Source organism: Dendropsophus ebraccatus, chromosome 1, assembly GCF_027789765.1.
Source record: "Dendropsophus ebraccatus isolate aDenEbr1 chromosome 1, aDenEbr1.pat, whole genome shotgun sequence".
In the NCBI taxonomy this organism is placed as follows: Eukaryota; Metazoa; Chordata; class Amphibia; order Anura; family Hylidae; genus Dendropsophus; species Dendropsophus ebraccatus.
The window spans coordinates 142079369-142130360 of NC_091454.1; the positions used below are offsets into that span (position 1 = coordinate 142079369).

The 50992-nt window shown below is 42.3% G+C and overlaps 2 protein-coding genes across 3 annotated transcripts; both read right to left on the reverse strand.

Annotated features, from left to right (window-relative positions):
- Positions 1-1303: 1303 nt before the first annotated feature.
- FBXL22 (F-box and leucine rich repeat protein 22) lies at positions 1304-7550 on the reverse strand. Its single transcript, XM_069956341.1, has 3 exons — positions 7434-7550; positions 5189-5610; positions 1304-2148 (listed from the first exon to the last, which is right to left on the reverse strand). The coding sequence occupies exons 2-3, from the start codon at positions 5542-5544 to the stop codon at positions 1806-1808; spliced, it is 699 nt and encodes a 232-aa protein (XP_069812442.1). The 5' UTR covers positions 5545-5610; positions 7434-7550; the 3' UTR covers positions 1304-1805.
- Positions 7551-12444: 4894 nt separating this feature from the next.
- On the reverse strand, positions 12445-43774 carry USP3 (ubiquitin specific peptidase 3). Of its 2 annotated transcripts, XM_069980594.1 has the most exons (15): positions 43605-43774; positions 38987-39047; positions 36161-36298; positions 31293-31376; positions 30870-30951; positions 29669-29751; positions 28152-28265; positions 27011-27124; positions 25065-25211; positions 24498-24604; positions 21027-21104; positions 20475-20593; positions 15937-16050; positions 15713-15780; positions 12445-14232 (listed from the first exon to the last, which is right to left on the reverse strand). In XM_069980594.1, exons 1-15 carry the CDS (start codon positions 43693-43695, stop codon positions 14067-14069), a joined length of 1566 nt encoding a protein of 521 aa, XP_069836695.1. In that variant the 5' UTR covers positions 43696-43774; the 3' UTR covers positions 12445-14066. The 2 variants fall into 2 exon arrangements, with proteins under 2 accessions (XP_069836695.1, XP_069836704.1); XM_069980603.1 differs by lacking the exon at positions 38987-39047 and having other exon boundaries at positions 43605-43662.
- Between the last annotated feature and the right edge of the window lie 7218 nt (positions 43775-50992).

Sequence of the window (50992 nt, forward strand, 5' to 3'; positions counted from 1 at the left end):
ACACACCAGTGCCATTGGGAACCACTAGAAATTGCAGTGTTAATACAACAGAGTAAAATAACAAAGCAGTAATAATAAGAGTCATATTTGCATCCCATGACATGCTTGCCAGCAGAAACGTGAAATATATATAGTTATATGTCAGACAACTTGAAAAATAACAGTACATTTAGTTTTTTTGCATAAAAACATTTGCATTTGGTGAATTTGGATATTTCAACTATTTCATGGTGTATTACTATATAACACAATAGCAATGACTTATTTTAAAGTGAATGTACCACTAGGTGCATCGCTTGGTGTTTTTTTTTTTTTTTTTAACATGAACAGACTGGCGCTGGCACGGGGATGTCGGTGCCACAGTCCTTTTTTTGAACTGCCGCCTGATTCCCCCGCACGGCGCTGGTCTGTTACTGAACACACAGGCCAGGCATGAAGCACTGGAGTCTGGCCCAATGGCCCCCAGTGTGACGATCTCCCCTCCGTGACTCCAAGGATTTTAATGTAGTCACAGAGGGGAGGGTGTTTTGTAACACTGGGGTCAGACTTTCCCAAGCTCCTGAAGTGCTGCATGCTGTAACACCTCCTTATTCCTCCCATACCTGACCCTGCTTGGCATAGGGAGGAAGGAGAGAGGAGGTATTCTGGCTTGCAGCTGTTTAGGAAAAGCTTTGTACCAGAGAAATAAAAGCAGTTGGCTTTTATCATGCCTCTATGGGCGTCATACACAGCCCCCTGTCACTGCATCATCATTCGGGGGCAGGGCCTGGGACTGTGTAGCTAAGATCGAGCATAGCGGCTGCCTATACTATGTATGTGTGACCTGTCCTCGCATACAGACAGCTGCTGCTTCACTGAGCCTCCCTGAATGGATGATTCTGCTGGTGTAGAATCATTTAGGAACGCTCTTATCCCCCTCCTCTCCAGCAGTTACTGTGTGTGGCCCCCTCCTCTCTCTCCCGTGTGCTTCTGGCGCCACTCCGTCTCTGATTCTGTCAGTGAGGGAGATAAGGAGTGCAACGGCCACAAGGCAGGAGGAGGAACGAGGAGAGTAGGGGAGCCGGAGAACATGTGGAGAGAGAGGAGGGGGGATAAGAGCGTCCCTGAATGAATGATTCTACACCAGCAGCACAGGAATAACAGCGCTTTGGTTTATGTGCTGGCTGCTGCTGGGTTAGAATCAACCATTCAGGGAGGCTCAGTGAAGCAGCAGCTGCCTGTATGTGAGGACAGGTCACACATACACAGTATAGGCAGCCGCTATGCTGGATCTCAGCTACGCAGTCCCAGGCCCTGCCCCCGGATGATGATGCAGTGACAGGCGGCTGTGTATGACGCCCATAGAGGCGTGATTACAGCCAAACCCCGCCCCCGAGGCCGCGACTACTCTGCCTGAACAAACGCCCACATGACTACCTTACTAGAATTAGCATACGGTGGGGACAAGATCAAAGTATGATTTTGGGGTGTATGGGGCAGATGCTATTGATATGTGTGGAAAGTGTGTTAGGGGGGTGTATTAGCTCAGATTATTGGCCTCATATCAATTTTTTAGGTGATTGGTTCCCTTTAAAGCATTACTTGCTTTACTACAGTTTTTTTCTTCACATAAAATAAAGCTGGAAACTTACATTACAATTATGTAATAGCCATGTAAAGAAGCATGCAGCACGTGTACCTTATGGCAGACCAAGTTCATTCCATTTAACCAAAATATGTCCTTTTATTATGGTAGTGTTATGGATGCAAAACCATCCATCAGTTAAAAGACCTTAAGTGCCCAAGTCATTGTCACCAGAGAAGTCTTAAATTAGTATATTTTTTCTTGATCGTTGAAGAGAAATGATGTCATCGGGCATTCTATCAGCGATCATATCCGCACTCCTATCTGCCTGCAGTATAATCCCTGGGCACCCCTGCCGCACCTGGGATAGGCCCTTCTGTGTTATATTTCTGCAAAAGTTTACATGGAGAGTGTGAAGTCTTTTAGAAAGAATGGGAACCATTGCCAAGGTTCTGTCTGTCACTCCAGAGCAGTTTTCCAGCTTTAGACTTTGAAGGTCAGGACAGTGTTTTAAGATTTGGATGAGGTTTTCATCACCAATATGGGCACAACCAGCAAGTGTCAGTTGCCGCAGGTTGGGACATCTAAAGGAGGAAAAGTTGCATGGTTTTAAAATCTTCAATTACAAGTGCACAAGGCCAGACTTATCTGTGTGTGAAATAGAAACTGGTGTAAACTTTGTATAGCAACTAGTCACGCACAGGCTTCATTTTACCAGAGCAGACAGATGAGCTGAGATTGGTTGCTGTGAGAAGTTTACACCAGTTTCTATTTTACACATTTTGATACATCTGGGCCTTCTGTGTGTAAATAACATACCTAGTTAGCAGTCAGAAAAGCAATACTGACATATGACAAGCCTCTCTAAACTCAAAGGTGGTTGTACGGTATTAGAAAAACTTGGCTGATTTCTTCCAAAAACAATGCCACACCTGTCGACAGGGTATATGCAGTTTTGCTGCAAATTTACTTCACTGGAGCTGTAAAATGTTTAAAAAGAAGGGTAACACTGAGCTGCTGCTGCTACTGAGAAGCTCAAGGGAAGGGGAGATTACACTAAAGCACTGTGGATAACAGTTAGATACACGATGGGAAACTACCCTGAGCTGTATGGGTGGTGAGTGAGGAAAAGAATGCCTTGGTTTACCTTCTGGGAACAGTGTTGATAATGAATGTCAGGCAGACTCAGATACCAGGTAACCAGTCCATGTTCAGCACAACTCTTGCATAAAGCAGATGCTAAATCCTACTTGGGGTCTGTCCACACGTACAGACTCACAGCGTAAATCTCGCTGCGAGTCTGTCAGGACCTGGCAGTTTCCTGTTACTACATACTCGCTGTGGTCTGAACGACCGCTGCGTGTATGTAATTCTACCGGACCCTTAACCCCTTCTGCTGCCGCCCGGCTCCCGCTCCGCTGTGTCTGTATATACATTACCTGTCCTCGCTGCAGGGGGTCCCGGCGTCCTGCTCTCCCGCCCAGCCAATCAGTGGCTGTGGCTGGGCAGTACGCCGGGACCCCGTGCAGCGAGGACAGGTAATTTATATACAGACACAGCGGGCGGCGGCAGTAGAGTTACATAAACGCAGCGGTCGTTCTGACCACAGCGAATATGTAGTGACAGGGAACTGCCAGGACCTGACAGACCCGCAGCGAGATTTACGCTGCGAGTGTGAACTGACCCTTGTGTAATTTGTCCTGCTTTGACTGTTGCTAGAGATAAAATTCCCCTGATAACAGGTAGTGGACAGCAGAATGCAAAGAAGCGAGATACCTAGGGGCCAGGCTAGTCATTTTTGGTAAATGAAGTGATTTACAAATATAGTTACGTAGTTAGTATGGTATGAACATCAAGTTCAACAAAGGAGGGGATGGATGGTTAAATTCTACATTCTATACATAGACAAAAATAACAAATGAATAAGAACTTATATAAGCCGGTTTTTAAGTCCTCTACTGTCTTTGCTGTGACCAGATCCTGTGGTAGACTGTTCCACAGATTCACTGTTCTCATGGTAAAGAAAGCTTGTCGCCTCCAGAGACTGACCCCTTCTTTTTTCTCCAGGCGGAGGCAGTGCCCTCTTGTCCTTTGAGGGGGTTTTACCTGGAACATATTTTCCCCATTATTCTTGTAGGGGCCATTTATATATTTAAATAAATTAAATCATATCTCCCCTTAAACGTCTCTTCTCCAGACTAAACAAATGTAATTCTTTTAATCTCTCCTCATAACTAAGATGCTCCATTCCCCTTATTAGTTTAGTTGCCCGTCTTTGTACCCTCTCCAGTTCTAGGACATCCTTTCTTGAATGGGGTTCTAAAACTGGACGGCATACTCCAGATGAGGCCGCACCAATGAAGCGGTAATATTATATCCCTGTCCCAAGAGTCCATGCCTGTTTTAATGCATGACAATATCCTGCTGGCCTTAGAAGCAGCTGATAGACTACAGAAGGGCATGCAATGTCTACTATCTATGAGTACACGCAGATCCTTCTCTATCAGCGACTCTCCCAATGTAACTCCCCCCAGGACATACGATGCATGTGGGTTATTAGCACCCAGGTGGATAACGTTACATTTATCCACACAACCTCATTTGCCAAGTGGACGCCCAAACACTGTAGTTAATGTGTATAAGGGCCCTATTAAACAGGGAGATTATCTTGCGGAAAATCGTTATATCGTTCAAATTTAAGCGATTAATCATTCCGTGTAATTACAGGCAAGGATCAAAAAATCATTTGTGTGTAGTTGACTCTAAAAATCATCGTTAATCGTGCGCTGTAGTTCTGCATTCGTTTACTAATCGTTCACTGTAATTCTGCGTTTACACAGATTTATCTGACAGATCTTTGAAGCCAAAGCCAGGAACAGACTATAAGCAGAGAACAAGTCATAAAGGAAAGACTGAGATTTCTCCTCTTTTCAAATCTATTCCTGGCTTTGGCTTAAAAAAATCTGTCAGATAAATCTCCCTGTGTAAATGCACCCTAATTGCACATTGTTTATTTTTTTGCAGGGATCAGATGGAGTAAACCATTGTAGTAATGATCGTTGTAACAATTCTAACGAACCACTATTGTTCTATGTAATATGGTGAACTATTTCAGGTTAACGATAAACAATCTTGTTTGCAATAGTTAATCATTAAAATTTGCTTTGTCTAATAGTCATCCTGTAAGATCTGCACATCCTCCATAGACTGTACTGTACTACAAAGCTTGGTGTCATCTGCAAGTATAGAAACATTGCTGTGTAATGCCATATTCTATATCATTAATGAACAAGCTGAACATAAGGGGGGCCAGTACTGACCCTTGGGGTACACCACTTATAACTGCGGACCATTCGGAGTAGGAATCATTGACTACCACTTTTTGGGTACAACCATTCAGACAGTTTTCAATCCAGTTACTAACTAAACTTTCTAAACCCATAGACCCTGATTTAACCATCATATGCCCATGAGGGACTGTGTCAAATACTTTTGCAAAATCCAGGTACACTAATGGGGAAATCATGTCCTTTTCTACTTCTACAATAGATAAGTCCTCAGGGATCAGACTACAAACCCAATTGTAGCTTCACACACCACCAGGCATCTGGCTATATAACTTACCGTTTACAAACCTCTCGGAGGAAGTCACTGACTGTCCTCAGATGAGGGCTGCACATGGATTTTTGAAGAGCAGTTTTCACCCAGTCCTCAATGTTGCATATTTTCACCCTGCTGGAATACCAGCATATTGACAATGATTTCAAAGCAGGTCCCAAAATATAGTTCTTTTTTGTGAGATCTGAAGGAGAGCTAAAATTGAGTAAGGTCCAAAGAGAGGGTTCCTGGAAAATGTCCTGGAGCTTGTGACAGGTCTGTGACAGGCATTTCCTGCTGTCTTTATCCAGGAATGAGAATAAGTGCAGAAGACACTCACGATTTAAGTCAGTGATACTCATCATGTGAACTCCAGGCATCATAAGATGAACAACAACTCCTTCAGTCCAGAAATTGTTTTCCTTCACCGAGAGAGCAGTTTATGGAAGCTGAGAAAGAGGTCACAGTAGAAAAGATACATTTTATTAGCTATATAGATCCTTGTAGTAAAACCCTGTGTTCCCATTTCATTTGTAGAATAAATTAGAAGTGTATCTGGAATGATCTCCAGATGTATACCTCAAGCATATGGCTGCAAAGTATACCTCTGTGTAGGCGTAGCTGTTGCATATCCAAAATCCATCCATGTGAATTTACCCTTATAATAACACCTACTCACAAAAATCATGGGATTTTTGCTATTAATTTCTATTAGCTAAAGTGTAACTGTAATTTAAACATCACTCTGCACAGCACAACATCCTGCAATCTTATCTCACCAAGTTCCCAGACCAGCACTGATCTTTCAGAACTGTGAATCCAGCATTGTATGCACCCAGACAGTCTTCAAACAGCAAAGCTGCTTGTTTTATTTTCAAATTCACAGCACAAATAATTTTTTTTTCCAGTCTCGTAGCATATTTTAAGAAAAAAAATTAACTGTCATTGCAAAGTACAATTAGTGGTGCACAAAATAAGGGCTCATGTGGGTCTGTAGGTGAAAAAAAGGAAGTGCTATTGCCTTTTAAACACGAGAAGGAAAAAACTAAAGTGAAAATTAGCCAGGTCCTGAAGTGGTTACCTAACATGACCAGGGATGGTTTGGGTAATCATACCAAGTGCAAAATTCCACCTGTTGAAATGCAGTATTTTAAAGTATTTAGGGTGCGTTCACACGTACAGGATCTGCAGCAGATTTGATGGCCCAGAATTTATTTGCTTTGAATCTGCGCCATTAAATCTGCTGCAGATCCTGTACGTGTGAACGCACCCTTAGGGTGCTAACACACACGACCGATGAGCAGCAGATTTGATGGCGCAGATTTATTGCTGTGTTCATTTATTTACATAAAATCTGCTGCGGATCCGCAGCAGAAAATTCACTGCGGTACGGTGTGTGTGAAGCTACCCTTAAAGTATTTTGTTTGTTGGCTGAGTTAACACCAAACCTTATTTCTTTTTTAGCAGGACACATATTCCATTCTTATGATTTACATTTGGATTGGATACTAATTTATTTTGCAGGTCTCTCTAGGAGGAAATTGTGATGAAAAACTACAGTAATTGGCTAAAAAGCCATCAATATTAGATTGTGGTATCGCTAGTGCACCCTCTTCATTGTTCACATCAGCTGCAGGCTGGTTTGTACTGTACTTGCTTTTTTGGATTTTCCACCACTGGAATTAGATGCAAGTCTGAATGAAATCATGCAGTTTTGGTGAAGACCTGTTGCAGAATTGCCTCTGTGGAAATTATCAAGTGATTGGGATTGAAATTAAGTAGCCAATTTTGTTTTCAATTAATGAGTTTTTGTCTTTTGTTATAATAGTAAAAAAGAACATTTTAATTTTTTTTTGTCCTCCAAGATAGATAAGTGATAGAAAATAATCAGGTTTTTTTTATAATATACAATAAAATACATGACAAATACTTCACCTAATCTACATAATTCAATTGCTATAATTATCAGGTTTTTTAATACTATATAATAAAATACGACATACTTAATTAACCTAGTCTACATCACCCAATCGCCATATACATTTTTTTTTGTTTACGCATACTCCTAAAAGCCACATGTATTGCTCAGGTTACTGTATACATTGTGAATCCATTGACATTTCAGTGATTTATGAATTCTATGCCTCAAGTATCAAATTACAATGGGCACTGAATACCAGGCTGTAATGGCATGTATAGAAGGGTAAACTTGCTTCCCAATATGTTGGTAAATGATAGTTAAACCCCATAGACTACAGAAAAATACTACTACCTTTATAGACTCCTTGGTAATTCCAGTCTTGACAGAGCTAATATGGTCCAATGACTGTATCCAGATTATTAATTTAGGAGATAATCTAATATTCCACAGGAACTGCTCACTTTTGCATGGAAACAAGTCTGCGTAAAGCCAAAATCTTCTCTGTTGTGTGCTGAGACTTACTAAGGACATATATGGCAGGGAGCAGACACAGCTGTCACCAGGTTATATATAGACTAAGAAACTTGCCCTTTAAATTAGGATGGTAAATTGTTGCTTGGTATGAAGGGTATCACATACATTTGTGTTTTTTCTTTTGTTTTTTTTTACTTTTTTGTTTTTTCAGTCAAAGCCAGGCGTGAATTTGATAGGGATGATATTACTTGCTGGGTCCACTTTTGAATTTGTTTCAGAAAACTGTGTGCATGTAAAACACTAAGTGAAAAAAAAAGACTGAGTTTGTAAAATGGGATGATTCAGTATGTGAAATAACAAACTGCACAGTATACATCCAAACGGTAATTCTCACTAAAGGATCTCCACCAAATCCTTCTCAGTATTAGGAAAAAATAGTGAGAGTAAACTGGTGTTCAATACACCTGTACCTGTAGGCCGTAGACCTCTGTATTATTGGAACACTCAATGAAAGGAATCCACAAACTCTGACTGTTAGTTCATACAATAAAAATGTATTTTTCCCTCGGTACCAGTACAAAAGATTCAGCCACAAGCTGTAACATTCACCCAAGGATCCACCTACTCCACCGTTCCTGCAGGACATATAGCAGCTGATAAGTACTGAATTGTAAAAAAGTAAATTACAAATCTGTATACCTTTCTGACACCAGTTGATATAACCCCTTAACGACAATGGGTGTACATTTAGGCCCTCACTGCCTGGGACTTAACGCAGGAGGACGTAAATGTACGCCCTGGCGCGGTCCCGGGCTATGGAGCGGGCTCACGAGCCGAGCCCGCCCCATACCGGGTGAGGACCGGCTGCAGATAGCAGCCAGGCCCTCACCCTCAATGGCGGGCCGCGGCGTTTAAGTATAAGTGACCGGAGCATCTCCTGTCACTTAACGATCGCTTTTCCTGACTGCCGGAGGTCTTCTCCTTACCTCCGTGCAGTCCTCGGATCAGTCCTCTGATTCAGCCTGCCATAGGCAGACTGAATCAGAAGATCACAGATAACACTGATCCATGCTATGCTATGGCATAGCAGGGATCAGTGAATGTAATGTAATACATGAATGTAAAAGTTCCCTAAGGAAACTATAAAAGTATTAAAAAAAAAAGTTTTACAAAGTGCCCCTCCCCCAATAAAAGGGTAAATCACCCCCCCTTCCCATTGCATACATAAAACACATAAAAAGTAATAAAGTTAATTAACATATTATACACCGTAGCATGCGTAATCGTCCGATCTATTAAAATAAAACATTACTTTTCCCGCACGGTGAACGGCGGGAAAAAAACCAAAACGGTAAAAATACGCAAAGATTGCTTTTTTTTTAATGACATTTTATGTATAAATTTTTTTTATAAAAAGCGATCAATACATTTGATCTAGAAATGTTAGAATGTTACTAATAAAAACTAGAGATCATGACGCAAAAAATTACACCCCATACGACCCCGTAGGTGAAAAAATAAATGCGCTATAGGAGTCACAATACGGCCATTTTAAATATACCTATTTGCAAAAAAAAGTTTTACTGCTAATAAAAATAGTAAAACGTAAGAAAACCTAATAAACCTGCATATCACTGTGTTCAGACTGACATATAGATAAAAGGAAAAATGCCAGTTTTACCGCAAAGTGGATTACGTAAACGTGGAAGCCCCCCAAAATTTGCCGAATCGCATTTTTTGACCCAAGTTCACCCCATAAATGATATTTTGGGGGTTCCGTCATTCATTTAATGGCAGATTAAAAGATGCCATTACAAAGTACACTTGCTCCTGAAAAAAACAAGCCCTCACATGGCCCTGTAGGTGGAAAAATGAAAGCGTTATGGGTCTTAGAAGGAGAGGAGGAAAAACGAAAACTCAAAAGTGACAATTGTCCCTGTCCTTAAAGAGGACCTGTCACCCCCGGTGACGGGGTGACAGGCTCCTGACCCCCGTTAGAGCCCCCTATACTCACGTGATCCCGCCGGGTCCCGCTTCTGGAGATGGTCGGGTCACGGAGATATCGGCGCCCGAAGGCCGGCGCACGCGCTCCTCAGATGAGTCCAACACTCATAGAGAATGACAGGAGAGTCCAGGGCTCCTTTATTCTCTATGAGTGTTGGACTCATCTCTCAGCGCGCGCCGGGCTGCAGCGGCTGAGATCTCCGTGACCCGACCATCTCCAGAAGCGTGACCCAGCGGGATCAGGTGATTATAGGGGGCTCTAACGGAGGGTCGGGAGCCTGTTACCCCGGCACGGGGGATGACAGGTTCCCTTTAAGGCCATTTCAGGCTCTGTCCTTAAGGGGTTAAACTTTTTTTTGCTCTTGGGTATCTCTTTAAATATGAGTAACACAGATATTTGTGTACACCTTGAGGCTATGTTCACACTGCGTATGAATCCGTCCGTAGTGCGAACCGCAAATATACGCATGTAGTTTTGAGGTTGATGCGTTCGCTTGAAAGTATACGATATACGCCCGCACAGTGCACACTACGTATGAGCTTACAGCCGGATTGTATACGGCGCTGTGAAAAATGAACAAGACCATTGTTTGAGGATGGAAATGTTGAAACTCACGGCCGTGGATTTCCATGCGGTCCCGTACAAAGTACTTATTTCAGCCAAATTGAACTTGATTTTTCGATCCAAAAGGTTCTGTGTGGTTTACTGGGCTGGGCGAAGATTTCCAAGTAAATGACCTGCCTCAGATCGCTTCGAAACAAGCTAGGGAAGCATAACTGTACTACGGGCGTATGTTCGCGGTGCGTACGCATCCGACCGCATGTCGATTTTTCACATGCCCGTAGTTTCAGCTGCACATGTACGGCAGCGTAAGTCCTGCGTACGGATTTGTACGCAGTGTGAACATAGCCTGAAAGAGGTCATTCCCCATGGAGCTGCTATTGTCTCCTCTATCTACTGGTGTCACCTATTGCTGTAATTCTGTACAGATCACATTACAGCAGCCTCCTCTTATTACCACAGACAGAACATGAAGTTTCAGCCTAGTGATGAGAATGAAAAGGACTCCCGACTCTTCATTCTTCATAAATAGCCAATCAGACACCAGGGGACTTATCACACTGGCTCAGCAGCTTCTTCCTAATTTCCTACATAATCCTGGGGCGACTTCTGAGTAAATAAGGAAAGATCTAAAAGTAGATTCTCCTGTGTGTGCGCAGTGGATGCAGCTAGTCTCCAGATGGGTAAATAGGACTTCTTTATTATAATCCCCTGCCCCCCCTTTATTTTCTTATTAGAATACCCCTTTAGTGTCTGTTCACACGTACAGACTCGCAGCTGAAATCTCACTGCGAGTTTTGCAGCGAGATCCACTACGAGTCAAGGTCCTCGCAAGCATCCTGCTCTCCCGCCCAGCCAATCAGTGTGTTGCCCAGCCGCAGCCACTGATGGCTGGGCAGGAGAGCAGGACTCCGGGATCCCGTGCAGCAAGGAGAGGTAATGTATATACAGACAGCAAAGCGGGAGCAGAAGGGGTTAAGGGGGCGGCTGCATTGCATACTCGTAGTGGTCTTTCAGACCGCTGCGAGTATGTAGTACTGGGACCTGCCAGGACCTTGACTCATAGCTGATCTCACAGCGAGAAAATTTAGCTGCGAGTCTGTACCGTGTGAACAGACCCTTAATTTCTGCCTCTCTCTCTAACACACACACACAGACGCACAGCCTGCTGCAGCCATGGCATGCTGAAGAAAAACACAATCTTCTCCCAGAAAGAAAACACCATATTGAGGACAGGTTACTGCTACACTACTTATGGCTTCTCTATATTACACAGGATATCTTCATATTACACTGCTGCTCTTGTACAATCATCCAGCATCTAGGAAGAGAACAACACAGATCTTCCCAAACACAATGGACTCTGCAAAATAGTTCCCAGATTTTCCATCAACCACACTTTTCTAATAGGGCCAGTGCTTTATTACTGATATAGGGCCCGTGCACACTAAGGAAATCACGCGGATAACTTGGATTCCGTGTGTACTCCCGCTTGACTCTCCACCCGTCTCATAGGCTCCATTCTATGCTCAGGTGGATTAAGCCGGACGCCCAAAGAATTAAAATGTCACTTCTTTGGGCGGACGATGGAATCTGCCTGACCATAGAATGGAGCCTTTTTTATGCTGAAGTTCTTCTAATTTACCCTTTTACATCTATATTATAAAATAATCTTAAGTGGTGGTCACAGCTCCCATCCTCAAACAGGTCAGAGAGCAAGCCCAGAAAAAGTTTGCTCAACCGGCTCACTCCCTGCTGCGACTGATCTCCCAAGCATGCAGTCCCAGCCGCAGTCCACTGCCCAAGCACAGTGATTGGCTGAGTGAGCAGTTCTGCCTGCATGGAATGTCAAAGGAACCAAAAAAGGAGAGAATTCTCAGGAAATCGGCAGCAGCAGAAAAGTGGGTTAGGTAAGTAATCTCCTTTTCAGTTTCCCTGCAGACCAAGACATATAGTGAAAAAAAATAGATCTGTGTTTGTAAAACCCATTTAAGGATTGAATGGGATAATATGATAGTTGGGCATTCTGCCATGGCTGCGGTGGTCATGTCAGTGATATATACTTACCTGTAAGCTCCCCCGCAGTTGCTGGATCCCAGGCCACCTGCTCACCCTAGCTGTCAGTGTTTTAGCAACATATTGCGACATTCCGCTCCCTCTGAAACTGGCCTGTCATGGCCGTCAGCATAATCTCTATACTGTCTATGCTGTATTCTACGTGTACATATGTCCTACATATGTCGCAACATGAATGTGACTAGCATTTTCAGTCAAGTATGAAAATACAAAACACAGAGTGTAATAAGACCAGAGACAGGAGTGTTGCTGTATGAAGTTTTTATATTGACTGCTGAACAAAACAGCATGATTCTTCAATTAAACAATATACCATCTATAATTGAAAAGCTCAATAAAAGGAATGTGATGGTTTTCAAATAGAATGAAATGGACGCCATTTTAAAGTATAAATCATTCAAATGAATGTGTATAAAGACATCTACAAGGCAATACAACAGAAGAATGGAGAACTCTCGCATTAAGGATCAGATCTGTGGTTCAGGCACCTCAAGGAAAGGCACCTCTGGAATCATTAGTTAAGCCCCCCTGATAAGCAGACAGGCCCACCTACTCTGCAAGACAAGCTGACAGAATCATTAGGCAGGACTGTGCTATCCCACTTCAGTGTTACACATAAGCAACTAGCAAGTCAAACACATGTGGCTAAAGTAACTGAAGATCTGACAAACACTGTAAACATATTTTAACAGCATGGGGTGGTGCAGACACCAACACATCATCCTGGCTTAGCATTATAACAATACTTTCGATTACAGATTCCTTTCTGCCAAATGTAAACAAGTTTGTAATACACTTAGGGGGAGAATTATCAAACTGAAAAGAGTAGAATTGTATTAGAATTGTCTAGCAACCAATCAGATTCCACCTTTATTCCTCACAGATTCTTTGAAAAATGAAAGGTGGAAACTGATTGGTTGCCAGGGGCAACTAAGACAAATCTACTTTACACCAGTTTGATAAATCTCTCCCTTAGTTTCTGATCTGTTTGCTGCAAATTCATTTTCTTGCAACTCAATTCTCTACTGCAGGGCAGTCAGACTGTAGTCTGGACCATCACCTCAAGCAGTTTGAATAATTATATATATATATATGGGAAGGTCATCCAGACTCCAAAGTCAGACTGCTTTGCAGCATCCAACTGCCTTTGGAGTCTGCAGGAGACAAATAAGGCTCATAAGCCGATGATATATTAGAAACGGATTGCAGGTTAAGGCTGTGTTCACACTATGTTTTTACAATCCGTTTTTTTTTCCCAAAAACGTTTTTTCTATTGACTTCCATTAATAATGTAATAATTCATAATAAAAAAAACGAAGTCAACTACGTAGTTGTGTGCATTAAAAAAAACGGATCCGTTTTTTTTTATAATGGGAGTCAATGGAAAAACGGATGCACACAATTGCCAAATTAAATGGATTGCAAAAATGTAGTGTGAATCCAGCCTAACCAGCTATTAATTAAAAGGTGTTTAAAAGTATAGGTAAATGTTTCCCCAAAAATACTTGAGGGCCTCTGCTTAAGACCAGCAAGGAAGGCAGTGTAAAGTTGGAACTTCACTACAACTTAAACATCAGCAAGTCTTGTGTGATTTCACTGAACATCTCTTATTTTTTCTAATTGAAATGTCTGTGTATATATAGTGATTGCATCTTAAATCATTGTTTTGGAGGAAGTCTACATTGTAAAGAGAGAACTGTAGGCCTCTTTGGCAGCATAGGGGCAATCAAGTTCCATCAGTACATCTTATTTCATCAATAACAGCTAGACAAAGAGCTGTGAAAGTGCATGAATTAAAACATTTTTTTCAATCAAGTATTAGTGGAGGGATGGGCATGTGTGAAGTTTGAGGGAATGAAAAGAGGTATTCAAAGTTTTTCTGGAGTGGCTGGAACCGGACGCTCCACATAGAACAAAATATAGGCTTTTGCTTTCATTACAGTCTCCTCCTCTGTAAGGGTTACTGTACTGTCATTGAAATGGAACCAGCGTCCTTCATGGGTTGCATAGGCTGTGTAGTGACCAGAGCCAACACTGTCAAAGAACAAATCAAAGACAAATATAATACATAGTTTAAAGAACCACATATAATACAACAGCCTCAAAGATTTATCTAGCAGTTTTAATCTAACAGTCACAAAGATTAAAGGGGTACTCCAGCTGGGGGGGGGGGGCACTTTTTTTGCTGGGATCCAGGTTCCAGCGGCGGGTCCCGCATCGCGGTGCTCCGCTGCCCGGTTCCCGGCCGCTTCCTGGTGTCTGAGGCGGTCCTGAGACGTGTAGTCTCAGGTCCGCTCCGCCAGTCAGTGATGGAGGCGGGATCCATTTCAAGTATCGTCTCGGGCCCGTGTCAGACACCAGGAAGCGCCCCCCCCCCCCCCTGGAGTACCCCTTTAATCTTAGTGGCAGACAAAAATCATTACAAACAACTCTGCATAAATGAGTAAAAAATTTGATATATATATATATATATATATATATATATATATATATATATATATATATATATAATTATTTTTTATTTATTTATTTTTTTTTATTTATTCTTTTTTTCAATCATATTAGGGGGTCGGTCAAGAGAAAAAGAACTGCAGGGAGAAACACAGAGGACTAATTTATTAAAAAATTGCTAATTTCTATGCAAGCCTCACTTTGTGCAAAAAATAGCAACGTTCCGCCTCATAACCAACACGATGCCATTTTATGTAAACACACATCATTCTTCCTAAATGTACCAATTGAAGATAGATAGCTAGTTTATGTATATGACTAAAAGGCTAATGAGCAATTGTGACAACACTCAGTGACGAAGATAGAGCTCAGAAACAAGATTCAGTCAAGCCTCCGGTGACATCAGAGATCAGATGATGTGTTGTTTCGGGAGAGAGGAACGAGTTAGGGAGCTGGAGATAATACATATTTTGTAGTTCTACTATTTTCCATTTCCTGTCAATGATAAAGCATTGAAAAGCCGCTGAAGCGGTGGATCGCTGCGAGTTATGCATGCAAACGGCAATACTGTTTGTGCAACTCCTACTAAAATTCAAGGGGAATGCAAATTATGTAACTGGCCACCTTCGGCTGTTGTCAGCTTCCCAACCATCTCTGGTGGCCCTGAATAGGCCAGAGGAGGCCTTAATCTAAAGATAAGTGTGAGTCCCAGGGGTTGGATATGCCATAAGTACCCCAGATTGATATACCCCTTTAAATATGTTTAGGTCTTTAGGTATTAAAAGCAAATTCAGCCTATAGCAATAAGAATAAATATGTAGGGCTTGTGTAGATCCAGCACACTTCTGGTCCTGGGTGTCAGGAAGCACGAGGGCAACTAGCAGAATACTCATAAAATGGCCACTTGAGACAATGGTATTACAATATAAAAGATGCTAGAAGAAATAACATGCCTCAGCTGTCAGACACTCTCACTCCTCAGCTGTAAAACCAAAGTAACAAGTGCATCGACAGCTGCCACCAGAGACACAAGGATGGCAAGTTTTATGATCAATGTACTCACCCTGAACCATGATGAACAACAACAGCTGCTAGATCATAAAGGCAGCTTTCTGGGCCCATATTTTCTGGCTGAGAAGGAAAATAAGAAAGAAAAAAAAAACATACTGAACATTGTGGACAGGACACTTGTTATGATACACTGCATTATCACTGTTCTTTTTATAAATGCATGGTAAGGGCAGAAGACAAAAGGATGCAGCAGGAGATTAAGTATGGCATCATTACCTCCAGCAAAAAGCACTTCATGTCCAATCCTCGCAGTGGAAACTCTACATATGTATCCACCTTGTTCCTAAGGTAAGCAGTCCAATGGAATCTTTTCAAATGTAGGCAAAGCACCTGCAGACATATGGGCAACATGAGCTGCATGGTCACAAGTAAAGTCAAGACCTTCACTGGTTCTGAAAACCCAAGGGCATTTCTGTTTCTGAAGTATCTAGCCCAGGGGTGTCTCTCAACTCATGGCCCTTCAGCTGTTGGAAAACTACAATTCCTATCACACCTGGACAGCCAAAGCTTTAGCTGTCAAGGCATGATGGGAATTGTAGTTTTGTAACGGCTGGAGGGCCACAGTTTGACACCTGTGATCTAGCCCATGTGAAAAATAAAGGATTTTGGAGAATTTAAAGTAATACTGTCACCTACTTTAGCATCAATGAAAAAAAATCAGTTTATGATTAAAATGTTGCTTTGTTACTTATACAGGTTTACCAGATGTACTCATGGCTACTGATGACGCTGGGCTCAAGGGCAGTACGACTTGGGTTTCCTTTCCAGATTACAGAAAAAAAAACTGTCTAAGCATACAAGCACCCATTTGTGACTGTCAGAGCCAATGTAAAGAAATTGATATTGTTCTTTACTCCTTATCTGTTGGACTACATCAATTTTTACATTTAGTGTCCTGCACCATCTGCTGCACTGAATATCAGCTGTCTACTATAGGAACAGCTGAGATGAGGAACAGATGTATTACTAACACACACAACATTAATGCTCCACAAGCTGCTATAACCAGAACAGACTATTACATCTCACATAGATTTGTAAATGTTTTAAATGAATGACTATCATGTCTGTCTTCACCTTACCCCTATGTTAGGGCTGGGCGATACAGAAAAAAAATGTAATCTTAAAGGGGTACTCCCCCCAAGAGCTAAAAAAATTAAATGCTCCCAAACCTAGCCGGCCTAACTCACCAAGTCCCCCTGAGAATTTTGAGACGTCTCCCATCTTTCTAGCTGCTGCCGTTCCTGAGTTACAACTTTTTCTAAAACATGGTCTATATCAAAGATAGGAAACTACATTTCCCATCATGCAATGCTTCTGCCTGATGATGGTGAAATAGCAGAGCTGAGACAATGAAGGAGATGATGACAGTGTAGCAGAGCTGAGATTGCTGTGACATCGTAGCAGAACTGCGTTGGGGGTGACGGTGTAGCAGAGCTGAGTCAGAGGGACGCCGGTGTAGCAGAGCTGAGTCAGCGGGGACGCCGGTGTAGCAGAGCTGAGTCGGCGGGGACGCCGGTGTAGCAGAGCTGAGTTGGCGGGGACGCCGGTGTAACAGAGCTGAGTTGGGGACGCCGATGTAGCAGAGCTGAGTTGGGGACACCGGTGCAGCAGAGCTGAGTTGGGGACGCCGGTGTAGCAGGGCTGAGTTGGGGATGCCGGTGTAGCAGAGCTGAGTTGGCGGTGATGCGGGCGCTTGTGAGGGGCGGAGCTTGTCGCGGGGGGGGCGGAGCTTGTCGCGGGCGATCGCGGGGGCGGAGCTAGTCGCGGGCGATTGCGGGGGCGGAGCTAGTCGCGGGCGATTGCAGGGGGCGGGCGGGGGCGGAACTTGCCGCCGGCGATCGCGGGGGGCGGAGCTTGCCGCGGGGGGGGGGGGGGGGGTGCCGCGGGTGAGTGCGGAGGCTATGCTGCGGGTGAGTGAGGGATGCCACGGGTGATGGGGGGGCTGTGTGCTGCAGGTGAGTGCTGCCGGGAGGCTCTGGACACAGGGGGTGAGCTCTGGGCTGGGGGTGACTGGGTGGCTGCTGTTAGAGAGGGATGCAGTCACAGCTGCGCTGATCACTGTCTCCCTCTGTAACAGCAGCCACCCCATCAATGTTCTCAGTCACTTCACTGTGCTGGGACTGAGGACACGTGATGCCGACACGGAGGGTGGGGGCCAGGAGCAGGGAGCGTGTCGGTGTGGACTGAGGTCTGATGATTCTATGCAATCCATGGGGGTGAATGCAGCTGGATAACAGCAAAACTGTGCAGAATCCATAATAACTTTATATTGGAAAGATGGAAAGATACGGGTGGGCAACGTATTAATGCAAAAATAATTTTGGGGGGGAATACCCCTTTAATTTTTTTTTTTTTTACATTATGGCAGATTTATTAATTAAATCTCATATTTTTTTTTCTACATGGACATTTTTCTGATACTTAGTTGCTGTCTTAAACATCATTAAATTATGTTGCTTCACACAATAGCAGCACTCCCTCTGCGCCTCATATAAGCAGTTATGCCCAATATGTGCCCCCAAATAGTATGTAAGCCACTGTGTCCCCCATATAGTATAGGAGGTCATCTCTGTGCATCCATACAGTAGCCAGACCGCTCAGTGCATCATCCATGTAGGTAACCTCCCCAGTCGTCCGCCTGTCCAAGAAGTAGAATGCCCCATGTACCTGTCCTCCATGTAAGTAGTCCCCCTAGTATTTAGCCGCCCAGATACTCAGAAGGCTTCTGGCCTGTCACTTGTGCGGCAGGGAGCTGGAGGAGACAGCAGCCTCTTGTGGACTGTGCACTGATGACCCCCAACCTACACATGAATCTCATGAACTTAATTCTACATACAGGCAGCATGAGAACGGAGGTGATTGGTGCAGGAGCGCTGAAGCACAAATGTCTTGATCTTTAACCTTTGTTGTGTTGCAACATGTGAGTGACCGTTGTGTTGCTTACATACAGCAGCACATAAGGGGGCAAAGCAGCAGGACATGAGGTTTCTGCTACATTGCTCTTGCACTGCAGTCCTCACATCGAACAGCACAGGAATAATTGTTGTTTTTTTGGAAAATAAAATTTGCAATTTAAAAAAAATAAAATAAAATGGTCAGGCCCCCTAAGGTTGAATTAATCGCATTTGATTAATTGCCTAGCCTTAGTCTATGCTATGTAAGACAAACATGGATTGTCTTATCGACTAATTCAAGTCCCTAATATTCCATTAGTTTGCTTCCCTCCCACCCTCTATATCCCCCCCTTTCCCTCTGGTCCTTGCCTGTTTCTTCAGACTCTTCCCTTATTGCCCCCTCAAACTTTTTACCATTGTTGTAATGTTTATTTGTTTTTTAAACTTCATTTTCAGGAATCTTAAAGCATTAATAAACTCAGAATTTGCTTAAAAAAAAAAACACCCACAAAGGATAGCAATGGCATTGCTGCATTTAGGCCTGACTGAATGCTGTGTACAACAAGTAAAGTTTTTCTTATAGATCGTTTGATTAGAGAAGACAGCTAAAGGCCCTTTTACATGGGTCAATTATCAACAAGAGTTCCTCGAAACATTCAGCCGATAATCAGCCCAGTACCAGTACAAGTGATCATCAAAGGAGAGACCTCGGCAGCATCCAAAGAGTCTTCAAACAAGCTTTATTGCATAACCTGGAAAGATCTTTTGTTCCCCTCTGTCTTTTTTCTTTAAGTAGTATCACTCTAAAAATGGCAGGGTCCTGTGCAAGAAGCCTTTACCACCATTAAAACACATCACATCCTGATCAAGCTTTACCAGTCAAGACATGGACGCCCTCTCACTCTGCTCCCCCCATGTTTGTTTGGTTTTTTTTCTTTTCCTGACCCCTATATTCTCTCCCCAGTTGGGAGAATAAGATTTTAATGTTTGTGGTTTATGTGTGATAAGTACAAATGTGCCAATCATAATTTCTTGCAAACATATCTTCAGACCTTGCTTGATAACAGAGTTTTGGAGCAAGCAACTGATGTGTATTTTGATATTGCAACTTCTTTTGTACTTTTGTGTCTCTACCCCTTTGTACAAAATTTTTTTAAAAAAACCTTTAGGGTGCTTTCACACCTACAGGATCCACAGCAGATCTGCAGCAGATTTGATGGTGCAGATTTGATGCTGTGTTCAGTTATGTAAATGAAATCAGCTGCAGATCCACAGCAGAAAATCAGCTGCGATACGTTGTCTGTGAAGCTACCCTGAGGGTGTGTTCACACTTACCGGAACCCGCAGCGTATTTTCTGCTGCGGATCCGCAGCAGATTTCAATTAAATAACTGAACACAGCATCAAATCTGCTGCGGATCTGCTGCAGAACCGGTGTGTGTGAAGACACCCTAAATGAAAAGAAGTTTAAAATAAATAAAAAAAATCTGACTTGTAGCAACTAATCACAGCTCAGCTTTCATTTAAAGCAGAGTTGTCATTGGTTGCTATGAGAAAACAAAACAGTTTTTTGATTGATAAAACTGGGCCATAGTGCCAAAGAATGAATTGTGTTAATGTTCCAATTAATATAGAATGTCATTCTACATTTACACTTCTGTAATACAAAGACTATGAAACAGGATGTTACTAACCACTAACTCTCCTCTTATCTCTGTGGCAATTAAAGAAGGATTCAATGTATTCTAATCGGTATGGCATAATTTTATCCCCAGACAGCAAGGCTCACATCATACATTTCGACAGAATTGTCACACAACAGTGAATAATAAGTCTAACATCATACTACTACGCTAACCTTTGGTAGTTTCTGGATCCAAAATTTTTTGGTGGATTTCTGTTTCTTTTTACATTTCAGGCACATGTACAGCTCGGTCTCATCCAACTCTTCAAGGTCTGTGAAGCTGCGAAGGCAGTCTTAAATGAAAGATATATGATGTAAATATGCAAGCCAAAAATCAATATGATTATTTAGACTTACTCTCCCTTTTGTCTCTATTTTTAATTTGATAAATTGGCATCAATATGGAGAAAATGTAAGGGTAGGGAAACAGTAGGAAATGTCTTAATATGCTATAGGGCAGCTCAAGTGTGCTATAAGTTTCTGTATGCAGCTCCTTTGCCATTTCCTGGTCTCTGAGGATAGATGCATCTAGAGTAGGGCTGTAGATTTGGGAAGCCGGTAAGCCACAGTTTCAGCTCCAGCTCCTTCATGGCCAATAAAAAGTACTAATAAATTTACCATCCAATAAAAACAATAGAGGAGCTATTATTATGTTTGCCATTGAAAAGAATAAACAAACATTTAGAACTTCTAACAAATTTACCATTAAACTATAGCAAAACATACCTCGGAGACTGCACGTTGGTCCATTATCTTGGTTCTTTCGTTTGTTACGGAATTGACTGGGAATGTCTAAAGACAGATCTACAAAGAGAAGTAATGATAAAGATTATGCATATTCCCTGTATACCATAATCCCTGTGCTGTAGCTTGCACCTTTACGCCACATTCCCAAGAATGCATGCAGCTGAAATCTCACCTCCATCTCTTTGCCAATCGATGTTACTGGGGGTATTGTCAATATTGCATGGCTATTGGTGGCCACATGAGGGTGTGGTTTTGGCATGTAGTGACTGCAAATGTGGGAAGGCAGCCTAAAAAGATTTTCTATTATTAAAAAAAGCAATGCCCAATGGCTGGAATTTAGAAGCATTGCCAATTATTTCAGATTCTTCATTTTTGTAAGATTGTGGAGGAAAGAGCTGCCCAGATACACTCTTCAGCTATCATAAGGCACTGGTATATGAATTTACTCAGTGTGTACAGTGTCTGCAGCATGTAGATGTTAAAAGTGTGTAAATGTTCAGTCATTGTACAGTCAGCATGAGTAGGTGGATATTCACGTTAACCAAATTGTGAAAATTATTGATGGAACAAATAGGTCTAATATGTCCTAGAAGCTGCAGCTGGATTTTGTTTGTGCTTTACAGCATGCACCTTTGCCTTTATATCATTTTGTTCAGAGGTGCTGATCAATTTTAATTTTGTCTGTATGGAGTGTAGCTTTCTTCTTTTTGCCTGTACACTTGTCCCGTCTGTCTGTTTTTAATAGAATTAAAGTAAATTTCAGTTCTTAAGTTTAAAAGAAATTAACGACAGCTACTGTCACACTGAGAGCCACTTTTGGGGGAGAGAAGAACTGCACATTTGGATTCTAACATGTCTGATCTTGTTGTTCTTAAGATAAACCACCTTCACAGCTGTCGGACAGTGGCTTATCATGTCTTCCCATAAAAACACAGTAGAATAGAGAAGAAATCAGGCGATACCTTTTGGAGGCTAACTGAGTATATTTGATTGTAAACTTTCGAGAGTCTAGCTTCCTTTCTTCAGACATGATGTTATACAAAACTGAAAAAAAAATCATTGACTTATATACACAGTAGACGGAGATCATCAAAGGATTTTAGAAACTTTAAAAATAACAAAATGCAATATACACAGGGTCGGCTATTTACGACAGGTCAAAAAAATAAAGCTCGTGAGGCGTGACAAGAGGATGGTAAGCTCTTGCTGCTATCTGATTGTTGTCACATTAATGGCCTGATAGCAATTAATGGTCTTCATAGCCAGAACAGGTCACACATAGGCCGACATGAAGCTGGAATAGATATTGAGATCATGTTGCAAAGTTCAATGTATGAACTCACACCGATTTACTATTAACAACGGACGTACAGATCTTCCCGTGGCTGCCCATTTCTCTAGAGAGGGACACACAGTAGAAGACCTGCGGGTTACGGTCTTAACCCTTTCCAGCACGAGGACATAACTGTACGTCCTCATGCGGGTGCAGGCGTTCAGAGCGGGGCTGCGCGGCGACCCCGCTCTGAACTGCCAGGGTCCCGGGTGCCTCATGTAGCCGAGCGCCGCGGCTATTATCCCTAATATCCCAAAGTGCAAAACTGCACATTTTTGGTCGCATCAAACCCAGAAAAATTATAACAAAAAGCAATCAAAAAGTCGCATATGCGCAATCAAGGTATCGATAGAAAGAACATATCATGGCGCAAAAAATTACACCTGACACAGCCCCATAGACCAAAGGATAAAAGCGATATAAGCCTGGGAATGGAGCGATTTTAAGGAACATATATTTGTTAACAATGGTTTGAATTTTTTATAGGCCATCAGATACAAGAAAAGTTATACATTGTAATCGTAACAACTTGAGGAACATATATAACATGTCAGTTTTTCCATAGGACACACGGCGTAAAAACGACCCCCCCAAAAGAAAAAGAATTGTGGTTTTTTTTTTTCAATTTCACTGCGCATATAATTTTTTTCTGGTTTTGCAGCATATTTTATGCAAAAGTTCAGCCTGTCATTGCAAAGTACAATTAGTGACACAAAAAATAAGGGCTCATGTGGGTCTGTAGGTGTAAAAATGCAAGTGCTATGGCCTTTTAAGCACAAGGAGGAAAAAACGAAAACGCAAAAACTAAAATTAGCCTGGTCCTGAAGGGGTTAATGGGACATTTTAAGACACAAAGAGAAAGAAGGGAATGGGAATATAAACTAATGCTCAAATTTAAAACTTTGCAACATGGTCTCAATATCCATGCCAGCTTCTTGTCGGCCTATGTGTGACCTGCTCTGGCTAAGAAGACCATTAATTGCTATTAGGCCATTAATGTGACAACAATCAGATAGCAGCAAGAGCTTACCATCCTCTTGTCACACCTCACGAGCTTTAGTTTATTGTAAATAGCAGACCCTGTGTATATTGCATTTTGTTATTTTTAAAGTTTCTAAAAATCCTTTGATGATCTCTGTCTAGTGTGTATATAAGTCTGTGATTTTTTTAGTTTTGTATAACATCATGTCTAACGAAGAGAGCTAGACTCTCGAAAGCTTACAATCAAATATACTCAGTTAGCCTCCAAAACGTATCGCCTGATTTTTTCTCTATTCTACTGATTTTTATGGCTAACACGGTACAAAAATACTCTGCCATAAAAACACAAACATACTTGGCCAATCCAAGGGTGTATGTGTACTGTATATAGCCTGCTTTAGGTTTTCAGTTTCTCTAATGCCGTCACTTAAAGGTAACCATCTCTCTATGCTGAAGAGGGGTTTGTGGAGCCTCAGTTACGAGTCTCAAAACACAGGAATAGCCAGATATCCCTCCAGGACAGGAAAGCCCATTGCCAAGGTGGTGACTCCCAGTGGGGAGATCACCAAACCACCCTGATACGTAGCCCCTTAAGTCCCACTCGGTTGCGAGTATTGGAACATAAATAGGGAAATACCAGGGTGGCCCCTTTTTGCGTCAAAGTCTAACTCTGTGGCGAGTATTGCGACATGACAAGGGTTTACCAAGGCAGGCATCCATCCACAGATTCGGGGTAGTTGCCCCTCGTCAGTGTGGAGTAGGATTCTGGCTAACAGGGGCAATGAAAAATAGACCAACAAAACACAGCAAATCGCTGAGCTCAGGGAGACCAGCGACAAAAAATCAAATGGAGTACTCACTGAAAAGTCTCCATTGATGCATTGCCCCCTATAAATTTAAATATGAAAAAGAGGGGTCTGTGGAGCCTCAGTTACGAGTCTCAAAAGACATCTGTGGATGGATGCCTGCCTTGGTAAACCCTTGTCATGTCGCAATACTCGCCACAGAGTTAGAGTTAGTTTGGACAATATAGCACAGGTCTAACATAAATCAAAATGTATTGTACTTTTCCAGAATTGTATCTATATAAAAAGAGACTTAGACTGGTAAAGCTAGTCTGAAGTAAAGAGACATACCTAAAAACGGGTCAAATTTCCTAGATTCTGTTCCACAAATTAGGCAGTTGACTTCATTCTGCAGAACACCCCCAAATACAGATGTAACCACTGTGTTTGCTCCATTGCTGTAATATACAATATGAAAAACTAGCAACTTTTCTGTTACAACCATAATAAAAATAAATAAATAGACATTTATAGACGTCACAACTGATGGGTAGTGGGGGTATAGTATATAAAACTAGTGGTTAGTGAGAACTTGGGCTGTATCCAAATTTTCCAGCTGCTAGGAGTCAAATCCCACGTTATCGGGTTCAGCTGAACCAAAACATTCAGCAAGTTTGTCCATTACTACTAGTCTTGCAACAGGTAATGACATTGAAAACCTGTTGCAAAACACCTCCAGCTCTACTATGAGGGGTAGAAAAAGTGATTCACTGAAGCTCAAAGTATGTGCTCACAGGCCAAGTACAATAGTGATAATATAACCTGTATACATGCAGAATAGTCAAAATATACACTGGCTATAGCATGCTCCTAGTTTGGAATAATTCGGTGTTTTGCAACTGCATGGAAGACACTTACATACAACACTTGCTGCTTGAAGATCGGTTTGAGGTTTCCTGTGACATGAGAAGTTGACTAGATCCATCAGTGTCCCCCTGAAGTTCTAGATGCAAATGGTCTAACAAATACCGCATGAACTCATGGGCGTCCTGCTGCTGATAGCCCCTGCAATGTGTTACAGATGAGCAGAGACATAAATGATGCTATCAATTACAATTTTTAGTGTCATTTTGACTGAAAAAAACATACAACATTCAATTGGAGAATCAACAATGGGATTAGAAAATGGTGGTCAGGGACCACTAAAGATTTCTCCCTTAGGTCTATGAGACTCCAGGAAGTTCACATTTCTTCCAAGGAAAGATGGTCGAGATGTGTAAAATCCAGGATAGTTCGCCATTAATTAGAATGACAGGTTGGAAGTGGGACCGGTCATTACCCTCCACACCAGTTCCAGTAAGCTCAGGTGCTAGAGGCCACTCATTAGTAAGATAGAGGAGATTCTGCAGTGTGCAGGTGGTGAGGAGGTCAGGTGAGGAATGTTTTATTTTTTTATCATAATGACAACCCAAAACATCCAAATTATGGGTTTGAATGGCTACTAAAGGTAATATCCTCATCTGAGATCTGGTTGCTTGCAATCTGTGTGTGCGCACATAAATGCTGGGTGAGTTTCTGGGATCCAGACAAACTCTTACATCTTTTATCCAGCCACTGATGCTTCTGGACTGTGAGTCATAGGGAAAGCAAAATAATTGTTAAAGGATCTGCAGGAAAAGGTAGTTGAACTGTAAAAAAAACAGGAAAGAGGTACAAAAAGATATCCATGGAATGGATAATGCCAGTCAGCAGTGTTCAAACTGTGATTAACAAATGGAAAATCTGGGGCTCTGTACAAACCACTGTCAGGTAGATCAAAATAAATTTTGGCCACAACTGCCAGGAAAATTGTTCAGGATGCAAAGAAAAACCCACAAATAACAATAGCTGATATACTGGACTCTCTGAAAACTAACGGTGTGGCTTTTTCAAGATGCACAATAAGGAGACACTTAAAGGAAAATGGTCTGCATGGTCGAGTCACCAGAAGAAAGTCATTACTGCGCAAATGCCACAAAATATCTCATCTTCAATACACTAAACAGTACATACAATAACTTCTGGGCCACATCCATAAACATTACATTTGGAGAGGCGTCAACAAGGCCTATGATGGAAGGAACACCATTCCTACTGTATAGCATGGAGGTGGATTGATGTTTTGGGGATGTGTAAGCTACAAAAGGTACAGGAAATTTGGTTAAACTTGAAGGAAAGATGAATGCAGCACATTATCAGCAAATACTGGAGGCAAAGTACACTCATCAGCCAGAAGCAGCGCATGGGTTGTACATGGATTTTCCAACATGACTACGATACAAAACACAAGGTCAAGTCAACCTGTTATTGGCTACTGCAGAACAAAGTGAAGGTTCTGGAGTGACCATCTCAGTCTCCTGACCTGAATATCATTGAGCCACTCTGGGGAGATCTCAAGCATGCAGTTCATGCAAGAAAACCCAGGAATTTACAGGAACCAGAGGCTTTTTGCCAAGAAGAATGGGCAGCTTTAAAGAGCCTCATCCACAACTACCTCAAAGACTTCAAGCTATCATTGATGTTAGAAAGGGCAATACACAGTATTAAGAACGGGGTACGCAAACTTGTGATCAGGGTCATTTGGATGTTTTTGTTGTCTTTATATTTTAAAAAGAAAACAAAGTAGTTTCACAATAAACAAATAAGAATAAAGTATGTGTTATCACTCATATTCTCTGAAAAAAAGGACAAAAAAGCAACAATTCTGCTGGGGTATGTAAACTTGTGAGCACAAAAAGATTGCTCCAAAATTTGCAACAATTTTATACCAAAACCATTGATAAATTATTCTGGTTATTTTACCAAAATCTCAAGTTAAACTTTACCTGAAGCTTGGCATGATTTTCCATACAACATAGAATAAGGATTCTGGACTGAATGCAGTTTGGCTGCCCTGCCATAATGCACACAAAGTCTTCCTAAACTCTTCAACCAATGACCTGAAAAGCAAAAATGCATTCCATGTTATAACACTCTGGTCTTATCTTTATACTGCAACTAGAAATAACCTATATCAAATCAAGTTGGGGGGGGGGGGGGATTATTAAAGCCAACAATGTATATAACATGAGTATTTATCATTGAGTGTCCCTCAAGTAAATGAAAACCATAATTACAATATGATAAAACAGACACCTGCTATAATTGGCTGACTTTAGACTAATAATAATACCAAACCAACCGGACAACTCTGTCACATGACTGATGGCCAGATGACAACCTAACACAATGGGGCACACCTCCCGCTCCACACACACACCCATCCGGCGAGCAGGGGATACAGCAGGCTCATCCCACAGAAAAAGGGCAAATCTGACCATTTATCATGGCATACCCCAGGGGTGTACAATGATAAATTCTCCCCGATAAGCCTAGGACAGTTTAGAACCAGAGTCACGCCACCAAATTATTTTGTGCAACTTGCTGCTGCACAAAGTAAAAAACTTTCTTCCAGAGACCACACAACTCTTGTCTTTGGTTTGGGTTGGATTTTGTAACTCTATTGAAGTGAATAGAGCTTAATTGCAAACCACACCTGAACTGGAGACAAGAGCTGTGCAACAAAGCGGCAATGTTTTTCTAACACTGGATAACCCCTTTAAGTACAGCTGCAATTTGGCTGTTAAAAAAATGGCTAAGTTGCAAAGAAGTTACAAGCAAGTCACAGTGGCATGTGACTTACAAAAAGACCTATCCTTTCTGGATTAGTAATGAGACGGTCACACTGCTGACAAGCTATGTCGCAGTCACAACGTAATACCATTCACTAACAGAATCGCCATATAGCTCTAGTCTTAATCACATGATGATTCAGAAGAAAAAACGGACAAAAATGAGCAGTAGTTGTGATTTAGGCTGTGTGATCCCAGTAGAAAAAGCTTGAGAGGCTCTAATTTAGCCGATTGTACCAACACAGCACTATTTCATATTACGGTAACTGCATATACTTTGCAACTTAGAACTTACACATTAACTTCCCCTTGACTCCTAGTGTGGTAGGTCCGACGGCCAGCTGTTTTCCCATTCCTCAGTTCTACTGCTGGCAGATCTTTGAAATAGCAGCTAAACTGTTGAATGTTACTGTAAAAAGACAAAACACATGACATATAAACACAAATACATAGGTAAAGAGTGCAAGGAATAATAGTCAATACTAAGTATTGCAGCTGAGAGTCACTTCACGTATATGGCGGATGGCAAAAGGGGTTGTCATAAAGGCAATTTCTTTTTATAAGCAAGGCATACAAACTTCACAGTCGGGTTCTAAGTGGATGCCTTCCATATTATCAAAAAATAGCCAACGCTCTGGTGCACCCAGCTGATCCAAGCATTACTTGGTCATTAATAAAAATAAAAAAAAGTCGTCTATTTCACGACTATGGAGCTTGCAACAAGATGGAGATTGAGCCAGGGAGAGAAGCCAACAGCCACGTGCTTGTCCCAACTATATATAAATTTCAGTGGAGGTCTGACTGATTAAAACTTTAAAAATTTCTCTGCGATAATGACAAGGATACTTAAAGAGAACCAATCATGGGCGAAAATTAAATATTTTTTTTCAATAATTAGATTAAAATTGTTATTTTATTAATATTTGAAATTTGAATTACTTTTAGGGCAGGGGTTTTCGCAATATACTTATTTTCTTTTCCTGTCTCGCGCCGACCCTTTTGAAAAGAGCCGGCGCGCGACAGGAAGCTCCCGGCATGCCGAGTGGCGGGAAGGGCTCCCATGAGCCTTTGCCATCGCTCTGTAAATACACAGTGATCCCGCGCTATACAGCACGAGATCGCTGTGTATGAATGTCCTAACTGGGCCTATTAGTCTGTCCCTGAAGATACAGACTGCCTGTGCAGTCTGTATCTTATGTTTTTACCTAATCCTGTATAGCGGAGCAGTAAGGCCGGGGGCGGCCATCTTGATGACGTCAGTGGTGCGTTCCAGCGCTGGAACGCAAGGGACCTAATCAAGATGGCGCCCGGCTTTACTGCACCGCAACAGAGGAGTTGGTAAAGTATAAGATACAGACTGCACAGGCAGTCTGTATCTCCAGAAATAATAAACTTCATGAAGATACAGACTGCCTTTGCAGTCTGTATCTTATACTTTACCTACTCCTCTGTAGCGGTGCAGTAAAGCTGGGCGCCATCTTGATTACGTCCCTTGCGTTCCAGCGCTGGAACGCACCACTGTGACATCATCAAGATGGCCGCCCTCGGCCTTACTTCTCCGCTATACTGGATTAGGTAAAAGCATAAGATACAGACTGCAGACTGTATCTTCAGGAATAGACTTAGGGACAGAGAATCTTTTATTATAGGGACAGTTAATTTCAGGTGATTGGTTTTCTTTAAGACCGGATGCAGATTTTTATCCAGGGTTTCAATATAAAAATGGTTGTTGTGATGGGACAACTGCTTTAGCACAAAGCTAAAGCCCAGATAAAGTGACCTGTAAAGATCCTAAAAGGAGAACCTCATTACCTGAGTGATTGAAGTATTGCGTTCATAAAACAGGTATTCCCCAGATTTTGTAGACCGGTGGCACACACTGCTGAGGTACTTCCCTTGTGAAGAAAGAAAAATGTTTAAGTGGGAAATCTATATATATATATATATATATATATATATATATATATATATATATATATATATAGACAACGTCTCCTCACATGCATGTAAAGTTTATGTTTTAGTTCATGATACGAAAAATGGTTGTAATATGTTTACTATTAGGAAACCACTTCTGTGCTACAATACCTCTTTCAAAACCTCATGGCTACATTATTTGCAGCACAACATGGTAAACACAATAGCAAGCCAAGAAAAGCATTTAAAGTTATGTCACTAGAATGATCAGTAACAAAATATCAGCTGACAGCAAGCAGTGGGCCACAAGTGGATGGAGACATTTTTAACCGCTTCAAGACCGAGCAGATGTCCGGGTCAAATTAATGCAATGTTCCTCCCCGCCTTCTAAGAGCCATAGAGCTTTTATTTTTCGACCTACAAGGCTGGTTGGGGTGTCATTTTCTGCCCCATCATATTGGTGTAAAAGAAAAGTTTTGATTGCTTTTTATTATTTATTTTTTTTCTGATATATATAATTTAAAAAAAAACAGCAATCCTGGTATGTTTATTTTTCGTTTCACGCCGTTCACCATGAGGGAACAATAATGTTATATTTTAATAGCATAGCATAGATCAGTGTTATCTGCGATCTATGCATAGAGCCTGCGTGGGAGCAGACTCTATACATAGATCGTCCATCCGACAGGACGAAGGTAAGTGACTTACACACATCAAACCCCTTCAGTGTCAGGAATGTATATATAAATTCCTACTGCACGGGGTATGTGCAGTAGGAACATTTATATACATTTTACTGACGTGTGGGGCTTAATAGCAAGCACTACATATTTTAGTATTGGTAAAAATATATAAAAAATGTAAAAGTAAAAGACGAAAAAGAAACGAGGAACAAGGATCAAGCAAGCATTGACCTGACAGGTCAGTGCTAACTTGCTCCTTATATTGGGCCGTCTAATATGGCCCTTAGTCTCTTCCTCAGATACCAAGTGCAAAGATTTTTTTTCTTTATTGTTCATTATGAAACTGCCTGCACATAATAAAATCAAGTTCAGCATAACCTGAATAATCAAGATGAAACGCTCTAAATACTTACGTTTATTTTGAGCATTTTCTTATTCAGTGAAGGGTTATCCAAGAACTTTCTCTTTCTGTGCCTTTCTACTGTGAAAGCAGAACTAACAAAAAAGATACAGTTAATGATAGATCCATAACCACAGTTTCACTGAAGTAAACAAAGTCAAACACAAAGAAAAGAAAGTAGCTGTGTATTTACTAATGCCGAATAACACCACTAACTATATTGGTGCCTCAGATAAAAATGTAATTACAGTACAGTTTATATAATAATTGTATGAAAAATAAGTGAAGGCTGGAAGAGCAGATCCATAGATTGTGTGTTCACACATGATAGATTTGTGACAATAAATGAAGAAGGTATTTTCCACAGCACGTGCAAGTGATTTTTACAACATTTTCCAGCTATATGGGACATCTAAAGACATTTCTTTTTACTTACTTTTCCAAGTTTTGCAAGTGTTCTCGAACTTTTTGCACTAGACATAACTTTGTGTCATTAACCACAAAGTCATCACAACGGTAACTGCAAGCAAGAGAATACGCATATGTAAAGGGAATTCATTACCAAAAGAGTTGCTTTGTTTTGTTTTCAACTACCCAAAGAAACTGAAATATTCCACTTCTCACACTGCTCACTGGAGCAGGCACAGTAAATGAAAACTTTATTGTAGTACTAGAAGACTAAATAAGGAGGCTGTAATAGTCTGTGACATTCCAATCCACCTACAGTCATTTCAGCTGTCATAATGCACATGAACCCTTGACAATCAATACATTTCACATGTTATACAATATGGCTGCTCACAGGGATGGTATTAAAATATAGCATCAACATTTAAAATGCACAATAAAACACACTTGAATAGATGTATTAATTAGAATTTTGGTAGACTGTGGCATAAACTGTGCCAAAATGTTCTGTATTGTGATCAAAAACAAATTTCATCATAGATGTTTTAAGCCACCTTGACGTTAGACAAGTCTAATATGGACACAAGAGAGTTTAAAGCTATCAGTTTTATGGAGGAAAAAAACGGTTGCAAAAACAGATGCAATTGTGTGCCATCCACTTGGGTCCTTTTTTCTATTGACTTCCATTATCAAAAAAAAAAAAAAAAGACACAGATCCATTAATTTTTTAAGCTTTTTTTTCTGCTCTCTCAGTGTTAGAGTAAGGGAGTTGTACAAGCAGCTCAGAATATAGAAAGAAGGTCAACTCACATGGGCGGTTGATAGAAAGTAGAAAGAGAACATTCATGCATATGAATCCATATTTCCCTACCTCCACCACTGTTGGTAAGCGCCCAGTCCCAATGCAGCACTTCCAGGATCAGGGAGACCGGGGGGGGGGGGGGTGTCATCACGCAGCTGCCCAATCAGTGGCTGAGTTGGAACATTACAGCACCCACTGATTGGCTGAGCAGGCAACAGTGCATTTGCTCGCTCATCTACTGACTGCTAGCTCTATTACATGTGGAGATATCTGCCTGATTTGGCAGGTAATCTCTCTGCTAGGGCTGGGCGATATTGACCTAAATCAATATCGCGGTTTATCGCACATGTAGCCGCGGTAACGATAATTCAACGATAATTATGACACGCCCCTTTTTGCAAACCACACCCACTTGCCGTGCCAAACTGACGACATTTTGATTAAAAAAAGTAAAAAAGAACTCACTGAGCAGCAACCCGTGGTTAGTCTATTATCATTATTATTAGTCATTATTAGGGGACCTCGACATGTATATACAGGTATACAGCCTCTACAGGATGTGTATACACAGGGGGTCACATAGGGATTGTTGTGTATGACTATACAGGGGTGGGAGGGGGGGGGGGGTGGCTAGGGGTGTATTACTATACAGGAGGTACATAGGGATGGGGGTACGGGTCTATACATGGGAGTGCATATGGATAGAGATGTATGACTATACAGGGGGGGATAGGGGATGTATGACTATACAGGGGGGGCATATGGATAGAGATGTATGACTATACAGGGGGGATAGGGATAGGGGTGTATGACTATACAGGGGGGGCATAGGGATAGGGGTGTATGACTATACAGGGGGGGGCACATAGGGATAGGGGTGTATGACTATACAGGGGGGGGCACATAGGGATAGGGGTGTATGATTATACAGGGGGGGTGGATTGGGGTGTATGACTATACCGGGGGGACGGATTGGGGTGTATGACTATACAGTGGGGGACGGATTGGGGTCTATGACTATACAGGGGGGGACGGATTGGGGTCTATGACTATACAGTGGGGGACAGATTGGGGTGTATGACTATACAGTGGGGGACGGATTGGGGTGTATGACTATACAGTGGGGGACGGATTGGGGTGTATGACTATACAGGGGGGGACGGATTGGGGTGTATGACTATACAGTGGGGGACGGATTGGGGTGTATGACTATACAGTGGGGGACGGATTGGGGTGTATGACTATACAGGGGGGGACGGATTGGGGTGTATGACTATACAGTGGGGGACGGATTGGGGTGTATGACTATACCGGGGGGACGGATTGGGATGTATGACTATACAGGGGGGGACGGATTGGGGTGTATGACTATATAGGGGTGTATTACTGTACAAGGAGCACAGGGAGGTGTATGCTGGGACCTGTAGTCCCCTCAGTACAGGGCTGTAACATAGGAGGAATGAATGGGCTGCAGCAGGCAGAATGCCACACACAGCAATGTCTCCTACAGCTTATCCTGCCTGCTGCAGCCCATTATTCCTCCTGTTACAGTCCTGTACTGTACCACAGGAAAGCCGCTGCCAAGTGCTGCTGTGACATGGCCGCGTCCCTGCACACACAGGACAACATGTGCAGCGCTCGCCGGCCGGGTGTGTGTGTGTGTGTGTGTGTGTGTGTGTGTCCCGGACCAGTCCCATCCGATCGCCCCCACACCCGGCCGGCGCGGCCATGTCACAGCAGCACTTGGCGGCGGCTTTCCTGTAGTCACCTCAGTGTGCAGGGACGCCGGACCGGACGGGTGGTGGGCGCTTTGGCAGGACAGGTGCGGTGGGACGGAGCCTCGGACCGGACGGGTGGGTAGGGCGGACAGGTGCGCGGACCGGACGGGCGGTCGCTTGGGGAGGGGGAGGGGGAAGGGGGGAGCATTCTCACCTGGACCCTGCTGCTGCTCCTCCACCTCCCGCTGATACCAGCGCTAGTGCCGGGCCGCTCGTGTGTGTGCGGGGGGCACTGCCAGGACGGGCGCAGGGACACAGAAATACAAAAATACCGCAAATACCGTCCTGGCCAAGTTGAAGTCGGTTAACCGACGCCAGTGACGGTATCGGTATTTTTGCGGTATACCGCCCAGCCCTACTCTCTGCGTAATAAAGTCTTTAGGGTGGGTTCTCTCATAAAGTGAACTTTTTGAGAGAATAGAGTTTTTACAACATAGTTATTGTTTTATGCCCTCTTTCTCTTCCCTTCGCCCCCTCCCCTTTTTTCTTTTGATGCTAACCCTAATATTTTGCTTATGCCTTATTCACACGTCAGTATATTTTTCCAATCCGCAAATTTTATTCAGTAACAATCTGCAAATTCAGTCCGTATTGCATCCGTAAAAAAATACGGACCCCATAGAGTTGTATTGGGTGTGTCAGTTACTGTCCGTACTAGGGCCTGTAGTTTTTTTTTTGCGGAACGGATTGCAGCCCAGTACACAACACGGATGTGTGTATGGGTCCATTGAAATACATTGGTCCTATTTTTCTGCGGATCCGCAATTGCGGACAGGAACAGGATGTGTGAATAGGGCGTTACTGCCTACTTCTCTAGAAACATGAGCACTCTTACCTTTTGCATCTTTAATGTGAAGGGGCCTAAATGGGTTCTCCTGGATTAGAAAAAGCACAGCAACTTACCTGTAAAAACAGCATCACCCCTGCCCTCAGACTGTGTATGGTATTACAATTCAGCTTCATTTACTTTAATGAAACTGTGCTATAAAACCACACCCAAACTGCGGACAGGAAAGGTGTGCCTTGGGAACCAATTTAACAAACCCAAGAAATGCAACCAAATCTCCTATTACTAGCATAAGAAGTATAGTATGGATGGCACTCTTAAAAGAAACAGATTTTATATCAAATGGTGTTCCTAAATGGTCAATGATCACAGATGTGACACTTTGTCAAGTAAGTCCTCTCTTTCTTACTTGGCAATCTGCAGAGAACAGTCTTTATTATATCACCTTCAGTTTATCATTTGACATTGTCATCTAGGCGGGGCTTTATCATAGTTGGACCCCCTCTTCGAAGAAAGAGGGATGGCTCAACTGCCGTGATGGCCCTGCCTAGGTGACACCGTTCACTGATGAAATGGCAATGTCCACCGATTAAAATAAGTTATTTTAGAGCAGAAAGAAGATAGACAAGTTTTATGCAGATATATATTAAATATGCAGCATCTAAGCTTGTGAAGAAGAAGGCAATAGGTAAATTATTACAGTACTAACAGATATTGACCATTATTACAGTACTAACAGAATACCATATTTCACCACAAATAGCAATGACAAAGTGTTCCAGCTGCAGTTACTTCCTGGAGAAGAATTTTAAAATGTTATCCTCCTGGTAAAACTATCCAGTGAAACTCTACAAAAGGTTTCCATCTTCTAATCCCACATGTAGGAGATATGGCTCCTGTAGGGGGACTATGGATCATGTCTGGTGGTCTTGCCATATACTCCAATCCCTTTGGCAGTCTGTTTTCACCTAGTATAATAAGGTATGCTCGACAACAGTCTGATCTTTTGCTGATGTTGCTGTTGCTGAACTGGCTGAGCACAGTTGTGACGCGGCGGAGGGGGGGCGGCGGCAGCGATTCGGCCGTCCGTCCGAAGATGACATTTGGCACAAGATGGCGGACGGCCTTGACACGGATCAGGTAATGTATAATGCACCACACACTTCCGGGTACACGGGTGGGGGTGGGGGGACACGGGGAAGGGGGCGATTCACAGACATAACATACATTACAAAGTTGTATAACTTTGTAATGTGTGTTATTCTGTGAATAATTTTTTAGCGCCGCACTACCCCTTTAAGGTGTTCCCTTGAATTTTGCATTCTTACCATAGTGCATTTTGTTAAAAGTTCTTATGTCATGCCATTATATGCTTCTCATACTACATGACATATCTATTGTTTTTCTTGATTAACCAAAACATTAAAAAAAACTTTACATGTATAAGGCAACCACAAACTTATAAAAAAAAATCTTAAAAACATTCCCTTTAAGAACATTAAATTAATAGTAATAAATGTGAGTCTCACCAATATGTGCTGTAGCTGCTGCAGTCCATACATACTGTGTGCTGTGTTTTCTCTTTCTCTAACTTTTCCTGTTGCTTGTAGTTTGGAAGTGGTGTTTGCGCTTCCTCATAATGTTTCTTTGCATGACCATTCACATAACTAGAAGCAATCAATAGATCTCATCAGTGACATTTGCTCTTTATTAGGGTATGGCCACATGCAGCGGCCATAAGGGAGCAGATTAATCAAACATGTTGTAAAGTGAAACTGGCTCAGTTGCCCCTAGCAACCAATCAGATTTCACCTTTCATTTTCCAAAGAGTCTGTGAGTGAAAAGTGGAATCTGAATGGTTGCTAGAGGCAACTGAGACAGTTTCACTAAATCTCCCCCATCTCACAAGATTTTTTGGGTATCGACTGGCAGTAAAACCAAGTTGGCACAGTTTATGGACGTACCTATACAGACTGCTTAAAGGGGTTGTCCGGCGATAAAAAATTATTCACAGAATAACACACATTACAAAGTTATACAACTTTGTAATGTATGTTATGTCTGTGAATGGCCCCCTTCCCCGTGTTTCCCCCCACCCACGCTAGACCCGGAAGTGTGGTGCATTATACTCACCGCATCTCGTGTCGTCCACGGTCTCCGATCCTCAGCAGTGACGTCTTCTTCGGGAGGCCGGCGGATCTTCCCGAGTGCCGGCCACCCTCTGCAGCGTCATCCGAAGCTCAGCCGCGATTGGCTGAGCATAACTGTGCTCAGCCAATCGCGGCTGAGCAGCTGATGACGTGGCCGCGTCATCAGCTGCTCAGCCGCGATTGGCTGAGCACAGTTATGCTCAGCCAATCGCGGCTGAGCTTCGGATGACGCTGCAGAGGGCGGTCGGCACTCGGGAAGATCCGCCGGCCTCCCGAAGAAGACGTCACTGCTGAGGATCGGAGACCGTGGTCGGTACGTGACAGGTAATGTATAGCGCACCACACTCTGGGTACACGGGTGGGGGTGGTGGGACACGGGGAAGGGGGCCATTCACAGACATAACATACATTACAAAGTTGTATAACTTTGTAATGTGTGTTATTCTGTGAATAATTTTTTATCGCCGGACAACCCCTTTAAGCACACCTACACAAATATGCATATAAATGTTGTCATCAATAACATCCACAAACAAAATGGACACATAGTGGTCCAGATTTATCAGTATGTGGGAAACCAAAATTGGCCTAATTTGCCTACAGAAACCAGCCTTAATATCTGGTAAAATAAAAGCTGAGCTGTGATCACCCTAGTTACTTCAAAACAACAGCCTTTGTTTAGAAATAACAAAACAATTATTTGCCATTAAATGACGGCCATCCACTCAATTTCAACAGTGTGTGAACATAGCTTTTTTTGTGTTTTCAATCCACTCCTGGTTTTGGTTGAAAAATACTGAGCTAAAATACTGTGGGAACATAGCCTTAATGTGAATATAGCTATACTTGATATAATACATGGAAATAGGAAGATAGACCTCTGATATAATACATGGAAATAGGAAGATAGACCTCTGATAAATCTTTTTTTCCTGGCCAGACTGAAATTCTTACAAAATCATGCTTACCTATGGAACCCTCAAATTCCGTTGGGCACATTTGGTATATAGGGTAAAATTTTATAAAAAAAATGTAAAAGGAAGGAACCCAGATTTAAGAAAAAGACTGGACAAAACAGTCTGAGGTAGAAAATATTGGGATTTTCTTTCTTATCTCAACACTCGGGTCAGGGAAGGAGGGGGGTAGAGGGGATGGATAAAGGTATATTGTAATTTGCATAACAATATATGATGTGAATGGCTGGTTGGCAATTGTTTGGATTTACACGTAAAGGAGAAATAATTAAAAAAAAATTATTATATATATATAATATGTACTGTCTTATATACAATACACATGGGAAGGGGGAGAGGCTGCCTGACACAATGCTGTGTCCTGCAGCCTCTGAAGAGGCAGTGGTGGTTTCTGTAAGTGCTTACTCTACTTCTAGGACAGTGAGTGGTGATAGCAATGACAACTCTTCATGTCAGGGAGCCCCCCCCCCACCCCCTCCCCCATACTGTATAAAAGAATATACAGTACACAGAGAGAAAAAAGCTTTGTATAGCGATAGCGCTATTCAGTAACACTAGAACAGAGCAGGGAAGTGAGAACTGTATGGCTTAGAGACCTGCAGTTCCTAACACAAACGCCGGTGGCAGCAGAGAGGCAGTGTTACCCCTTATTGCTGCCACTAAACTTCAAGTACTGTACATATGTATATCAAAACTTTACTTTGTTTTTTTTTCATAAAGTTATATTATATAGTAATATAAACTTTATTAAAGCAATGTATTAGCAAAAAACAAAAAAGCCAAAGTGGACAGTTACTGTATACAGATGTGTTTACAGCTTAGAACAATATTGTTGCAGTTTTCATCTTTACCACTATTACCCCAACACAAATATGTGTGAGGGTACATTCACACTGAGTAATATAGGCGGAATTCTGTGGCGGAGAATCCTGCCTGCCTCAGTGTCTCTATGGGATGGCTTGCCCGTATCCTCCAGTCCCGACGTTCTCTGCTTAAAGAACTGACATGTCAATTCTTTCAGCGGAGGTGCACAAGCCATACCATACAGACACTGTGTGACACTGAGGCAGACCACTGAATTTCGCCTATATTACTCAGTGTGAAGATACTGAACAAGGCAGACATTCATGACATATCCACTGTGTTCCTCTGGTCAAACGTTAATACTCACAGGTATCAGTTTTGAAGTCATAGAATTTATTAATACATTTAGTAACCTTACTGTACTTACCGTCCACAGTGGACACTGGAACAAGTCAGACAGACCCATGGGCTTTTATTAGAACGACAAACTAAAACAGACAATAAAATACACAGTGAGCAAACTGTACCTTCTATTGTAAGACATAGGGGACTGGTAAATCAGACCCTCCCCTGGTCCTTGTTGAGTCCTTTTAAGGCTCTTTTACACAGGCTGATTATGGGAAATGCTCATTTATCTGATAATTGGCCCTTATGAAGGCTATGGTCACACATCAAAAACGCATAATAGTAAATGCTACAAAAATGATGTGTGAACATAGCCAAAAGGTCAGAGGATGATCGCTGTATTAAATTGCATTGTTATCGGTTGTACAGCCCCCTTAGACATAGATGTGCATTCGATAATGATTTTTTAGTCTGTACAAAATATTCAACCTGCCGACAAGCGGGCTTTTGCTTGCTCATCAGCTGATCACTGGACTTTTTACATAGGACGATTATTGGGTAATTATACGTTCCTAGTAAAGCTAAAACGATAATCAGTCTGTGTAACAATACCTTTAGGCTCTAAAAATGTCCAACAATGGTAGAATACCGATGTGCTTAATGCATGCTATTACCAACCCCCGACTTCCAACTGTTCATGTATCACATTAACTTATGCTCACTATTGCACCTTACCCATCATGTAAACCCAAGGGACCTCAACGCACGTTTTGTATCTTCCTCAGGGGGCGCTGAATATGTATATAATATTTGTATATAATAATATTTGTATATAACTGGATACAGGTATGTATAGCTTTGTTTTACGGAATAAAGAAAAAAATTATGTAAATTGTAAACTTGCTTTACATCACATCTACAGTTGAATTAGATTTTAAAAATAATGACAGTGCCCATTTAAAAGGGCTGTCCAAGCAAAAGCAATCAATACATAGAATAGGCTATGAATAGTTGATCAGCAGGGTGCCAACACCCGGCTCACCTGCCGATCAACTGTAGATAGGCTTTATCCTGGGTACCCCCTTTAAAATATATTTTACAACATGTCATCAGAACATTATTTAGACTATCTTCTAAATTACTGTTTTAATGATCCTCTGCAGTACCGGGACTTGAAGTTACACAACACCAACAATAACAATGTGTCTAACTGCCCTTAATGTATTTGGCTGTTTTTTCAAGTGTGATTGTGCCATGTTCTTCTTGCGCCATGTTTTACCATAATGCACCAATCACTAATGTAAGGCTACGTGCACACAGAGCAAAAGTGGCGGAATTCCGCCATGTTCTTTCTTCAGCGTGGAGAGAGGAGACCGGGGACTGGTTCCTGTCCCACATTAGAGCATGAGCCTCCCATAGACTGTCATTATGACAGGAAGGCTGTCGGCTTTCCGACACGTTTGCTCTGTGTGCACATAGCCTATGGCTTTAAACAGCTTGCATAAGGCAGCAGAAACATCGCCTCTGGAAACACTTTGAAGTTCCTTTTGCTTCATTAATACGGTTTGCAGTGCTGATCTCCAAGTGTCTAAGGTGAAAAACCAATCACTTTAAAGTTGGTCAGCTAAGTGTAAAATAAAACTGTAGAAAAACCTTAGTAAATTTTTCAGGACATCAGAAAAAAAAACAATGACACCCTCTTTTGTTGGGATTCAGAGCTGCTTTGTTGCAAAATCAAAAAAATTGAGACATAAACATATAATAAAATATATAATGAAAATTCAGAACAAGCGAAAAAAAGGAAAAAACCCTATAAAAAGTGTCAGCTTTAGGCCCTATTACACACACACAGATTTATCTGACAGATTATTGAAGCTAGGAATGGATTTGAAAAGAGGAGAAATCTCAGGCTTTCCTTTATGACCTGTTCTCTGTTTATAGTCTGTTCCTGGCTTTGGCTTCAAATATCTGTCAGATAAATCTGTATGTAAAAGGGTACGTGCACACTACGGAATTTCTGCAGAGACTTCAAGCGGATCCCGACGAACAGCCTTTACGGAAATTCTGTAGTTTGCAAGTTCCCTTATAGGGCCTGCTTTGTTTCTATTAAGTAAATCGGAGCAATGAGTTAGAAAGCTGCAGACATGTTGTGCCACCTTAGCAGTCTTTCTACTGGGCTGCAATAACTTATGAGTCATGTACAGTATATTAACACGTGGCTTTACAAAAGTGAGTGGTGTAGGAAACCAAGAAAGTAAAGGTTATTCTGCATGAAGTAACTATGGTAGTAACCAAATATCAATGTCAATCTTCAATCTAATGCAGAGAAAAAAAAGAAGAGGAGGGGCACCCACTTCTAACATCTACAACACAGTACAATCTGAAATTAAAGCTCAGAACCACACATCTGCCCTCTTGGCTCAAAGAGAAACAAAAGGCATGGACAAGAAAACTCCATCCTGTATCCTCCTCATCCCTAATGACAGCTGGAGGGTGAGGGTCTGCCAGGCCACCAGACATTACATTGATAGCCATTACAATAGCATGGACAAATTCCTTCCAGTCCATTGAAGATATACCCTCAGGGCACATTCACACATACAGGATATGCAGCAGATTTGAAGCTGTGTTTAGTCACTCGGTTACATCTGCAGCAGATCCTGTACCTGTGAATGTACTCTCAATGTATATTTTGTGCTGCTCCTTTAAATAGGACAAGAACACAACACTAACAAAACTATTCTTATAATGTCCTAAGACCGAGTATAAAACCCCAGCAGCATGTTAGCAGGAAGGTAATGGGCACAGAGTATTGTGTGCAGCAGAGTATTGTGTAAGGCAGCCTCGCCCAAGGAAATCAGGATTCAGGAACCGCAACCACTGCAGCCTCTGACTTCTAACAATAGGAGCGTGTTCACATATCACCTCCATCCTTTCCACAGACAGACCCCCACCTGGGCATTTCCTTGTACTAATACAGGAAAGAATGCAGTCTACAGTGTATACACAGAAAGAGGTCATTTACCCCATGTAAAACTGGTAAAGGAGAATGTAAGCATGCTCACAGTGGCCACCACCTGGAGAGATGTCTGGCAGGGAGGTCAGCAGTGATAGCATAAAGGTGTATACAATACTATATCCTCATATAGATCCATACTATACTGTATCCTCATATAGGTCCATACTATACTCTATCCTCATATAGATCCATACTATACTCTATCTTCTTATAGGTCCATACTATACTCTATCCTCTAATAGGTTAATACTATACTGTATCTTCATTTAGATCCATAATATACTTTAACCTCATATAGATCCGTACTTTACAGTATTCTCATATAGGTCTATACTGTATTCTCATATAGATCCATACTATACTGTATCCCCATATAGGTCCATACTATACTGTAACCTCATATAGGTCCATACTATACTGAATCCTCATATAGGTCCATACTATACTGTATCCCCATATAGGTCCATACTATACTGTATCCTCATACAGATCCATACTATACTGAATCCTCATATAGGTCCATACTATACTGTATCCCCATATAGGTCCATACTATACTGTATCCCCATATAGGTCCATACTATACTGTATCCCCATATACATCCATACTATACTGTATCCTCATACAGATCCATACTATACTGTATCCTCATATAGGTCCATACTATACTGTATCCCCATACAGATCCATACTATACTGTATCCTCATACAGATCCATACTATACTGTATCCTCATACAGATCCATACTATACTGTATCCTCATACAGATCCATACTATACTGTATCCCCATTCAGATCCATACTATACTGTATCCCCATATAGGTCCATACTATACTGTATCCTCATACAGATCCATACTATGCTGTATCCTCATATAGGTCCATACTATACTGTATCCCCATACAGATCCATACTATACTGTATCCTCATACAGATCCATACTATACTGTATCCTCATACAGATCCATACTATGCTGTATCCCCATATAGATCCGTACTATACTGTATCCCCATATAGATCCATACTATGCTGTATCCTCATATAGATCCATACTATGCTGTATCCCCATATGGATCCGTACTATGCTGTATCCTCATATAGATCCATATTATGCTGTATCCTCATACAGATCCATACTATACTGTATCCCCCCATATAGATCCATATTATGCTGTATCCCCATATAGATCCGTACTACACTGTATCCCCATATAGATCCATACTATGCTGTATCCTCATATAGATCCATAAAGCTACAGCCTTATATAATTCCACACTATACTGTAACCTCACAGATCTACAGACAATGGTACATCCTCACTATGGTCAGTAATACACTGTATGGTACAATCCAGCAAGCTGACATCATGGCACACAGCCCCTCTAGCCCGCAAACAATGGGGCTTCCTAGTGAGATGAGAGGGCGATGCGTGAGCACAGCCCCCGATGTTTGTGCCATAACACACGTGCACTAATATCGTTTATCCGCACTATCGCGATAATCCAGGTACCATTCCCTCCCCGTAGCTCCGCAGCAGGACCCCCGGCGCTGCTTTTTCCACACAATAACAGTCTAGCACTAGGCCGTGCCCGGAGCCGGGGACTTTCCTAAGCGCTGCAGCCAGGCGGCGCTGCATCTCCAGCGGGTGGAGCACGAGGCGGAGTAACGCAACTCACCGCTGCAGCACCACGAGGAGGGGCAGCCGCTAGGGAACGCGGCAGAGTCCGGGGCAATGCAGACACTTGCGGTCAGGTGCGGGCACTCCATGGCGGTGCGGAGGGACACAAGAGGTTAAGATACAGTAAACCGGGACTTTTTCCACCATAGCAACATGAAGGCGGGGCTTCTTGACGCAAGTTAATATCAATGCTCCAGCAGCGTTCAGGCCAATGGTTTCTATGGTGACCGTGCGCTGTACCTGACGGAGTGCGGGGACTGGTTCCTGTCCCACATCAGTCAGGATGCTGAGGAGGCGGCTCCACTTCCTCCTCTTCATGGAGCACTGAGCTCTAGGTCGCCTCAGCCTGCGCTATATATGATTTTTTTGTGTGTCATATAGTTGTCCCATAGTATTACAACAGTCTCGAACATAGAAGATTGTTGGCAGAAAAAGACCACCAGGTCCATCTAGTCTGCCCTTTTAATATTTCCCTTCTTATTATCTTGGATAGATATATGTTTATCCCAGACAGGTTTACATTCTGTTATTTACCTACCACATCTGCTGGAAGTTTGTTCCAAGTATCTACTACTCCTTCAGTAAAGTAATATTTTCTCATGTTTCTAATCTTTCTCTTAACTAACCGCTCACTGTGTCTCCTTTTTCTTGAGTTCATTTGTTTTCTAAAAATACCTCTTGAACTTTATTTAGTCCTTTACCATATTTATAGGTTTTGATCTTTTCTCCCATTTCCCTTCTTTCTTCCAGACTATATGGTACTGATATGGTTCCCAACTGCACCCTATAGGCAGGGCCGGCCTTTGGGGTGTGCGAGCTGTGCGGTTGCACAGGGCGCATCACTCCTGGCCAGCTGGGGGGGCGCTCTGGCAGACAGTCAGCTGCACACTTAACTGGTCTGGCAGACAGACGTTCTGTCTGTCTGCCAGAGCGCCCCCCTAGCTGGCCGCCTGCCCTCCTTGCATAGGGGTTTGTATTGGGGCGCTCCAGACAATAGACGGGCTAGGAACCTGGCAAAATAATGTGTCGGGTAAATCCCGGTAAGCTCCGCCCCCCGCCGACAAGCCCCGCCCCCGGCACCCACCACGGGTGGGAGGCTGACTCTTTCCTTGCGACATTGCAGCCTGCAGTGTGATCAGGTCCCATCAGTGTGGTGACCTGTGACCCCTGCCCAGCCATGTGCCTCCTCCCTCCTCCTCCTCAGCAATTCGTGCAGCCTCCAGGCTCCTGTGCCCCTGCTGTAAGTCTGATGCTTCTCTCTCCTCTGTCTCTCTAGCTCTTTATCCTCCCTCTCATCTACCTCTTTCCCTCCTATCTATCTATCTATCTATCTATCTATCTCCTATCAGCTGAAACAGTGCACAACTACTGCCCCCAGCATACCCCAACAGCTAAACTATCTATCTATCTATCTATCTCTCCTATCTATCTATCTATCTCTCCTATCTATCTATCTCTCCTATCTATCTATCTCTCCTATCTATCTATCTCTCCTATCTATCTATCTCTCCTATCTATCTATCTCTCCTATCTATCTATCTCTCCTATCTATCTATCTCTCCTATCTATCTATCTATCAATCAATCAAAAGGATCGCCCACAGCACTCCAGATAAGTTGAAAATTCAAAAATATTTATTCCATGATGGTGCAGCACAGCATACAAGTCAAAGTGCGACGTTTCAACGACCTTCCGTCGTCTTTTTCAAGCGTGACTCACAGAAAACAACAGACCTCTTTATACATGTGTGGTAATTAGTGTAGGGACATGATTGGTGCACAGGTATTGGATTGATCAGAGTTTGACAAGCAAACACAATGTGAATACATTCTGAGTGTATAGTACAACAAGTGAAAAAAATAGTGGATAATAAAAGATCAAGCTTAAGCCGGACGGCGGATTACATAATCACAAAGTTATGAACATAAATGCAGAAATTTATCACACTGTGATCCGGCTCACCACTCTGGCTGTTTCGGATTCAGGAACCTCAGGCAGACATACGCAGGTGCACTAAAGTGGAATGCTTTGTCAGTGCATCTACTGCGTGTAGCAATGTTTCATTGAGCGCTGTTCACATACTGGTGTGGTCTCCGGTACTAGGAACAATTCTGTTGAGAGATCGCTTCACCCCAGGTCTAAACTTTCTGGCCCGGTACCGCTTTCTCCCATGTCTTTTCTCGGATTCCAAAGTTTGTTAAAAAAATCACCAGTTTTTTGTGATCCCATACGTGTGTCTGGTAGCGTATGTCCCGATACTTAGGAAGCCCTTGTATGGACATCGCATCACCCCGAGGTGTTCGGTACCGCGTCATCCTGGGTTCCTATGGCCACTCCAGGCCTTTTCTCAGACTAACGCTCCAAAAAAAACACACCGGGTAAATCGCTCCTTGTGAACACGTACAGATGAGATATGTAAGAAAAAAAGTTGCCTGGGTTTCAATAGGTGTCTTCGCAGGTGGTGAGTCTTCACACCGTGTTATTGATATGATCTAAAGAAATAGAAAAAATTAATTGTTAAATAATATAGTGAATCAAGATCCATTATTTACAATATTTACAATAATTACTGCGGGATTTGTCAATGAAAGATAGTGGAATGGAGGAATTACATCTCATCACCTCAGTTGGTGTTTAGTTGTTTTGTATTCAACATTCAAGCCATGTGTACCTAATGCCTCTGTTTTGAAGATCCACTGTAATTCTCTTTTTTTCAATGCCAGTTGTCGGTCACCTCCTCGTGGAGATGAAAACACTCTATCTACCACCATACATCTGAGGTCACTCTCCTTGTGGTTCATCTCCGTGAAATGTTTTGCAACAGGTAAGTCCATTTTTTTCTTTCGGATGCTGTATCGATGTTGGTTAAATCGTGTTTTAAAGTCCCAAGTGGTCTCCCCTACATAGATCTTATTACAGGGGCACCATAGGACATACACAACATAATCTGAATTACATGTGAGGTAATGTTTGATCTGTTTGATGTTTTGCAAATGGACTTACCTGTTGCAAAACATTTCACGGAGATGAACCACAAGGAGAGTGACCTCAGATGTATGGTGGTAGATAGAGTGTTTTCATCTCCACGAGGAGGTGACCGACAACTGGCATTGAAAAAAAGAGAATTACAGTGGATCTTCAAAACAGAGGCATTAGGTACACATGGCTTGAATGTTGAATACAAAACAACTAAACACCAACTGAGGTGATGAGATGTAATTCCTCCATTCCACTATCTTTCATTGACAAATCCCGCAGTAAATATTGTAAATAATGGATCTTGATTCACTATATTATTTAACAATTAATTTTTTCTATTTCTTTAGATCATATCAATAACACGGTGTGAAGACTCACCACCTGCGAAGACACCTATTGGAACCCAGGCAACTTTTTTTCTTACATATCTCATCTGTACGTGTTCACAAGGAGCGATTTACCCGGTGTGTTTTTTTTTGGAGCGTTAGTCTGAGAAAAGGCCTGGAGTGGCCATAGGAACCCAGGATGACGCGGTACCGAACACCTCGGGGTGATGCGATGTCCATACAAGGGCTCCCTAAGTATCGGAACATACGCTACCAGACACACGTATGGGATCACAAAAAACTGGTGATTTTTTTAACAAACTTTGGAATCCGAGAAAAGACATGGGAGAAAGCGGTACCGGGCCAGAAAGTTTAGACCTGGGGTGAAGCGATCTCTCAACAGAATTGTTCCTAGTACCGGAGACCACACCAGTATGTGAACAGCGCTCAATGAAACATTGCTACACGCAGTAGATGCACTGACAAAGCATTCCACTTTAGTGCACCTGCGTATGTCTGCCTGAGGTTCCTGAATCCGAAACAGCCAGAGTGGTGAGCCGGATCACAGTGTGATAAATTTCTGCATTTATGTTCATAACTTTGTGATTATGTAATCCGCCGTCCGGCTTAAGCTTGATCTTTTATTATCCACTATTTTTTTCACTTGTGGTACTATACACTCAGAATGTATTCACATTGTGTTTGCTTGTCAAACTGTGATCAATCCAATACCTGTGCACCAATCATGTCCCTACACTAATTACCACACATGTATAAAGAGGTCTGTTGTTTTCTGTGAGTCACGCTTGAAAAAGACGACGGAAGGTCGTTGAAACGTCGCACTTTGACTTGTATGCTGTGCTGCACCATCATGGAATAAATATTTTTGAATTTTCAACTTATCTGGAGTGCTGTGGGCGATCCTTTTGATATATTGTGGAAGTCTTGGTCAAGACCACCTGCGGGCACCCTCCTACAACTAGTTGTGCTGCTCTTGCTAAATTCATACTCTATCTATCTATCTATCTATCTATCTATCTATCTATCTATCTATCTATCTATCTATCTATCTATCTACCCCAACAGCATACCCCAACAGCTAAACAGTGCATACCTCCTTCCTGTCTATCTATCTCCTGTCTATCTATCTATCTATCTATCTATCTATCTATCTGCACAACTACTGCCCCCAGCATACCCCAACAGCTAAACGGTGCACAACTACTGCCCCCAGCATACCCCAACAGCTAAACGGTGCACAACTACTGCCCCCAGCATACCCCAACAGCTAAACGGTGCACAACTACTGCCCCCAGCATGGTAAACAGTGTAATCGCCAAATAGGCCAAGTCCAAATTTGCTGTGTTTTAGTGAAGTCCCATCTCAGAGATCACATATATAACAGTTGGGGGGGGGGGGGGTAGATGATTGATAGATAGATAGATACATAGATAGATGGTACTTCTATCGGGGGTCGGGTGGTCTGGGGGGCTGGGGTTTAGGGGTGGAGCTTGTTGTAGTAGGATTTAGTATATCGTATCTAAATACTACAGCCTCCCGTCTCGTTTGTGGTTTTATTGTGGGGGTCGTCTGGAGGGGTGGGAGGCTGTAAGATTTAGGAAGGGGGGGGGGGGCGCCAAAAGAAAGTTTCGCACAGGGCGCCATCTACCCTAAGGCCGGCCCTGCCTATAGGTCTACTGGGGCCACCCTGGTATTTCCTTATTTATGTTCCAATACTCACAACCGAGTGGGACTTAAGGGGCTACGTATCAGGGTGGTTTGGTGATCTCCCCACTGGAAGGCACCCCCTTGGCAATAGGTTTCCCTACCCTGGAGGGATATCTGGCTATTCCCGTGTTTTGAGATTTGTAACTGAGACTCTACAGACCCTTCTTTTGCTGATATGTGTTATGCCTGACACCCTCCACCATTTTTTGTAGCCCATCTTTGGACCTGTTCTATTTGAACCAATATCTTTTTGTACATGAGGTCTCCAGAACTGGACAAAGTATTATGGATGTGGTCTCACTAGAGCTCTATACAGCAGGATCACAATCTCCCTCTTCTTACTGGTTATACCTCTAGCTATACAGCCCAGCATACGATTTGCTTTCCCCACCACCTGGTTGTACTGGTGACTCAGAAATCACTACCCTTAACGCTACGTTTACGCGGAGAGATAATTCGCCCAATTCATAGTTTAATGATTTTGAAGCAACGATTTGGTTTTTATAACGATCAGTGTTTAGACAAAGTGAAAAATTGTTTAAAAAATCGTTATTGCGATCGCTTTAAGATTGCTTAAGCCCATCTCACACATATAGTGAATCTGTGAAAGACACAAAGCGATCTGCGAATTTTTAGTGGACAACCAACGTCGATTTGACGTGTTGAAAGATCAAAATGAACGATTTCTCACTCGTCGCTTGATCGTTAGCTGTGTTTTCATGAGCCGATTATCAAATGCGATCGTTATCGCGGAAATTTGACCGATAGTCGTTCAGTGTAAACGCACCATTAATTCTTCTCTTCTGCGTCTTTGCCAACACAGAACTGCAAATAAGATACTGAGTTAGAAGATTCTTTCTCCCCAAGTGCATTTTTTTACATTTGGAAGCATTGAAGTGCAGTTTCCATTGTTTTGACCACATATCTAGTAATGTTAAATAATTTTTCATATTGCTGACACCTCTAGGAATATCAACCCTATTGCACACTTTTGTGTCATCAGCAAACAGATAAACCTACCAAACATATTAAAAAAATAGAACAGACCATTGTGACACACTAATTGTAACCAGCCTATGGTAGGAATCAACCATACATCCACTGAATTATCCAGAGATTAAGCCCCAAATTAACTTTATCAAACGCTTTGCTGAAGTCCAGCTAGGCAATACCCATGGCACCAGCTTCATCCAGCACGTTTGTGACATAAATTGAGATTAGTTTGACATGATCTTTGCTCAGTAAAGCCATGTGGTTTGGATCTATCAAATGGTTGATTCTTAGATTATCTATTAATTTTTTTTTTTTTTTTTAGAAGCATTTCCATCATTTTTACTACTACAGTTGTTAAGCTAACTGGCTTGTAGTTACTGAGCTTTACTACCCTTCCCTTACGCCCTGCAGTGGCACAGTAATAAGGACCCATGGCATATCGATACGTGAGTCCTGCTCCCAGCATCTTATCACAGATGCTGCCTGGGCGGGGGGAGAACTCTGTTACAGGCATTCCACGTCCGTGATCTGTGCGGAATGCGTGAATGCGGCTAAGCACTTATACTTGTGAAATCACTACACATTTACACACCTCTTATAAAACTAACATGGCCTCCAGGTTGTTCTTGGCTGAGGAGGCATACACCATGATTGCCTCAGATACATAGACAGCCAGCAAGACAGAAGAGGAAGATCCCTTGTTCCTTCTTCCTTATTTTCTGTCCCCCATCCTCCTCATCATCTGGTAATGATGAGCCCCCAAGGCGCCACCTCAGGACAATGCCACAGGAAGCCCCACAAGCCCCCTTAAATGACCCAACCTGGGCCCCAGTCCCTGACACCTATAAGCCTCAGGAATCCAATTTTACCCCACCAGCTTCACAGAAATACTTTTTCAGTAAGGATTTCATCAATCTGATAGTGGCTCAGACCCCCAACAATTTTTGGCTCAACACCCAAATTAATCTTTTGCTAGACCCCTTGAGATGGACACCTGTCAATGCAGCCGAGATGACTACATTTTGGGGCCTTGTGTTGCATATGTGTAGTAAAAAAAAAACCCTTAGTTCAGCAACATTGGAAGGGGGATATTATTTATAATACCTCACTTACGGCCATGTCCAGGGCACACTTTGAAGCAATCCGTAGATTTTTGCATTATAATGATAATGCAACGTGCCCACAAAGAGATATTTTCACCGATGACTGCCTTTTCAAAGTAAGGCCGGTCAAAGAACATTTCTCTAATTTGCTGAGGTATATTTCCCAGAGAAATACATCTCTATTGATCAGACCCTAATCAGCTTCAAGGGAAGCCTTAGTTTCCACCAATATATTTCCAGTAAGCGGTCTAGATATG

Excerpts from the sequence above, each read along its gene's own strand:
- USP3 (XM_069980594.1), bottom strand. The coding sequence starts at position 43,695 with ATGGAGTGCCCGCACCTGACCGCAAGTGTCTGCATTGCCCCGGACTCT. Across the intron at positions 39,048-43,604 it reads CTCCTCGTGGTGCTGCAGCG|TTTGTCGTTCTAATAAAAGC; the intron begins GTGAGTTGCGTT and ends TGTCTGTTTTAG. Across the intron at positions 21,105-24,497 it reads GAAATTTGACCCGTTTTTAG|ATCTGTCTTTAGACATTCCC; the intron begins GTATGTCTCTTT and ends TTCTCTTTGTAG.
- FBXL22 (XM_069956341.1), bottom strand. The coding sequence starts at position 5,544 with ATGATGCCTGGAGTTCACATGATGAGTATCACTGACTTAAATCGTGAG. Across the intron at positions 2,149-5,188 it reads CTCCGAGAGGTTTGTAAACG|ATGTCCCAACCTGCGGCAAC; the intron begins GTAAGTTATATA and ends TTCCTCCTTTAG.